The following is a 72,089-nucleotide window of genomic DNA, read 5'->3' as shown; positions in this document are numbered from 1 at the left end:
AAACCAAATTCTGAGCTTTGTAACATAGTTACTTAGCTTTTGAGCCAATCATCTGGATATTGGTCTGCTCCTGGGGATGGAAATAAAACTCTTAGAGAACTTGCTTATGGGCATCTGCCACGTTATGAACCTTCCACGGACCATGATGTCAATAGTCATAGGAATTATTATGGACATTTTCAAAGTCCCGAGCCGCAATACATGAACCCTAATGACTATTCATACATGCATCATTCGCCACAACGTGAAAATGAACACTTTGCTAGTGCCTCACTCACCCAATCATCACTTATGGATCAAATAGAAGCTCGAATCACAGCTTTAGAAATGCAATCACATGAGGAATCTGTCACATCTAATTTTCTTAGGCAACCTGAAATCTATGCATGTCCCGCATGTGGTAGTTTAGACCACCCTGTTGAGAATTGTCATATTTTGCATAATTTTAGGCAATCTAGAGAATCCAAGGTATGAAATGCCCATAAATTGTGAGAATGGTAGTCATTGGGACCATAATCAATCCTTTGAGGGTTGCGATCAATCTTTTATAAACCCTAATGACCATGCACACATGTACCAATCACCACAATTTGAACATGAAGAATTTTGTACTCCCATGAATTTAGACTCCACCACAGAAGCTTTCAGACTCAGTGAGCAAAACTTCGATAGATCTACATCACGAATTAAGGCATATTTAGATCAGATTTTGCTTCACCTACAAAAGGAGGAAATTCATGAGGAAATGTATGTGTCCCTAATGAAGTGTCTAGTCCCATTCATGTAAATGATGATTATGAACCTAATTTAGAGGAACATGAATCGACTAATGACACCACCACTTTTAATGAGGACCAATATGCATGCTACCATGATGATGATTATGATGATTATGATGATTGTTAGAAGAACATGAAAATATTGTGGAACCTGTTGGTTCAATAACATACGGCTTCTCGCCCTCGACCTTCATGAATTGTTTTTTCTAATACTCATTGTAATTCATATGATTTTGATATTGACATGGGATTCGTACAATTATTCTGTGAAGATGAGCATGACATAGGAATAGTTGAATCTTCTGTAGACACTAATATGCATGAAAATATATTTGATGTGTCTGATTCTCTACCTAGGTCACATTGTGATATTTCTCCTGATTTGCCGATGCATGAGAATAAATTTGTTGATGATGTTGATGATTCTAAGTGTGAACTTGCCAATGTGATTGATGATTGTGAGCATGATGTGACATGTGTAGATGAGTTAGAAGATTTTGATTTGATTGATAATGATATGCCTATTCTTCTACCTAAGTCACAATCTGATGGCCTTCCACCCAACCTAGATTTGGTTTGTACCAATATTGTAAAACCAATTTTTCTGAAAATTCCTAACCTAGGTTTGGAACTGTGTGCTTCCCAAGTCCTCTTGGACTATTTTCTTCCAAATATAATACATTTGAGGAACCACAGTTGGAATTAGCATGTTTGCCCGTCCCTAGCACAGTTCATTTCGAGCTAGACCTTTTGCATGATGAACCCCCGAAACGAGATTTTGTTTTCAAAATTATATCTTCTGTAAAATCCAGGTTTGGGGGTAGCTCATTTTGTTTCACAGTTTCACTTGCGTTTCTTTCCTGTTATATGTGTGAAGCTGTTGAAATGTCTACACTTCGTCTTTTGGGTTGATCCTCAACTCTTTAGATTGTTAGTGTATGGTGAATTTTTTGTATATAATCCAGTAGTTAAAATTTTAAAAACCCTTTTGTTCCTTTTGTATATATTTTGCTAATCCAATATGATCTCGGCTGAAATATGTTGGATTTTTGCCTTGAATAACGGAGTTTTAATTCTGCTTTCGCCGAAATCGGGTATTCTCTCTCCTTTTACTCTACTCAGCATGTCCCTTTCCATATGTTGCATTTTAATTCTTTCCATATTTTGAAACATTGAGGACAATGTTTAGTTTAGGTTTGGGGGTATAGAGTAGATACCATGATAATTTGCCATAATTAAAAACGAACTCCTTCTTCTTTTTGAAAAATTGAAAAATTCCAAAAAAAAAAAAAAAAAATTGAAAAAAAAAAATTCAAAAAAATTAAAAAATGAAAAATCATAAAAAATGGAGCTCATTTACCTTGAAATGTTGACTCTTGTGCAAATATGTAATTATTAGGAGTCTTAGTCTAGATATTTAGGCACCCTGATTCTAGCACAATTCACATAGTGATAAGAAATTTGCACGCGCACGATCTACCAATACATGTATGGCCTCGATCTTCAAGGTGTTTGATAGGAAGTTACGATTGCCAATCACTTTAGAATACTGAACGAAACTGGACTAGCTTGTTCTTTGGTTGGTTGGGATAGAAGGTGGAGGTTACATTAAGAAAAACAACCATCGAATTTAACTGGGTGCATCAAAAAGGGCTACCTCTTGCAAAGTGTCATGTAATTTTGTTTCCTTTTGTATATGTATCAAAAGTGTATCAGTGCTTAAAAAAAAAAAAAAAAAAAAAAAAAAAAAAAAAACGATGTATATATTCAGAAAAAAAAAAAAAAAAAAGAGAAAAAATATCAGAAAAATACAAAAAAAAATCAAGTATTCCATCATCTCTTGTTCCAAAAATAAAAGAGAATAGTCAATGTAAATAAGAGTCATGTAATTTGTCATATTTTGTTGTTTCATTATAATAAGCAAGGAGGGTGTATGCCATTGATGTACAACGCGAGAAATTGTGAAATACCTCCAACTCATTCACAATTCTCGTAAAGTCCGGACAGCTAGCTAGATTTCGACCTCAGTTCTTAGCCTGAGAAACTATCTCTTGGTGATTAGTAGTCATAACTTCAGATCTTTCTTTACACATGTGTAGATACACTTTACACTCTTATCACATGTCCTTTTTTTTGTTATCAGTGCTAGGATTGTGCCTTCGATAGCTAGATTGACATCTCCATTTTGCTGTGAGCTTAAACTGTTTTGCACATGTCACATTTGATGGAATCTGAGCTTATATTTTGTCCTTAGGTTTTGTAGGCACACCTCTGGTAAACCTTCACGAGACTTCAACTCGTCCACTAGGGACACTTAGTGGTTTAAAAGGCTTAGTGCATACGCTAAATGCATTCGAGAGACCAGCGACAGTGGTATAGTTAGGATTTCCTTAGTTTTGTTTTACTTGAGGACAAGTAAAATTCAGGTTTGGGGGTATTTGATGAGTGCCAAATATTGTATATATTTATCCCTTTTTGTTGGCATTTAACTCATCTTTTGCGCATTAATTCTACATTTTATCCCATATTCTGTATTTTCATTGTTTTCAAGAATAAATATTTTTCTTACTTTATTTTGCATTTTAGGTAATAAATAAAGTTCGGATGAGTCGCGGGGCAAAAAGAGCAGAAAAGTAGTGAAAAGCCGGGAGAAATTACGCAAGGAAGCCGCAAAGAATGGTGCGCACAACCTCATTTTCTACACACAAAAGCGCCTCCGTTCTCAGCCATCAGATCAGTTCTCAGAAGCATCCGACGGTCGCTCCTTCATAGAGCATCAAAATCTGAAGTCTCTGCCGAGCACCACAGCGCTGAAATTCCAAGCCTTCAGATTAGACGGTAGTTGAATCCAACGGTCGCTCCCTTGCTGTTCATCAACGTTTGATATCTCCGCCTTACACTACACCACCTAACCCCATCTAGAGCCGTTAACTTCGTTGTATCAAAAAATCTGACGGTCGCTACAAGCTTCACTTCATCTCACCGTCCGATTGATCTTTCATCTCCTTATCCCACGGCTCAGCGTCGCAGATCATCAAACTCGATACACCCGATTAACACCACTAGCAACCGAAGCCTATACTACCACCCAAACACTCCCTTCTTCCCAAAACTTCGACTTCATCTCCTTCACCCGACAGTTGCAGAGCTCTGCAACTCCACCACCTTCCCCGACCATTTCCAGCCACCACCAGACCTCGAGCTACACCACCACCACAAACACCCGACAACACCACCATCTCCAACACCCGACAACACCCTAGCCTAGTTATTTTCTTCATCTCACAACCTCTGAAACCCTAGGTTTTGGGGTGAGTAAAATAACTAGAAATTAGGGGACAATAGGAGCAGGAAGAGCATCAGAGGGACATCAAGAAGCATGGGTCGAGCAAATTTTGGGAGTTTGTAAGTAAATTTTGGGTAATTTAAAAAACCCTAATTTTCTGATTTGGGGAAAATGGGTGTAAACCCTAATTTGATAATTTGGGTATAAAAGGGAAGTGAATTAGGATGTTAAAACTTGTTCTTGGACTAGCCAAGTTTCCACCCAATTTGGGTTAGGTTAATTCCAATGTTAAATTGCACTGTTAGTTTTTAATGTGTGATGCTCCTGTTAACTTTCATTGCTCCTGTTAGTTGCATTTTTACTCTTAATTGCATTTGTTCTTGTTCTTGATTTTAATTCTCTGTTTATATGAATGTTGTCATGTTAGTTCACCATGTTACTCACTGTTATGCTCACTGCCCTGTAATGTTAGTGTAATGTCTGTCATGTTCTAAACTATCATGCTAGGGACTTGATGAATCCCTAATCTCTTATTGTGTAGTACATTGATCACATGGCTTTAGAAGGCTAAACAGGTTTAGGAAAAACTTGAACTTAGTTCATCATCACCTCACTTTCACAATGTATGCCAAGTATACTTTGTAGTTAGGTTCATGAGCTGTTGATAAGCTGCAACTCAAGCTGAATTCATAATCCTTTGACTAGTTGTGCTGTAGAAAGACAATTAGTGCTTTGGAAAGAATACCATAGTTGTGTTTAACTTTCTATAGGAGAATACATAGTAGAAGTTAGAGTGAATTCAAACCCTAGTTCCCATCCATAATCTACTTCATTCTCATCCACAATTCCATCTTCAACTGTTTAGCTTTGTTTTCTTGTTTTGTATTGCTTTTGCCTTGTTGTTTCTTCCCTGCCCTGCAACTCTGTTGCTTTTCTGTTTTGCATTTTCTTCACTGCTTGAGCAGCTGCAGTACTGCTGCTGTAACCCTTGCTGCATTGCTGCCTTTTTCTTCTACTGCTGCAATTGCTGCTGCAGCACTTGTGCTGCTTTGCTTCCCCCTGCTGCTGCCTCCTGCCTCAGCTGCTGTTGCTGCTGCCAAACTGTTGCAGCTCTTGCTCCTGCTGCTGCCTTCCTTTTCCTGCCTGCTGCTGCTGAGCCCAAAGCTCAAATCAGTTCACTGAAACCAAAGCCCATAGTCCACATTTCTGAGCCCAAGCTCAGTTCAATCCAATTCAAAATCATTCAAAGGCCCAAAGCACAATCATAACCCATTGGTTACCAAAATCCATTGGTACCCAAAGCCCAACAATAGCAAATTTAGGAACCCAATTAGCTAGAAAACTCCAAACACACCCGATCTCTGTGGATCGACCCGTACTTGCACGAGCTACAACTGACGACCGTGCACTTGCGGTATTACTGTAGGCCCCCGTTTTTCTGCGCATAATTTTATACCCTTTCAAGGCCTGCCAGCCGGCAAGATATGGCGCGGCAAGGTGGTTGGCATGCCATTGGCACATGTGGCATGGCATGCCTTGGCGCGGTTTGGCGTGGCCAAAACTAGGGTTTTGACCCAAAGGTTATCATGCGTTGTTTGGCGACCTTGGACGTCTAGGATTTACATCCAGGATGGAAGAGTGGTCGTTGATCGTCGCACGCCTTCGCTTTGGTAGCCGCATAGGGAAGGCCGACATGGTATGGCGCGACAAGGTGGTTGTCATGCCTTAACGCGGTTTGGCGTGGCCAAAGCTAGGGTTTTGGACCAAAGGTTACCATGCGTTTTTTGGCAACCTTGGACGTCTAGGATTTGCATCCAGGATAGAAAGGTGGTCGTTGATCGTCGCACGCCTTCGTTATGGTAGCCGCATGGGGAAGGCCGGCATGGTATGACGTGGCAAGGTGGTTGGCATGCCATTGGCACATGTGGCATGGCATGCCTTGGCGTGGTTTGGCATGTCCAAAACTAGGGTTTTGTGCCAAAGATTACCATGCGTTGTTTGGCGACCTTGGACGGCTAGGATTTGCATCTAGGATGGTAGGGTGGTCGTTGATCGTCACACGCCTTCGTTTTGGTCGCCGCTAGAGAAGGCCGGCATGGTGGGGCCAAGGCTAATGGCGCAGATGGATTGGCATAGTGGGGCCAAGGGTTTGGTACGGACGGCTTGGTATGGTGGGGCCAAGGAAAGGTTCGGTTGGCTTGGCATGGTTGGGCCAAGGGTTTTGCATGCCATTGGGGAATGGTGCGTCTAGCATGGTTGGGGACAAGGCAAGGTGCGTTTGGCTTGGCATGGTGGGGCCAAGGGTTTGGCATGCCTTTGGCGCATGGTGCGTCTAGCATGGTTGGCATGCCTTGGCGCGGTAGACGTGGCTTGCATGGTTTGCCATTGGCACAGTTGTAACACCCCGTGTTTTTAGCATGGGGCATGCTAAAAGATGCGTCATGGCTTGAGATGAAGCTTCATTCAAAGCTTCCGTTGTTTGGAAAGAGGTAGATTGGCTTAAGGCCAATACCGCGCCAAAATGGCGCATTATGTGTGGCATTTGTCTAAGAACAAAATCTCGCATCATCATGATGCATTAGACCAGTTGGGTAGGTGGCCTTGAGTTTGCAGCGTAATCATTGCGATGAACAGTGAAGCAGGCATGTCAATATCCTCCCCTAAACATATTTGTAGAAATTCCATTAAGACATATATAGGGAGGGGTACTTGGTTGAAGGTGCATATGCGTACTATGTACCAAGTAAGCTTTATATCTTATCCGGAAGAGTATAAATGATGCCTAAATCTCATTTATAGTTGTGTAGCCTTGCGAAGAGGGCATTTGATGCTTAGGCATCACTATGCCATGTCGTGGACCCGATGATGCATAATCATTATGCATATTTTACGGAATGGCCTACGGACCAGGATATTACCATATTTTTCTAGGCTACGGCCTTGCAAACGAGTTGGTTAAGTTTTTGTCCCTTCGTGGATGAACTACGGTCTGTGCTTGATCCCTTTAGAGTAGGGAAGGGTACGTAGGAAGCCGCAATGAGTTGCAGCATTGCCGGTCCAGCATGTTGGCCCCTCATATCATCTAAGCTCGGTAGTTCGATGCAAGAGATGATTGCGGCCATGCTTGATGAGGCTTAGTTGCATGCCAGCAAGTGGGATGCTCATACCTCCTATCAAGCTACGAAGAGTTGGTAAGCAAGATACGGTAGGGAATGGCAAGGGAATGGGGTAGCCTATGCCAAAGTCCAAGGCTTACGCCTGGACAAGACTTGGCGGTTTGATGGTTGGTCAGCTAGATAGGGAATTCAGTGATGAACTTCCTATGTAGAGGCAGAGCCAGCAATACATGCAAAATGCATTGGCCTTGGCCTATGACTTTAGACCCTTTAGCGGACAAGGGTAATTTTGGAACGGTGTGGAAGCTAAGTCATCCGCAATCATGCTTCACGAGCATGCTTGCAAGGGCAAATGGACGTGCATTTTCCTAGACGTACGGCCCGGACCGTAGCTTCATCATGGCGCACTGGGGAGATTACGTCCTGCGGGGCAACGCGCCAAGGGCGTGATTCACATCTGTCCGTCACAGTTGGTATCAGAGCAAGTTCCGAGAAAACACTAGGGACTTGTGCGGAGTGGACTCATTGGTGAGTACTTTCCTTAAGGGAAACTTTAAGTTGGATAGTATACCAACTTTTGTGCGCTATGGAATTTGTAACTGCTACGCCAGTTACTTTGCAAATCGTGTTGAGCTTGTTTAAATACTGTGAGTTTGCCTGGCCTAAGTGGCCCACCACTTACGAATGGATATCCGGAAGACCGTCTGGGACGGTGGGTAGACAGTGAGACTGATCATCCCCACACATTGGAAATTGGCCAATGGTGTGCAATGTCAGGCTCGGCTAGCATCCCACTTACGAGTGGCACCCTGGATGACCGTCAGGGACGGTGGGCAACTGGAAAACTGTTCCACACAGTACTGTGATAAAACCTTGTCATTTTGATGACATCTTCAACCTTGTGAACTTTAGGGATTCTTGGGTGGTGGTATGGGACACAATTCAGAATACCTGGTCGAGATATCCTCTTGGCACTGGCCAATTGCGATTCTTGGTATTGTTGTGAGCACTTTTGGATTCCTGGGAAGGTGATATGGGACATGTGCTCAGAAGGTCAAAATTGTTGTTCATGACAACTTGAAGAAATCTGTGATTTCTGAGCATCTGGTATGGGACTTTTGCTCAGGAAATCCAAACCGAAGAGATTGTCCACAATAGTTTTGGTGATGAATTTCGGAGACGAAATTATTTTAAGGGGTGAAAGGTGTAACACCCCGTGTTTTTAGCATGGCGCATGCTAAAAGATGCGTCATGGCTTGAGATGAGGCTTCATTCAAAGCTTCCGTTGTTTGGCAAGAGGTAGATTGGCTTAAGGCCAATACCGCGCCAAAATGGCGCATTATATGTGGCATTTGTCTAAGAACAAAATCTCGCATCATCATGATGCATTAGGCCAGTTGGGTAGGTGGCCTTGAGTTTGCAGCGTAATCATTGCGATGAACAGTGAAGCAGGCATGTCAATCTCCTCCCCTAAACATATTAGTAGAAATTCCATTAAGACATATATAGGGAGGGGTACTTGGTTGAAGGTGCATATGCGGACTATGTACCAAGTAAGCTTTATAGCTTATCCGGAAGAGTATAAATGATGCCTAAAGCTCATTTATAGTTGCGTAGCTTTGCGAAGAGGGCATTTGATGCTTAGGCATCACTATGCCATGTCGTGGACCCGATGATGCATAATCATTATGCATCTTTGACGGAATGGCCTACGGACCAGGATATTTCCATATTTTGCTAGGCTACGGCCTTGCAAACGAGTTGGTTAAGTTTTTGTCCCTTCGTGGATGAATTACGGTCTGTTCTTGATCCCTTTAGAGTAGGAAAGGGTACGTAGGCATCCACAATGAGTTGCAGCATTGCCGGTCCAGCATGTTGGCCCCTCATATCATCTAAGCTCGGTAGTTCGATGCAAGAGATGATTGCGGCCATGCTTGATGAGTCTTAGTTGCATGCCAGCAAGTGGGATGCTCATACCTCCTATCAAGCTACGAAGAGTTGGTAAGCAAGATACGGTAGGGAATGGCAAGGGAATGGGGTAGCCTATGCCAAAGTCCAAGGCTTACGCCTGGACAAAACTTGGCGGTTTGATGGTTGGTCAGCTAGATAGGGAATTCAGTGATGAACTTCTTATGTAGAGGTAGAGCCAGCAATACATGCAAAATGCATTGGCCTTGGCCTATGACTTTAAACCCTTTAGCGGAGAAGGGTAAGTTTGGAACGGTGTGGAAGCTAAGTCATCCGCAATCATGCTTCACGAGCATGCTTGCAAGGGAAAATGGACGTGCATTTGCCTAGACGTACGGCCCGGCCCGTAGCTTCATCGTGGCGCACCGGGGAGATTACGTCCTGCGGGGCAACGCGCCAAGGGCGTGATTCACATCGGTCCGTCACAACAGTGGTGCGTTTGGCATGGTTTTCCATTGGCACCGTGATGCGGCTGGCATGGTTGGCATGCCTTGGCGCGGAGATGTGGCTGGCATGGTTTTCCATTGACACATTGGTGCGGCTGGCATGCTTGGCGCGGAGATGTGGCTGGCATGGTTTGTGATTGGCACAGTGGTGCGGATGGCATGGTTGGCATGCCTTGGCGCGGAGATGTTGTTGGTATGGTTTTCCATTGGCACGGTGTTGCGGCTGGCATGGTTGGCATGCCTTGGCGCGGTAGCATGGGAATTAGGGTTTGGTATAGATGATGTCGGTCAATGTTAAGGGTTCTGCCGTGGAACATGACACATAAAAAAAAGGTACCTTGGTAATTCTTATGTAGGCATGCTGATTGATTCAACAAATGTGCTAATGGTCATAGTGACGTCATGTCAGTTGTACGATTTTACGATTTTAACCCTAAGATGAAAACCACCATCATCATTAAGTCCCCTGCTTAGCTCGGAACATGAGCATTGTTGCGAGGTAAGCATAAGATGGTGACGGGCAAGGAAAAAAATCGAAACGACAAGTCGTGGAAAGATTTTCAGGAAGGTCCGACTAACCTTTTCGAGAGGTAAGGAGAGTCCATGATCCTCGTGTTTGGCGGCCTTGCATAGATTCTATTCGTGGTGTAGACCGTGAACTGGTGAGATGAAGATCGTCGGCTTAGTATGGCTATTCATCACCTTGGATGGGTTAGGGTACATCATGACGCTGGCTTGGCGAGTTGTCGGTGTTGGTACGGCAAGTCATGGCGCGGACGGCTTGGCATGGTGGAGACAAGGCAATGGCGCAGTTTGGTGAGGAAAAGCATGCACGGACGGCTTGGAATGTGGGTCCAAGGAATGGTGCGGTCCTGGCGAGGCAAGCATGGCGGACGGCTTGACGTGGTGGGGCCAAGATAATGGCTCAGACGGTCTTGGCATGGTGATTGGTCTTTGCGGGCCCGACCTTGACTCAAATAGAAAGTCATTTCCTTATTCAAACTCCCAAGTATCACGCCTATAAAAGGAGGGCCGGCCTCTCCTTTTACTTCACACCTATTTTTTTTATTCTAGCCGTGTGGTAACAGTAAAGCAGACGAGCGAATCCCAGGTATGTCTTCCAACAATTCCTCTTTAACTTGCTTTTTCTTGTGTTTTTTTTTGTGTTAGTGCAAACCCTAGTTATAGGCGTACCTTTTCATGAACTTGTAGAAATGTTGTCCTTCTGCGTTGGTATGAATCCTGGCCGTGGGTATGCTTTGCACGAACTTGTAGTAACATTTAGGCGTGAATACCGTAGTGATGTTGGCCGCCTCAATTACCGTGCAAAGTAGGCATGCATGAGCTGGTAATTGTTATTCTCTTCCCGCGAAAATATAGCTTCTAGGGTTTACTCCTTTTTCCTGGTGTGACCGTGTGTATGGTTCCCGTGGTGGGGCGCGCCTCCTCGGCCGGGCGCAAATTTCCCGCTGCAGGGTATGGTCTTGGCATAAGGTGGCGATGCAGGGTCTGTCATTCCCCATTTCTTTTCCTATGCGCATTATGACTTTGAAACAAATTGGCTTGCGTCCGGGATGGATCTCCTATGTCTGATAAAATAATTTCCATGCACTTTCCGTAATAATTCTCTTCGTATTGTTCCATTGTAGTTATTTCGAAGGTGGAAGTAGCGTGAGAGAATTTTTCGTTAGGATGTCATTTGAGAAAAGTTCTGCCATACCGAAAGATGTTGGCAATTCCAAGCCAAACATAAATGATGAGTTCTTTACAACATCCGCCACGATTAGGAGAAATCATCCCAAGTATGTGTCGACTCTTCTGACTGGTCCGGAAAGTGAAGGAGAGGCCCAGTCGGTTCGTCCAGGAGGTGTAATAAGGTTTTGTCTTCAGAGGAAAGAGTATCATGCTTATCCTATAGACTTTAAAATCTCTGTGAGTTCGTTGCGTCCCTTTGAAAAATGGATGCGATTCATGATGAGCCAGGAATGTGTAAAACCCAGTTTGACCAAGGCGCAGATCATTGATGTTTTCGCGGCTTCCGCAATGCTTCAAATTAGGAAAGATATTCCAGTCTTGGTTGCTTTTATTTCCAGATGGTGTCCATACACTCACACGTCCATATGCAGGTGGGGTGAAATGACTATTTCCTTAGAGAGCGTGGCCGTGTTGCTGAACCTTCCTGTAATAGGAAACCTCGATGTCAAATTGTCTGCAGATGAAAAAGAAATGCGCGCCGCTGTAGTTGCGAAATCAAAAGGATTCGTTCGAAAAGAAAATGAGACGAGGTGCTTCTATGGATGGTGGGTGTTTCGATGGTTTCCCGATGAGTTGGAGCCGAATCAGAAGAATAGTACGCTTCATGTCGCGGCGTTCTTGGCTCTTTGGTTATCCAGAGATATTTTCGATGACGGCTCGGGTAAGAAGGAGATAAGACAGGAACTTATTAAGTTTTCCATAAAATTGGCAAAAGGTGTTCCCTATTAGCGGCTTGTTTCTTGGTTCTCTATACACACACTTGGATCAGCTGGTCGCGGACATGTGCGCTTCAAATGGTTACATGAAAGTGGATTCGTATATTCATGCTGACTTTATCCAAGCATGGTTGTGGGAGCACTTCGAAATGTATGCTCCAAAACCGTTGGCCGTACTTCCCGAGTCTTGGGGTGGCTCTAGGATACTGCACTGGTCGAATAGGCTCCCAAATATTGGTTCGAACCTGATCAATTTTCGTCCATGGGCTCCGGTGCATGCGTCCATAACTCAGATCAGTACCTTTGCTCCTGCTCCGAGCATGTATTTGTCTTCTGATAAATAGGATATGAGTGTTGCAGAGATGGTGTTCATGCGAAGTGATAGACGCATTTATATCTCTATTTTGATCTCAATTGTATATATTGTTAGTGCTCGATTCTGTATTTATTTGGTTACTTTATGTCTTTGTAGGTGTTTTTGGAGAAATAAGCTTGTGCGGGAAAACTGGCTCGAAAAGTGGTATCTGCGCTCGTGGTAGAAAATTACTATACTGACCCCAATTTTGGATAAGGGGTACTCAATTACTAAGGGGCATCCAATTGATAAGGGCTATCCTCTTTACTACTCACCACCATTTGATATTCGCACCCAACAATGGATTAGGGGGACACCCTTTTTCTTCACGGTTTGAGAATGAATTTAGCGGGAAAACAAGTTATACATGCGGAGTTCCCTGGAAGAATAATTAAGGAGTTTTAGACAAAGTCGGACGTGGAAATGGATTAGTACTAACTTGTTATGCTAAAACATGGAAGGTATGCTTGTTGGATCCTATCCAATTGGCCTGGATAACTCGATTGAAGGAAAAGACAGGGGAGTTTAACTATATCGGGTCTGTTTGGATTTTGGGGAAACTTTTGAACGAGATTTAATCGGAGATTATCATGGGTATGGACTGATATTGGCCTGTTAACGTAAAACAAGATTGGTAGTTGGTTCGAAATCGAGAGAAAAGGAAAGATATCACATAAACACGATAAGACAGGGAGTGTGTATTCTCGGATATTTTTGTGTTATCGTTTGAAGTTACGTATGAACCTAGGAGAAGATAATCACTGCTATATTTGGGAAGAGTTTGAAACAAAACAGAGAAGTACGAGTCTTGGATTCGAGTAAATAGGGAAGTAATCATTGAAACAGGGGACGAGAAATATTAACGGGATTTTGTGCTTCATAAAAGGAAGTTAGGTGAAGGTTTAAGGAAGATGCTTTTCTAGTATTTGTGGCATCAAGTGTTGAGATCATAGCTGCACAAGACGCGCAAGAAAAAAAAGAAATAAAGGAAATAAAACCTCGGAACTTGAGGTGGAAGAAAGAAAAGAATAATCGATGATATCGTGGGAGACAATTTAGCATGTGGTATAAATAGTTCTCTTAAGACCCAGAGGAAGGGAGTCTAGGAGTTTGGGGCCTTTACGTAGTTTAGAGGAGGCTCTGGTACGAAGAAATCACGCTGCAGAGAAAGTTGCAGCAGCAGGAGGAAGAAGACGAAGCTGAAGAACATTGGACGACCCAAGTCAGTCGCAGAAAAGTGTGGTTTATCCACGACACACATAGTATCGTTCCCATCAGTCTTACATCTTCTGTGTCGTTAGCAACAGTCGATCTGCCACGCATATAAACGTTGCAATTGATCTGTTTTGGTGATTTTCCTTGTACTTCCATCTTTAAACACTCTTTGAGCCATGTTTCTATCTTTTGATAGTTTGTACGACATCATTAGCTAAACCCCAACACTGGGATGACGGAGGATGCCATATTTCATGCGTGTGGTAATTATATTTAATTCTTTCATGACTTTTTGCATGGATTATTAATTGTTTTATGGTTTTTATTGAATGGTTGTGATTTCACTTGATGGGTTATACTTAGGTTAAGTCTTTTGATATCCCATGCTTTAGATTTACAGTCGTTGCTTTTCAAAAATCTACTTTGGCAAAGAAACAAAGTCAATATTCTATTTGAGCTATAATTGTCTAGAATAACTATATGAATCGCATGAATGGATTTATTGGTGGAATCGTGAGTCCCAGTCTCTTGTAACATTAAGTGAAACCAAAATTAAGTCTGAAATCAAATCTTTACAAGTCTTTGAACGAACTTCCACTTATCACTTTCAAAACTACATCAATTTTTGGCGCCGCCGACGCGGATTTGTATTTAGATTTGTTTTAGGTTTATTTTTATTTTTATTATTTTTTTTGTTTTTTTTACGCGTTTTGGTATTTTTCGGATTCTTTTCAGATTTGGAGCGAAGCTATAAGGAAAAAAAAATTGTTATAAAAGGAAAGCATCGCTAAAGAAGGAAAGAAAAGAGGAATCCGAAAGGAGTGAAGAAGAAGATTTTGTATATAGTTATTTTGTTTATTTTTAGAAACTGTAAATAGGATTTTATTTTTGTAATTTTTATTTTCCTTTTTGGACATTTTTATTTTTGGACTGGACATTATTATTATTTTGAAACCCTAAGGAAGGGTTAAAAATTAAATATAAACTGTTTGCAAGGAAGCACGACAGTTACGATACTGTCTCGGCCCCTCGGGTTTGTACACTGACATTGGAGTCGGTGGCCTGAGTCGACTTCAACGGTTCATCGCCCGTCTGGTACGGGAGGTAAGACTCTATCCACCCACGAATCCCTTGTCAGTGGATTTTATTTTGTGTGACAACTCACACCCCTGCAATAGAATGCCGAACTGGTATTACAATAGCCAATACAACGAATATCCGACTGAGTTTCAAAATGGACGTTACTACTTTGACCATAGTGTGAATAATGTTTGGGAACATCAGCCTTTTGAAGGTTATGGTCCATACCATGGTGAGCCCAATTACTATCCATACGCCCATCGGTCGTACGATTCTTCTCTACTAGAGTCCGCATGTAAGCTAGCTGAGTCGACACAAAAGTTACTTGAGTCGACACATAGTTCAGCTGAGATGAATAACTTAGTTATGAATAAAAGCAATGAAACGTGTGAACCTTCTTTCCTAGACTAAATCAGGAAGTCATGTGAGTCGACTCAGAAAATGTTGTTAGAGGCCCAGGAAAGAACTGCTCAAGATAGTCTTAATTTCCAATATAGTGTTTCCAATAGTACCCTTGGAAATGAGGATAGTTATTTGCATAATCAAGATGACGAGGATATAATTGGTAACACTACTTGTTGTTTAGATGAGGTTCAACCATTTTCATGTTATTATAATGATTATGATGAGGATAGTGTTGATGAAGAATTTGAAATAAATAGGCATAGTGATCAGGAATTTGCTACTCCAACTGAGCTTAATAATAATATTATTTCTAGTTCAAATCCAAATAATTTTAAAAATTATTCACCTATTAAAAAGGAAGAGGATTTGACTAAAGATACCCCCGTTTTAGACGACGTAGTATTTCCTTTTGATTACGAAGCTAATAATGGTTTAGAGGAACGAGTATTATTTTCAGTCTAGCGATTTAGAAACAATAGACTTAGAAAAAGAAAATGAACTCGTCGAGATGAGTGAGGATGTACCCGACTTAGAAGAATCAATTGACCATTTTCATGAATTAGATGACCTCGAAATTAGGGAAGTTGTGACTAGTCTTTCTAGAGACACTGAAAACTATAAGTTTGGGGGTGATTATCATTCTCCATGTGATTTAACTCTTAGAAAGGTCCCTCACTTGGGACTTGACATATGTGCCTCAACCATTTTACAAGATTATCTTCATACACGTTTTCCTGAACCTAGTGATGTCCACAAGAAATTTCAGTTATTAGAAACCCATCCTCTGGTTGATGTGGTTTACCCAGGCTATGATACCCAGATTGACTTTGTTTTCCCGTCAAATATTTTTCTTCCAAATGTGGGAATGTTTGATTTTCAAATGTGTCGAATATTAAGTTTTGAGACTAAACCTAATTACTTTAGGAAATTAGGGACGACATACTTGTTTAAGGAAGATCACCACTCTCATTTTGGTCAGCTGTGTAAGTCAGATCTGATTGACTTAGAGGATCCTCAATTATTTATGTTATTATTATGTGCTTCTAAGTTTTTATTTGAGTTTTTCCAGACTCTAATACCTGAATCGGATCTTAGCTACGAGGAAACGCAACCCATGAAAATATTTTATTTGGACCCAGTTATAGAACCTGAACCTGAACCACAGCTAGATGTAGTTGTCTTAAACAGGAAACTAGACAAGAGTGTGCTTTATTTGTTCATTTTCTTGGCATGTTGCAGATTCCTTTTACGTGTGATAGCTCTATTTGGTTTTGATGACCCACAGATATTTTGGCTATTACTTTATGATTCTATGAGGTGACTAATCCTTTCTTAGTCTGGCTGAAGACGTTAAACTTAGCACTTCTTGGGAGGTAACCCATTCTCATGCAACACGGTAATATCTTTCCTTATCTCTTTTGCTTCAAATGGTAACAGTTTCTCCTTGTTCATGCTTTTAATTTTATCTTTAGAACATTGAGGAAAATGTTAGATTTAAGTTTGGAGGTATAGGAGAAACTTTTTAGTTGCATAATTAAACTCCAGAGCCTAGAAATTTATGCCTATTAAGGATGGCACTAGACAATCTAAGTGGATGGAAGCATTTTGGTTGTAGGAGTTGAGGAACCAATCTGACTAGTTGGCAACATCTAAAGAGTCTATTCATAAAAGCACAGAGCTCAGGTGTTAGAAATAACATGATAGTTTCACCATATCTCATTGAGTCCTTTTCACTTCTGTTTTTATTTTGTTTTGTTTTTAAACTATGTTTCTCTAAGTGATTAGGTGGGGCTCACGATTCAAGTTGTTACCAATGCTAGGGTGAATTAGAGTGATTGAGATACAAAAAAAAAAAGTTAAAAAAAAAGAAGAGAAATTGAGACCAGACCATTAGACCAACTGGAATAAATTCAATAAAGTCGACCACTGGAACCCTTGTATATGCCAGTTGTGTTGACCTAGAGTTAGGATTGTCGACCACTGGTACCCTTGTATATGCCAGTGTGTTGATATTAGTCAGACTAGTATCTCAGTCCATTAGAATAGGTTCATTTTGGCGGAGGCCTTCAGACAGATATGAGAAACACCGTTCACCTAGTAAACATCAAAACCATCTATGTTTTTCTCTATATCCATCGTCTTGATCTATCCATGTGATTAGTTTTGACTCCGGATATTGATGTCCATAGTGCGACTATCTGAGTAGAGCTCTGTCACTTCATATGAATTTTAGTATGCTTGAGTGCGAACTCGTGTACATCAATTGGAATTTCGCATCAGGGTACTTCCTCCTGTAGTCAATAAGTATGCCAACCAAGGAGATTCTTTAGTGCCTTCCAAGGTTCTGTGTAGATAGCTAGGGTCTGGAGTATAAAGGTTTTGTGGGTATATCTCTGGTAATCCCTCCGGAGACAACACTCCGCCACTAGAGACACCAAGGGGTTTAAAGGCTTATTGCATACGCTAAATGCAATCGACGATACCTGCGACAATGAGTTAGGAATTTATTTTCTAGATTTGATTTACTCGAGGACTAGCAAATAATAAGTTTGGGGGTATTTGATAGACGCATTTATCTGTCTATTTTGATTTCAATTGTATATATTGTTAGTGCTCGATTCTGTACTTATTTGGTTATTTTATGTCTTTGTAGGTGTTTTTGGAGAAATAAGCTTGTGCGGGAAAATTGGCTCCAAAAGTGGTATTTGCGCTCATGGGAGAAAATTACTATATGGACACCCATTTTGGATAAGGGGTACTCAATTACTAAGGGGCATCCAATTGATAAGGGCTATCCTCTTTACTACTCACCACCATTTGCTATTCGCACCAAACAATGGATTAGGGGGACACCCTCTTTCTTCACGGTTTGAGAATGAATTTAGCGGGAAAACAAGTTATACATGCGGAGTTCCCTGGAAGAATAATTAAGGAGTTTGAGACAAAGTCGGACGTGGAAATGGATTAGTACTAGCATGTTATGCTAAAGCATGGAAGGTATGCTTGTTGGATCCTATCCAATTGGCCTGGATAACTCGATTGAAGGAAAGACAGGGGAGTTTAACTATATCGGGTCTGTTTGGATTTTGGGGAAACTTTTGAACGAGATTTAATTGGAGATTATCATTGGTATGGACTGATATTGTCCTGTTAACGTAAAACAATATTGGTAGTTGGTTCGAAATCGGGAGAAAAGGAAAGATATCACATAAACACGATAAGACAGGGAGTGTGTATTCTCGGATATTTTTGTTTTATTGTTTGAAGTTACGTATGAACCTAGGAGAAGATAAGAACTGCTATATTTGGGAAGAGTTTGAAACAAAACAGGGAAGTACGAGTCTTGGATTCGAGTAAATAGGGAAGTAATCATTGAAACAGGGACGAGAAATATTAACGGGATTTTGTGCTTCATAAAAGGAAGTTACGTGAAGGTTTAAGGAAGATGCTTTCCTAGTATTTGTGGCATCAAGTGTTGAGATCATAGCTGCACAAGACGCGTAAGAAAAAAGAAATAAAGGAAATAAAATCTCGGGACTTGAGGTGAAAGAAAGAAAAGAATAATCGATGATATCGTGGGAGACAATTTAGCATGTGGTATAAATAGTTATCTTAAGACCCAGAGGAAGGGAGTCGAGGAGTTTGGGGCCTTTACGTAGTTTAGAGGAGGCTCTGGTACGAAGAAATCACGTTGCAGAGAAATTTGCAGCAGTAGGAGGAAGAAGACGAAGCTGAAGAACATTGGACGACCCAAGTCAGTCGCAGAAAAGTGTGGTTTATCCATGACACACATAGTATCGTTCCCAGCAGTCTTACATCTTCTGTATCGTTAGTAACAGTCGATCTGCCACACATATAAACGTTGCAATTGATCTGTTTTGGTGATTTTCCTTGTACTTCCATATTTAAACACTCTTTGAGCCATGTTTATATCTTTTGAGAGTTTGTACGACATCATGAGCTAAACCCCAACACTGGGATGACGGAGGAAGCCATATTTCATGCGTGTGGTAATTATATTTAATTCTTTCATGACTTTTTGCATGGATTATTAATTGTTTTATGGTTTTTATTGAACAGTTGTGATTTCAATTGATGGGTTATACTTAGGTTAAGTCTTTTGATATCCCATGCTTTAGATTTACAGTCGTTGGTTTTCAAAAATCTACCTTGGCAAAGAAACAAAGTCAACATTCTATTTGAGCTATAATTGTCTAGAATAACTATATGAATCGCATGAATGGATTTATTGGTGGAATCCTGAGTCCAAGTCTCTTGTAACATTAAGTGAAACCAAAATTAAGTCTGAAATCAAATCTTTACAAGTCTTTGAACGAACTTCCACTTATCACTTTCAAGACTACATCACGAAGCTGCACGCCCGGTTATGTGTCGTCTTTCTTTCGAGGATCTTGCAAAGCAGACTCTTACAATATCGATAGGGCGGCTCGTCATATGGGTTTTTACCAAGGGGTCCCACTTGTTCGTCATCCAGTTGTTCCAGAAGTCTCGTTTCCAACTGTTCTCGATGCTACTGTTCTTGTGTCGGGTAAAAGTCTCCCTTTCCTGCTTGCGAAACGAAATCCATTAACAACCTCCAAATATAACATATTTTGGCAGGATGAGTTTCTCGTTTTCCATGGATTCGTGAATGATGTGGTAGAAAACCGTCGCGGTAAGCATTCTCCTGCGGTTTTAGTGGATCATCCACTGCTGAGAGATCCTTCTTCGCCCAAGCGAAAATCCGTTAGCCCGAATGCAGATAATCCCCAAGTGAAGGAGCGAAGATCTAAAAGCCGTGCCGATGGTTCCCAGTTAGTTTCGACATCCCTACCGACTTTCAGTTCGTCCAATATGCGGGTATGTGTGATTTTCCTCTTGACTTTAGTCCTGAGTATCCGTCTTTGTATCTTTCCTAGGGTCTCAGCAGCGTGAACGCCTTTACCAAACTTGCAAGAAGTCAGAAAACATCGCTTCTCGAGACGGAGGGTGGCGGTGCTGAGCCTATCCGTGGAGATGGAGAACTAGAGAAGAATGAAAGCTCAGAGTTAAGTGATGGTGAGAGTAGTTCTTCTAACAGCAGTGATGAATCTTCCTCTAGCCAGTCTGAAAGAGAATCAGTGAATCTCCCGCATGTTTTTCCTTTCTCTTTGGAAAATATCTAATCCGTGATGTCATAGGGGGAAACCGTTTATGAAGATGGCCCTGAGATAGAGACTGGTGGTGATACAGCTTTGTCTCCAATTGTGGCAGCCGCACCGGGCGACCTTGGAATGGATGTTGATCGAGATGAAAACGTCGTTGTGACTCAGACAATGGAGAGTACTACAGTGGCCGTAGGTGCAATTGTCATTAGGAATACCTTGCTTGTTGCTGATGTAGACGCGGGCGCCATTTTCAACCCTCCATACCTGGTTCCTTATCCGGATCATGTGTTGATCGGGGATTTAGCGTGCCAGCCAAACATGCGGTGCTATACACCAAGATATGGGAAAGCTACGGACATATCGCCACGACCAAGAAGGTTACTAGTCAATTTGCGTTGGTTAAGTGTGTGAAGGAATCTTTGTCTTCGATTGACGACATGTGCAGCGTGACCGGTAATACTGTTTCTGAGGATGGAATTTCGAGCTGGAGGTTCCATCGAGATATGTGTGTAAACTTCGAGTTCAATGTTCCTTGGTTCGTTGAAGGTTTCTCAGAGGTTGAAAAGTTGTTGGTCGAAAAAGCCGAAGGTCCTTCTGTGGATATGGTAAAGAAGTAGGAAGCGGAAGTCGAAAAATTGTCCAGGAAGCTGAAGTTGAAAAGGGCGGCTGTCCAAAGAACGAAGGAGGCTCTTGATAAGAAGAGCATGCCATTATTGAAAAACTTTCCTTGAATGTATTTCTGTCTTCTGAACTTCTTATTTTTAGGTTTTGTTTTTTTTTTTTGAAAGGCAAATGAAACGCCTAGTTTATGGTTTTGATTTTCAGGATTTTTGGATTGATAGAAAAATGTTACCTTGAGGGTTTTGGATTATTCTTTTGGAATGAATTGTTTTGGAATGGATTGTTTTGGGAATGATGTTGTCTTGGTTACGATTGCAAGTGACGCAAACATCCCAGGAAAACCATGGTACCGTGAGCGTTGCGTGTCTGTAGTTGACATGGGGTGAAACATAACATGGTTATCGGTTTCATCATTCCCGTGAAAACTTGAAATAGCAAACCATGTATTTTTTCTAGGTAAGACTTACTCGGTTTTTCAGGTCTCCTGATGAAAACGGAATCTTCCGGGTGTAAGACCGAGTTTTACGGGAGGCACCGCCGTGATTGTGGAAAGTCCCCAGTCGTCTCATCTGATAATCGAGTCGTCGATCCCTGGTTGGATCGTTCGCTTTTAACCTCTAGGCCGTCTCCAGTCATCCCTCGTCCTGTCAAGACTGATAATCGGGTCGTCTGGTAACTGAGTCGTTGATCCTTGAGCGGATCGTCTTCTTATACCTCCTTGATGTATGGGTCGAAGCATGAGATCGATGGTCGAAAATTGACACGGTAACCGAAAGATCAATCTCCCACTGATGTCTCCAATTATTTGAGGGTTAAAACAGTTTCTGCTGATTTTGGTAATTTCGGGTGTGTGGGTGAGAAACGAATTTAAACCCTAAACAATGTACTGCAAGGACGTACTTTAGATTCGAGAGATCAATCTGTACAAATCCGGCCTAAACCAAGAAATGGCCGTTCCAGACTTGCTTCAGTCACAAAGTGAAAGAGAAGGGTTGGTTTTAGGGAAGGAAGCGAAAAAAGTGTTGAGACCAGAATAGTTGATTCTGGAAGAGTAGTTGTTTCACGACTTGTATCAGAAAGTGGGAAGCTAACAGATGGAAAGCTAGAAAATGTTTTCTGAGTGTTGTATCCTCCTGACCTGAACTTGTTGTTCAGTGGAAATGGGTAATGGCTATTTATACAAGTCGAAGTGAAACGTACTCTGGTCTTATTAAGAAATAGAAAACGGGTGAGTAAATGGGAGGAGGTGGTAACTGGTAACGCTTTGAATTGATGTTCCGTAAAAGAAAGCGTTTCACCATTACTCCCTGTATTTACTAACCTCCTCATCCTTATGACACTTTCTTATAACGAGCGTAGTGTACACCGCACGCTGTAAACCGCCAAACCAATACCCAATGAGCATCCCCCAGTTTGTGACATGTGTTCATGTCTCGAGTGTTTTCGTGGAAAACATGTAGCATGTTGTTTTTGTCTGGAAAGTTGAGCTTGGGAGACTTGCCATCTCGGTGGTGACCTTCAACGGTCGAGATTTTCCATCTTAAGAGGAAGGTAGCCGTTGATTATTGCAACCTTTCGTTTGGTATCCAGTGGCATGAAAGTATGATCAGTATGGCTTTAATATGACCCATTTTAGGCGTGGCCAAAAGTTAGGGTTTTGGCTTTGTTTAGGCGCGACCAAACTAGGGACAAAGGTTTCCATGTGTTAGCTGGTAACCTTGGACGGCTAAGATGTGCATCTTAGATGGAAAACTGGTCGTTGATTGTTGCAGACCTTCGTTTTGGTAGCCGCATTGGGATGGCCGGCATGGTATGGCGCGGAAAGGTGGTTGGCATGTCATTGTCACATGTGGCATGGCATGCCTTGGCGCGGTTTGGCGTGGCCAAAACTAGGGTTTTGGGAAAAAGGTTACCATGCGTTGTCTGGCGACCTTGGACGGTTAGGATTTGCATCCAGGATGGAAGGGTGGCCGTTGATCATCGCACGCCTTCGTTTTGGTAGCCGAATGGGGAAGACCGGCATGGTATGGCACGACAAGGTGGTTGGCATGCCATTGACACATGTGGAATGGCATGCCTTGGCGCGGTTTGGCGTGGCCAAAACTAGGGTTTTGGGTCAAAGGTTACCATGTGTTGTTTGGCGATCTTGGACGGATATGATTTGCATCTAGGATGAAAGGGTGGTTGTTGATCGTCGCACGCCTTCGTTTTGGTAGCCGCATAGGGAAGGCTGGCATGGTATAGCGCGACAAGGTGGTTGGCATGCCATTGGCACATGTGGCATCGCATGCCTTGGTGCGGTTTGGCGTGGCCAAAACTAGGGTTTTGGGCCAAAGGTTACCATGTGTTGTTTGGAGACCTTGGACGGCTAAGATTGGCATCTAGGATGGGAGGGTGGCAGTTGATCGTCGCTCGCCTTTGTTTTGGTAGTCGCATAGGGAAGGCCGGCATGGTATAGCGCGACAAGGTGGTTGGCATGCCATTGGCACATGTGGCATGGCATGCCTTGGTGCGGTTTGGCGTGGCCAAAACTAGGGTTTGGGGCCAAAGGTTACCATGCGTTGTTTGGCGACCTTGGACGGCTAAGATTGGCATCTAGGATGGAAGGGTGGCAGTTGATCGTCACTCGCCTTTGTTTTGGTAGTCGCATAGGGAAGGCCGGCATGGTGGGGCCAAGGCCAATAACGCGGATGGCTTGGCATAGTGGGGCCAAGGGTTCGGTACGGAAGGCTTGGCATGGTGGGGCCAAGGCAAGGTGCGATTGGCTTGGCATGGTGGGGACAAGGGTTTGGAATTCCATTGGCGCATGGTGCGGCTAGCATGGTTGGGGCCAAGGCAAGGTGCGGTTGGCTTGGCATGGTGGGGCCAAGGGTTTGGCATGCCATTGGTGCAAGGTGCGGCCAGCATGGTTGGCATGCCTTGACGCGGTATACGTGGCTGGCATGGTTGGCATGCCTTGGCGCGGAGATGTGGCTGGCATGGTTTTCCATTGGCACAGTGGTGCGGCTGGCATGGTTGTCATGCCTTGGCGCGGAGATGTTGATGGCATGGTTGGCATGCCTTGGCGCGGAGATGTGGCTGGCATGGTTTGCCATTGGCACAGTGGTGCGGCTGGCATGGTTGGCATGCCTTGGCGGGGAGATGGGGCTGGCATGGTTTGCCATTGGCAAAGTGGTGCGACTGGCATGGTTGGCATACCTTGGCGCGGTAGCATGTGAATTAGGGTTTGGCATAGAAGATGTCGGTCAATGTTAAGGGTTCTGCCGTGGAACATGACACACGATAAAAAAAAGGTACCCTGGTAATTCTTACGTACGCATGTTGATCGATTCAATAAATTTTCTAATGGTCATAGTTACGTCGGGTCAGTTGTACGGTTTTACGATTTTAACCCTAAGCTAAAAACCACCATCAACACATACGTACAAATGAATATTTTTCACTGTCCTTATAGACCATCCCTGGTGATATGTGTTTGATCCATGAATTGAAATCTTAGATTATTATCAGATAGACACAAACATACCTTTGAATATTAAACTGTTTACGGTTACACTGCTATTTTTCAAGCCTTTTCTTGAGATTGTTGTATTGATTTCTTGAGATAGTGTCTGTACTCGTTCCCCATCAATGTTTGGTCAGTATTTTTCCAAGGACTCACAAAGTTTCAACAAAATGATACCACATAAGATTTTGCGGAGAAAAACCACGACCAAATGAAGTACTCAGCGAATGGTTTTGCTTCACTGACATTACGGTACTTTTGGATCAGAACTGATACACATCTTGAACCTGCGGGTTGTACCGCAAGAGAGAATGGAAGTGGTCCTCTAAAAGAAATGGTTCCACCTCCCGTGTCACATCAATACAGCTCACAGAGTGTGAATCATTTTTATTTTTTAACTGTATATGTCAATAGAAAATTCCAAAAAAAATAATCAATTGTATGATTTTGTATGTTCATGTTTTACCATAAAATTGAAATTATGCCAAGTAACCGCTAATTAATTTATCGTTTACTTGCAAAATATATATTGATAAGCCCAATTGTCTCTAGAAATAACAATGATTTTTTTTTATTAAGAACAACTTAAATAATCAGCTGTGAAATAAAAATGTTTTAAAAATAGTTAAACTGTGGAATAAAAAAATGTAAAAGGATACAACTATAAAATATATTTTGTAGGTTCACTCTCACGTAACTATTCCATCGTTTTCTTAATTTCCTGCTGACTTTTCAAGTCCTTTAACTCATAGTTATTTTTCATGGGGATATGTGATCGAAAAACTAAAAAACACTAATATTTTTGAGTTTTAAGGCATCAATCTTTAAAAAAACTAAGAAGACGCCCAAAGATACCTTTCTTTAATTTCTACCTGAAAATTGGTCCATAACATTCAAAATCAGACCCATCCATAATCGACTCCAAAAGATTCATAGTTCGAAATCTAGGATTTAGATGTATGCCACACGGTGTAAAAAATGGGAGATAGAAAAGAATATATGAATATAGTCGATTTGGGTTAAACACTACATCGTAAAAGCCTCATCCAATCATTCTATACTGTAACAATTTTTTATCACTTTTTCCAGGACCATGTGAAAAACCATGCGAAGACCGTTTGTTTCCTCTATCACTTTTCAGAACAAATGATGAACTTTTTTGGGTAGTGGTGATCCGGTTGAATGCACCCAAATTAATGTGAAGAGTCCATTTATGCACTATTTTCATTAAGGTTCACTAAGGTGACATTTTTTATGCTACGAAACGTGCCACTAGGGCTGCACATAACCGTCCCTACCCGCCGATCCAACCCGAACCCGCATAGATTAACCCGCACCCGATCCAACCCGCTTAGGAATGGGTTGACTATGGGTGAGCACGGCCAAACCCGTTGTATGATGGGTCGGTTGCGGGTAGCTGCTTCCATCACCTGACCCTACCCGCCTACCCGCCAAAATTTCCTAACCTTAGATTATCTATCCTAGGATTAATCTCATCCATAGAAAATATCATATATAATGCCTAACCCTAGCTAATCCTATCAACTTTCATTCGCACCCCTTTTCACTTCACTCCTCTTCAGCCTCTTCTCTCCTTCGCTCGGTTGTGCCTTTTCACTTCAATTGCATCAATTCTCAACTCAGATCACCACCAGAAATCCAATAATGGAAGGTAAGAATCGTAAGTCAGACTAATTGATCTATTTATAATTTTTAGATTTTGTGATTTTCTTTGATTTTGAATTTGGGGTATCTGTTTAGGGTTTTGTTGTTTTTTTTCAATTTAGGGTATCTATTTTTGTTATAATCTTTGATTAATTGATCTTGCGATATTCTGACTTTGTTTTGTTAATCTTTTGTGTATATTGGAATTGGATTTTGGGGATTTTGTTCACTTCTTAAAGGAGCTAAAAGTAATCTGAGATTCTGAGGTACAATACTTATGACCCTTATCCAATCTGGCAACATCCAATTGATTCTGAGCTAAAAGTAATCTGAGATTTTGTTAATGATTTTGGGGATTTTGTTAGTGTAATGGTATTTTTATGGTCACTATGATTGCTAAAAATTGCTAAAAATCTGAGACTGTAACATGTTATTACTTGAGCACATTGGCAGTAAATAAGAAATGAATTGATTCATTGATTCTAATAGTGCGGTATACTTCCTGTTTTACAGAATTTTTTGTGTTTCAATTTTACTTTATTTTACTGGATGTTAACATCCATCCTCAATCTTTCACCATGGAAAGTGATATTACTGGCAGCAGATAGCTTTAATTGGCAGCAGATAACTTAAAACTAAAATTAGTGTTTGTATTTGAAAATAAGAAAGAGTAAAATTCTTGGCTCTGATTCTATGGGTGGATTCCCCTTTTAGAGTTGCTTAAACTAAAATTGGCAGCAGATAGCTTTAATCTGTTATCTAGGTACAATCATCATAAGCAGCAGCTGGTTTACATTTTTGGTTTCTGCTGCTCTGACTGACCCCCTGCACTGTAATTATCAACGACAATATGTTTTGCAATGTTTTCATCCTCCCCTGAAATGGGTTTTTTCTTATTATAATTTTCTGTGGTGATATTCGTTTGTTGTTTTATATTCTGCAATGGATGATGATTATTGAACTTGTGCCAGAACTGTAGAAGTTAACTCATACAATCAAACAACAATATGTATCTCTTTGGTGACTGAATACGTCTGGCATTTAATTTGTATGATATAGTCTCTCTAGTTTTGAGGCTTGAGTTGTATGACATTTAATTTGTATGATTCTCATGGTCATCTGGTTGCGTCACATGGATGGCATAGCAGAATTATACCCCATTGTCGGTGCTTTGATTAATTACATCAACTTTCATTTTAATTGTTCATTTCCCTTGCAGATCTATTTGGTGACCTTGCTACTTCTTACATCATCATAGATGATTGATTCCTATTGGGTTAGACAAGGTAATGACGCCAAGGGCCACTGTCAGTAAATTGATTCTGAGTTCGTTGGTTTGTTACATCTATGTTATTGTAAGTTGTAACTAATTGACATACATTGATTAATTTCAGGCTTCCAGCGCATTCAGGGGTAAAACGTCTACATTTTTCGATGGAGGAAGTTGGTCGCTTGATATGAATCACATCTCATGATCTTTCTTTTCTCCAGCTACTAGTATAGTTATTAGGATTTAGTACAGTAGCTAGTAGGCTAGTAATTCACCATTTGAGCTTTTAGAAGTTGAACTCATTTTTATTTTGTAAACACTTTTAGTTGTAAGTAACTTGTTATGATGTTAATTGTCTGCACTTTTAGTTATTTGTCATGTTCATACAATTCATTTCATTTTATATCGGGTTAACCCGCCACCCATCCGAACCAACCCGCTGTAATGTGGGTCGGGTTAAAATCGACCCACTATGATGTCGGGTTGGTTATGGGGTGACAACTTCTGTTACCCGCCATCAGTGGATTGGATGGTGGGTGAGACCAAAATCGACACAAACCGACCCATGTGCAGCCCTAAATGCCACCCAGGTTAAAGTTAGATAAAATTATATTCATCCTAATTTTCTAAACAGGAGAGGATAATTCCCTGCGAACCAAAAATATTAAGGAAAAAAATTTAGGAGGACAACAGTCCTCCGGTGTAGCTACGTCACTGTGGCTATATAGTCTTGTTTATTTATATATATTTAAAGAAAAATCGATACGAAGATAAAAATATATATATTTCAAATCTTTCAAATCTTTCTTTTCCACCTCTATTTTGTAAAACAAAAAAAATGCTAAAGAAAAATCAAAATTACATCCCAGTCAAATAAAGCCTGCGACATCGAGTGGACAATAAACCTGTCATCATTTCCGCACCAAATGGTTCTTGATCAACAATATTAGTTCGTCGCTGCCTTTACGTCTACCCTATGAGCTCGTACGTTAAAAATGTTCTTGGTGGTCCGGCCAGTAGCAAGGATCAAGAATTTAAGTGTTTTCAGCTGCGTTTAAAGATCAAATTATTATTGTCATTCATCTCTGTTTGTATCAAACTTGCATTAGTCTCCTTCCACTCACCCTAAATTCCCAAAAAAACCTCACTGTAGACCCATTGTTAACTTTAATCCCAACAAGTATTTGAACATATATTTTACATTGTACACGAAAGACTTTATCAGCATTATCTACTGTCTTAGTTAGCATATACTTTATTTCCGGTTTGATACTTAGAGAATTAGCACAAACGACTGCATGTGCCTCAAGATATAATACCCGACGGTCCTGACCAAACACACTTCAGTATCCTACTAAAGTCAAGATTAAAGACATTCATCTCATGCAAGGTGGACTCAAAAGCAAGAACCATGCCAACTATCCGAAGTGTTTGAAGTGCGTGGGGTTCCAACTCGAAACCAATTGGCAATAAGTGGAGTAGCTCCACATCTTATATGGACCGCTGTATGGTTGCCTTGCCTTTTTGGGTCTTACTGGGTCTCACATTTCATACAGGGCTTGGTTGTGATAACATATTAGAATACGGGCATCCAACTCACAACCAATTGGCTATAAGTGGAGTAGCTCCACACATTGGAAGCCCACACATTTCAAACATAGTATCAGAGCCAGACCCGCATAAGAGTGGAATGAAAAGCAGACTCAAAGGACTTCCCGTCCCCCCGTACAGAGGTCCACGTTGTAGTGGCTTAATCTCTGCCCTACACGTGGAGGGGGAGCATGTTGGAGAAACTATGAGATAATTACACATGGCTAACTCCTTAGCCTAGATTTTAATATATAAGGTGGTGAACCACTCCACTCATTGCCAATTAATTTTTAGTTGGATGCTCGCATTCTAATACGAAGCAATTTCATGTACAGAGAATATATATTTTTTCATGATCTTTTGCAAATACAAATGCATTTCCAAGGAAAGGTAGTACATTGTTTTTCTCATTAAGCAATGGTTAAAGTAAGGATTGGTACAGTTCTTCTTTTTTTCTCATTTATGATGATTATAGAAGTACATTAACACTATACATGAGGTTGGATCTGAAGTAATACTCTTTTTTAAGAATCTGAATTTTTTGCCAGGAACACTTTATACCACAGTTTTTAAAATGCGATGCATGAACCTTTGGTAATCCTTTGTATTGAGGTATAAGACTTTAGTTTTAGCAAGAACAACGTTAGTTCGAACGACAGGAAAAAGCCTAATTATGTTCAAACTTAATAACCAGGGAAAAAATAAAGGATGTCACGAACATGACTCGTTTGGGTTTTACATTAAATTGTATTCATTTTAGAAACAGAGTTAAAAATAAAATATCTAATATCATGATATGATGCTATGCCTCTTCTTGATTGTACCCAGATACAATCACAGGCAAACCGTTGAATCAAAATGGAGAAGCACAAAGACTTGATCCTTCAAGTTATTCGATTCAAAATACATAAAATTGGTTAAAAAGACTAAAATCAACAATTCATGGGTGAAAAAGACATCTAGATTTTGATACTGTTTAAATGGACAAAAATATAAAATAGTCAGGATGTAACCAGTTTCATCCTACCCATTTTCAAATAATTTTTCTTATTTTTAATTTACATCAGGATGCATCCAGTTTCATCGTCGCTATTTTTTAAGTTTAAGTCAGGATGAATCCAGTTTCATCCTTGCTATTCTTTTTTTGTGTCAATTTCACCCATACTAATTTTTACTCGTCCATTTGAACCATGTTTTAAAAATATTTGGACAAATAATCCATTTTCCGTTCAGACTATAGAAAAGACCTATTTAATTTCTTTGTCAAGTACACCGACTAACATGAAAAATAGGGAAATAAATGAATTATACTTGCAACAGTGTAAAAGATATGTGCAAACATGATAAATAATAGAGCAAAGCATAAACCCAAAATGTATCTTTAGGTCGCTGAAAAGTAGAACACTCAAGTGAAAAAACCGGAGCCTTCTTGTAAACCAAGAGATGAAAATCAGTATACAGATTCAGACATAATTAAAGAAAGAGAATAAAGAAACGTTTGGATTGGAAGATAATGCAGACGTAAAATCAATCTCATAATAAATCTTCCAAATCATGTTCCACCTGAAAAAAAAATTGATATTAAATATTTGAGCATTGGACAAACGAAAACTAAACAGATAAATATACTTTCAGAAAAAAAAATAACAGAAAAAAAGAAAAGAAAAATTGGACGATTTCATTACCTCATCGTATATTTGATATCTTGCACCCACAACCAAAGAAAACCCCGTGAAAAATAAAATAAAAATGAAAATTTTGTTACCTCGTAAATGTATTCTGAGAGTTCGAGGTCATCAATATCGGCCCAATAAAACCCAATCTTAGGAAAACCAATAGGGGCACGATTTCGCACTGTCACCTACAAAACCAAAACAAAAGAGGTATATGCGTGGATTTAGAATAAATAATGAGTTTGGAATTAATACCATGAAGCTTCGAAAGAATTAATATTCTCCTCTTGTTTCACCCCGGATGGTTAGACTTCCAAGGATACATGCAAAAGCAAAAAAAGAAAAAGATCAGACAACAAAATCTCAAATTGTAAGAACCAGAAAAAGAAAATAAAGCCTATTAAAACCCTAAAAAAGAAAAGCAACACCCAAACAATGAGTTTTGGTTTTCGCTAACTTATTTATATAGAGAGTTAGGTAACACAAAAATTCCTTTAAAACAGAAATAATATCAATCACGATCTTAAAAAGTTAAGTATAATATATCGTCATTCACTCCGTATTTTATTTTTCGATAAACATTGTATATATTTGAGACAAAATATTGTGCATATCCTCCGCATATGGCAATAGAATTTTTCAATTTATTTTTTATCTCTTTTGTAGAAAACAGGAGCAATTAATTAGTAACTATGAAATAAAAATTATAGAAATCGTGAATTAATTATTAAAGATTTTGTAACCATGAAATAAAGATTTTAGAAATATGTAAAGATTTTGTTTAATTTTCTTTGTTTTTTAATTAATTATTAACCATGAAATAATATTTTTTTAATAAGGAATATAATATGTTTGTTTACATTTGCTTTGTTTTTTTAATTATAGAAAAAACAAATTAAGAAAAATAATTTTTGGAAATCATAGTTTCTTGAGTGCTTGTTTGTTTTGTATTAGCTAATTTTTTGTTTGTTTTGTATTAGCTAATTTTTTTTGTTTTGTATTAGCTTTATTCAAATCATAATTTTTGTCCAAAATTATTCATACAGATTACTAACAAAAATTCAAATGATGTGCAGGATCACCAGCAAAGGTTTGCGGAAAAGAGATTCATGACTGGGCTGATCAAGTTTTGCAGAATAGAGATTTATGACCGGGCCAATCAGGTTTTTTCTGAAACTTTATTTTTTCTCGATTTAATTGATAGTTTGGGGATGTAATTAGGAAGATTACATTTTTTTAAGAATGTAAACGGATACAATTGATAGTTTGGGGATGTAATTAGGAAAATAACATTTTTTTGTGTATGTAAACGGACACTGGACACTGGATGGTCATTCGATTTATTTTCTCATCACGTGATGATCATTCTTTTTATTTTTTTGATTATCATGAAGGAATCGTGATTTGATATATTACTGGCATTATTATTGGCATGTTAGGAGATTTTCAAAATTTTGTTATGCGAGGAAAGAAGAAGATTTTTCAAGATTTAGTTATTTTATTTTTAGAAAAACAATATTTTTTTAGTTAAAATTCAATATTTTATTACTAAAAAAAAGTAAATAGTGGGGCCAGAATCAACCAGAAGCGAGAATTCAGAATTAACGTGGAGCTCTGGTGAATGAGAACGCTTTAAAAAACTCTGTTATTATATAGAGAATATGTACCACCATCTTCTCCCATTCATTTTCTTCATTTATCTCTTCCGTTGATTTGAACTATCTTTCTCCTCCTTCTTCAAATATCTTTGCGCCTCCGGATCCATATTTTCCACATAAGGATGAGCCCACTCTTGATACCATCCTATGTAATTAGCATCCGCTTCGGAAGTCCCATGAGAAGCTTGAAGCAGTCTTCTACTCATTTGGTTTTCTTGTTGGGAACGAGCATTCCAATCATCGATCGACGGTGTTGTTGTATAGTTCAATTTGACATCTTTGTCCTTAAACACGGAGTTGTCTACACTCAGTGGAAAACGAGATCCTTCAGGTACAATTTGCTGGACAATACCAATTTGGCGGAGCGTTCTACGAGGATCCAAAATGACGAACCCGGTTCAATGAAACAAAGGTCCCATATAGGTCGCCATATTAGAAAATACTCTATCACCAACTTCCTCATCTCCATCCTCATCAAGTATCAAGTATGTATCAAAGTCCACATCATCAATTGTGAAAGCATCTAATTTTCTCCTCATTTCGACCAATAGATTCTGTTTATCCTTGTGTTGGGTCCCTCCAAAGGGGTATCTTCCTCCTGTAGGTTTCTCTAGAGGCCATTTTGTATCCCTAGTAGGCCACAAGGATTTAAAATGGTCGTAAACCCATGACTACAGAACAAAAAATAATCAATTATACATACAAACCAATATATAAAAATAAATTAAACCAATATTTGTTATATTAACACAGAAAGATACCTGGATAAGAGCAACACATCCCGTAATTTGTGTTATATTCCACCTAGAAGCTTTGCAAAGACTGTCCATCGCACTAGCAAGGAGGGCGGTGCCCCACGAGTACCTAGGTACCTCGTTAGTTTCTGGATCGAGACTGAGAGTCTTCAACCACTGCAAATAACAAGCATTTACCTTATTTCCTGAGAAATCGGGAAAAAACATGTTCCCAAGAGCGTGCAACAAGTAAGCTATATCCGTATGTCTAGCTCTTTTTGCGCCCATCACGATCTCTCCATTTTTGGTCTTACGGTCAGAATCCTCAAACTGCTCCCTCAAACGAACCAGGTTAATCTTCTTTGACATATTAACAGTTTCATGACGTTCACTCGGTTGTAAAAGTCCCCTTTTAGCTCTAGGCGAGGCTCCATAACCTATCTCAAACTCTTCTTCCGCTTTATCTTTGCTCCATCCAAGACAGTCTTTAGCCAAGACATAAAGGTCATCATAAGGTAGAGAATTGTTGAAAACCTCATACACAACCTTTTCTTCCAAAGCAAGACCGGTGATTGACTTTGCATCATCCGGGGTCATAGTCATCTCGCCGAATGGGAGTAGAAAAGTCATGGTTTCGCGCCAGAATCTTTCTCTAAAATTACAAACCACTAGTCCGGAATAGGGTATAAATCACGTTTTTAAATGACAAACTAATTGCGTGACTAGGATATTACAAACAAATAATGTCATATAATTTGAAAATAGTGGGACCCATTATTTAACACCAAAAAAATGTTATTCTCAAATATGATAAATTTGTGGGTGCATGATTTTTCATGGACTATTATATCATGGAATAAATCTGTCGGGTATCATAAGTTTTAATGCCCCCAATGATATTTTGTTACGCACCACAAAAATAGCTTACCACTGGCTTGGCATAGACACCGGATTACTTGCCATAAGTCCATAGAGCGATGTCGGTTCCATTCTAGTTAACACCCCAGAAGCAGAAGATAAGTTCTTAGTTCATCTCTTCACCCCGCCGTCCGTTTTTTTTCCTCCGGAACCCTAACTACCCACCCAAGAGGAAAATGTAGATTAGAAGAAGAAGACAGTATCGAGTAAGTTTGGAATCCTTGTCATCTTTGTATATGGGTTTTGCTAAGTTTCTATGTCCCTAAAAAATTGATTTTGGTGACCAAAATTGTACATCCAAAGATTTTGATTTGGTAGAAATTGGAAGGATTGATTTTGATTAGTTCGATTGAATGAAATTGGTTTCGGAATTCACTTTTTCAAACCATTCTTTTTGTTATTTTGCTAGACAAAAGAGGAGATCGGAGAAGAAGAAATATCAAATTAAAGTAAGTTTCAAATCCCTTTTCATCTTTGATTTTTTTTCCTCTCTCTTAAGCTTAAGAATCGATGATTGTAAAGATTTTGGTTTCATAATTTGGTTCTGCAACTGGTCTGTTGATTTGATAAGAGTATGACATATGGATTTCCTTTATTGTAATAATATTTCTTTCCAAACTTCGATCATGAAATTGTCCTGTTCCTTAGTAGGTTTTATAGGTTTATGTCATCAGATTGATTAGTTCTTTGTTAATATGGTCATGTGTTGTTTCTTCTCTCTGAGTATAAGATTGATCTGGTGAGTATTTATCCTAGACGTATTTCGATACAATTATCTAGTATATGCGGTTTGAGCTTAATCTCCACTACTTGGAATCCTACTGCTTGCCGTCTGTTTGCTAAGACAGGCCAAAACTCAAAATTGTGGGTGTTGGGGGAAGGTGAAAAGGAACGTGCCTCAAAGGTCTTGAAAATTGCTTAATTTTCCACTCTTCCAATTTTAGGTGTTTCATCGTGCTTCAAAAATCTTGAAACAGGCTTTATTGGAATGATGTTGTTTTATAAACTTTAGCTTTTAGAATGACATCGTACGGCCAAAGAGGATATTTTAGTGTTTGGTCCTAACCGTGCATATACGTTCTTTATTTTTCTTTAGAAGTGATATGTGTTCAGTAGAATCTGTACTCATCACACAATTTAGGACTGAAACCCTGTCTAACTTTAGATTAATATTTATACATTGCATCGTGTTGGTTGTAACTTTCGGAAGAGCAGACACATAATAGATTTACTAATTTGTAATGCAGTATGATAGCGCTGGCGAATAATTGCCAATCAACTTTGAAAAACAAAGTAAACAAATTCCTATTGTCGAAGAAAACATAGAAGTCAGGCCTAACATTATGTTCCTTGACAGAGATTATTCGGTCTGATTCTTAGATCCCCAATCAGCAAGAAACTATTTTACCAACCATGTCTCCTCAAAAAACTATTTAAAAACGTAATCTTAATTCTGATAATTTGTAATTTTGTTTTTTACTGCAATGAATACTAATCTTATTCTGATAATTTGTAGTTCTGTATCAAAATCTCTAAGATTAGCCTTCATTTTTTACCAAATGTTGTTTAGCCAAACGTTTCCATGAGTTATTGTAAATTTTGCATCTCTGAACTGCTGGTGTTTGAAAATGTTCAACAAGATGCAAACTCCAACCACAAGCCGGCAGTGTAGTAGTACTACTCTTAGATGCTTCCCTTCCCTAGTCAGATCGTAACAAATAAATTGAGGTAAGTGAGATGATAAGAAGAACATATCGTGATGATTCATAGGTACAGACTGTATATAATGAGGCATACTGCATACTAATCTGTCGTCTCCGGCTAGCCATCGCTTCTTTGACATCGAGCATACGTCAAAGAAGTACGTATTCCCTGAAATGGTTTTTGTGGGTGTTTCGTCCAATCCCGTATGGGTGCTAGTAGTTAGGTTGGATTCGTGAGACAAGTTTTACTGTGTAGAGCCATCTGTTTAAAATGCAAATTTTTGCATGCCAAGTATGTACTTTCCATGTAAAAATCAAGTGCATTATTAAAAGGTACTACTTTAATAAATTAAGTTTCAGATTCAGATGATATTAATTTTAGACATTTACTTACATATTTAATGCCTTGGAACTAAAGTACTCCTTAGAGGAAACCCTTCTAAAGTTGTTTATGCAGTTTCTAATGAGAACTAATGTCAGAGACTCAGAAAAGAGTGGTTGTATAATTTTCGGTTGAAGTGTGAAATTATAAATGCTTGCCTGAATGATTGCATTCTTTACCGGAAGGATTATCCTGACTTGGATGAATGTCCTAATTGTAAAGAAAATAGATGGAAACCAGCTGATAAGCAGAAGCCACATGCCAAAGAGTGGCGATGAAAAACCTAAGATACTTCTCAGTTGCGGAAAGGTTGCAGCGCATGTTTAGTATGCCATGGATGGCAGAGCTGATGAATTAGCCTGGTAATGTAGACGAAAGCTTATGAAGTTTTAGTACTGATTATTAGTTATGATGTTACGGGAAAATTTAGGAGAAGCAGAAGTTCAACACCAGTCAACGTCCCAACAATGGCTCACAATAAAATTTATCAGCCCTGGTTTTTTAGTAGGAGTTTTCATTTATGATAAAAATGTACTCCCTCCGTTCTTTTTTAATAGGCCAGTTTTGTTTTTAGCGAAATTTAAGGAAATTAAGAGAACTAATCATTGAAAGTGGTCCTCATGACACTTGTCAATAAAAGAAGTGAAGTGAAATGGTCCCCATGACACTTGTTAGCAAAAGAAGTAAAGTGAAGTGGTCCACATGACACTTGTCATCAAAAGAAGTTAAGAGAAAAGTGGTCCCAAAAAATTAAAATAACATTTGACTTTCCCAATTAGGAAACTGGCCTATTTTTTTGAAACTTTTATTTATAGAAACTGGCCTATTAAAAAAGAACGGAGGGAGTATTTCTTAATGTATTTCTTGAATTTTTTTACTTTGGGTCTCAGTTGAATTTAATTCTTTTTATTCAGATATTCAACTTTGATAAAAATAAATATTGAGTTTAAACTAATTTGAGCTTAATCCTTTTAGATATTCAATTGAGTAAAGGATTTTTTTTATTATAAATACACATTCTGATGCAAATTGCAAACCGTCTCAGTCCGAAAGGATGAAGTTCCAGTTTCTTCAATTTTACTCGAACTCTAATTTTCGACTTAAGTGTCAAGTATCGATTATGTAACTGAATTTTGATGCAGATAACTGCAATTCTAAAGGATGAAGTTCCAGTTTCTCTAATTTTACTTGAACTCGTTCCAAGTAGATCAAATATTCGACTGAAGTGCCGAGTTTTGATTATGTAACTGAAAGCCTCGAATCGAAACGATGAAGTTCCAGTTTCTCCAATTTTACTCGAACTTATTCTAACCAGGTCAAATTTTCAAGTGAAGTGCCGAGTCTCGATTATGTAACTGAGTTTTGATACATATAGCTTCGAATTGAAAGGTTGAATTTCCAGTTTCTCCAATTTTACTCGAACTCATTCCAGATATATCAAATATTCGACTGAAGTGCCGAGTTTTGATTACGCAACTGAATTTTGACGCATATAGCCTCTAATCGAAAGAATGAAGTTCCAGTTTCTCTCCAATTTTACTCGAACTCGTTCCAACCAGGTCAAATTTCCGAGTGAAGTGCCGAGTCTCGATTATGTAACTGAATTTTGACACATATAGCCTCGAATTGAAAGGATGAAGTTCCAGTTTCTCCAATTTTACTCGAACTTGTTCCAACTAGATCAAATGTTCGACTGAAGTGTCGAGTTTTGATAACGCAATTGAATTTTGACGCGGATAGCCTCGAATCGATAGGATGAAGTTCCAGTTTTTCCAATTTTACTCGAACTCGTTCCAACAAGGTCAAATTTTCGAGTGAAGTGCCGAGTCGCGATTATGTAACTGAATATTGACGCATATAGCCTCGAATTGAAAGGATGAAGTTCTAGTTTCTCCAATTTTACTTGAACTCGTTCAAACAAGGTCAAATTTTCGAGTGAAGTGCCGAGTCTCGATTATGTAACTGAATTTTGATGCGTATAGCCTTGAATTGAAAGGATGAAGTTTTAGTTTCTCCAATTTTGCTCTAACTCGTTCCAACCAGGTCAAATTTTAGAGTGAAGTGCCGAGTTTCGATTATGTAACTGAATTTTGACGCATATAGCCAGAATCGAAAGGAAGAAGTTCTAGTTTCACCAATTTTACTCGAACCATAATTTTCGACTTAAGTGTCGAGTCTTGATTATGTAACTGCATTTTGATGCAGATAGCCTCAATTCTAAAGGATGAAGTTCTAGTTTCTCCAATTTTACTCGAATTCGTTCCAACCAGGTCAAATTTTCAAGCGAAGTGCCGAGTCTTGATTTGTAACTGAATTTTTGACGCATAATATAACCTAAATTCGAAAGGATTAAGTTCCAGTTTCTCCAACTGTAGATGGGGAAAAACGATTTGCTGGTTTTTAAGGAATTGAGGAGACGACCGTACTGAGGAGACTCCTCGAACCGAGCGAAATGTTAAACCGCTGCAAAGGGGGTGCTTTAGATTCGAGAGATCAATCTGTAGTACTCTGACCTAAATCAAGACAATGATCGTTCCAGAGTAAATTCGGTCACAAGAGAGGATGGGTTGATCTGTAGAAGGGAAGATGAGAAATGTGTGAAATCAATGGTAATCAAAGATTGTGGGTGTGTGAATTCCGAATACGATAAGCTCTGAGTGATTGAAATTGCTCAATTGAGAGTAGTTGCTTAATGGATGAGTTGATGATCTCGTGTTGTCGATGAGACGTGAGATTGATGATACTGATGATGCTTCAATCATGATTCAGAAACTTATTTATATTGATGGAGTTGTAGACACCATGATTCCATGAAGTGTGACAGTTGATGGAATCAAGGAGTGGGGAAGTGGAGATCGTGTTGAAACCAGTTGTTCAACGTGTAGAGACTTGGTCGATTTTCCACCCACTACCTCGTGAATTCCTTCAACTGATTGCACGACTTGCTCACGTTCCATCGTGTGTTTGAACACACGTGACGTAGACCGCCAGACCAAAACCCTAAGTGATATCCCCCCAAGTGACACGATTGACGTTTCGTGGTTTGTTTGTCAATTGATGACTTTGTGGTTTAATGGGAGGATGAGTCCATGTAGTCGTTGAGTTGAACATGATGTTCTGAAACTCATGAATTGAACATGTCATGAGACAGAGGTATAGTTCTTACGATGAAGTGAAAAAGTATTGCTCATTCGATGGATTGTTGAATATCGATTGTTGAACCAATATTCCTTGGTTCGAGCAAATATTCCTCATCTGAGCAAATGCTTCTCATGTGATGAATTGTTGAATTTTTGATCGTCTGAGCATGTTTGCTCATCTGATGGATTATTGGCAGCGTACCAAAATATTAATTAGAATATTGGTCGTTGAACCGAGCATAATTAATAAAATTAATGACCATGAGGTCGTCATAAAATTATTAAGTTTAGAATCTGGAATGATGATCCTTGGATTTAGAAACCCTAATTTGATCAATTGATGATCAATTCATGGTTCGTCAGAATTTCAACCATGGGACGAAGGAGGGAGCGATTACATGGGACTTTGGATCAACCATGTAGTGTCCATATGCTCACGTGAGCAAATACGAAGAACTCCTGAAGAGTTGAAGATTTGTTGGTGAAAGAATGATTAAATGCTGGTTTAATCATTTATTCGAAAATGCTCGTCTGAGCCTTAGGTGAGAAAACCTAATTAATTATGACGAGGCGAGGGACCGACCATGGAGTCATGAAACCGGCCCTGGGTTGTCCCATGACCGCCCGACGATCACTTCATGAAAATCCAAAGTGTTTGGGAGAGTTTTGGACATAATACGAGCAATTGTGCAAATTAGGTCAAAACTATGAAAATTGATGGGACCGGCTTCCGTGAGACAAAGAACCAATCTTGGTCGGTCAAGATAGCGTGCTCGTGTCCCCAAGGCGTCCGTGTCTCAGTCCTGAGAATTTTGATATTTTATGGCGTGCAATTGAGCATCCGTTCGAGAAAATATGCCAAAATTAGGGTTTCGACGAAAATGAGGAAAACACCATGAGATGATGAAAAATAATTATAAAATAAGGAATGAGGAGGCGTGGGACCGCCGTGGTCAAGGCATGGTCGGTCGGTCGTGACCACGGTCCCGTGGTGCCTTTTCCTTAATTTTATAATATTTTGATGATTTTATTAAAAATTCATGAATTTTGAGAAATTTGATGAATTTTGGGAGTTTCCATTAATTGAAGGAGTTTTCATGAGTTCAAGGAAGCAAAAAATATTAAAATAATAAAACAAGGGCGTGTGGGACCGTGGAAGGCATGGACGGCCGGCTAGGGACCGGTCCCACGAGTTTTCCTAATTTTATAATGATTTTATGAAAAATTCATGAATTTTGAGAAATTTGATGAATTTAGGGAGTTTCCATGAATTGAAGGAATTTTCATGAGTTCAAGGAAGCAAAAAATATTAAAATAATAAAACAAGGGCGTGTGGGACCGTGGAAGGCATGGCCGGCCGGCTAGGGCCCAGTCCCACGAGTTTCCCTAATTTTCCCGTAAAATAATAAAAATGCATTAAAAATATAAAAACTGGCGTGGGATTGACCACGACACGGTCGGTCGGTCGTGTGTCCGTGCTCCCAGCACCCTGGTCAATATTTTAATTATTTATTATTTTCTTCTCTATTTTGCATAGGTTCATCGTTTCGTTGTATTTTTGAAATACTCGTTCGTGCGGTGACTGTTAGTGTATCATTGTTGAATACACCTTCACCATTTGAATCGGGGCTTACTTAGAGGTAGCTCAAACGCCCGGTTGTTGATTATTTATTACTAATTGTGGAATTCAGTGGAAAATAATTCACAAATCTGAGTAATAAAATGTTTATTATTAATTCATAGGATCAGCTGAGGATTCGACTATGAATTTAGAATAATAGAGTGAGCATTACCTTTCCATGGGATCGAAGTTTCGACCATAGAATCGGAGTAATTAAGATTTATCTATTACCATTTATGAGACCAGTTGTGGATTCGATCATGCAATTGGAGTAATAAGATAATATAGTTATTGCTATTCTATGAGATCAAGTTGTGGATTCGATCATAGAATCGAACAATTGTTATTGTCATTCCATGGGACCAGTCGTGGATTCGACCATGGAATAGGAGCGATTATAATTAGGAATAATTAAATTTGTGGCTCTATACTAGCAGAGCAAGCTGTCTAGGAGCATTAATTATCCTGATACGAGCTTGCCGGTAAGTCATATCCTTTACATAGTCAGGGTAAACTTGTTGTTTGTTCCTGAAGACGTTATCGCTCTATACTAGCAGAGCAAGCTGTCTAGGAGCCGTCCATCTCGTGATGCTATATAGAAATAATCACTGAAAGTATTCAGTATTCATGAGATATGTCGTTGTCTAGTCGTGAGACTACATATCTACATGTACTCTGAGAGAAAGTACTCTCCGTTGAGAATTCGATGAGAGACCAGTGTCTCGATACTCACGTCTGATTGTTGAATCAGACCTTCGTATAATTATGAGTTTACGAATTCAGCCTTTGTCGAAAATCCACCATCTACAACTTACTCGAAATCGTCATAACTCGATCCAATTTTCATTAAAAAATATTCATATTGTTTCGATTTATTACAATTGAAGTATCGAGTTTTGATTGTGTAATAAATTTTGATGCAAATCGCCTCAACTCAAAAGGTTGAAGTTCTAACTTTAATCAGATGGACGACGAAAGAATGTACGAAACTCGACAATTATCCCAATAACTTAAAAATGCCACGTAACTAAAAGTCTTTTTGACTGTGGCTCATAATTCAAAATTTAAACCTAAAATCAGTATAATTGCACGAATAGTGCTATCTTGACCACTTGCAACTTCCAAACGGCCAAATTTACATCTCACTGCGATTCTGCTGTAACATTTTATTGTCGGATGGATAATAGAATTACAAGTGAAAATCGACAATTACCCCTAATGATAACCAGCAAGGCCGGATAACGTGAAATTATTATGTAACTTTAGTTGGTAATGTTATTTTAATTACATTTGTGTGGTGGTAAATTTCGTCATGCTTTACAAAATAATTTCAACAAAACAACCTTTTATTTATTATATTATTTATTAGTCTCAATCAACTATAGTCAAAGCTGCTTAATCCTTGATCCTTATTTATTAGTACTGATCCCTTCGTTTTTACATTACAACAGTTGGTCAATCTAGCAACAGTTGGTATTTTAGCTGATTATATACATACTGTAATCGAGAAGTGTGATGTTTATGCAGACAAGTCGTAAAGATTGTAGCGGTACAAAAAAAACAAAAAGGAAAAAGAAAAAACGTGAACTGGAGCTATGATTTGGTGCAAAGTAAAGAGACGAAATTCTTTTTTGTCTTTGCCACAACAAAGAATGTACCAAAGTGTTTGACTCGTGGCGGGTCTTCACTGAACGCTATTAACCAAAAAATAAGATAAAAAAAAAACGGACGCGTCTCCTTGATACTGATAAAAGAACATTCTCCTCGGTTCTATCGGTTCTTCTCACTTCATCCCCCTCTCTATCTTGGGTAAGTTTTTTCCACAATCTAATTTTTTTTGGCAGAAAATTAAGGTTTATTAGTGAAGTTTTGGAAACATCTTTGCATCGCCGTAGGATGTAAAGAAGAATATATTTAGAAGAAATGGAAGAAGAACATCTAGCGGAAATAATCTCGGTCAAAAAAAAATTCGATTTGAACCCTAACAATTTTTTTTTGAGCGGGATGAAAATCACACGAAAATCATTTTGGGCGGGGATTATTCCCGCTTGGTGTTTTGGATTAGCTATAAAGTTAAACCCTAAAATCAACTAAGAGATGTTAAAAGATTTATCTTTTGGGGGATTATCAGAGATCAAAAACAGCGAGGTATATCTTTTTTATGCTTATCTACAGGTAAATAACTTATTATGATTGAAAAAATGCATGAGTTTCATATTAGAGTATCTTTGATTGAATCTGAAATTAGGTTACATAGGATTGTTTTAGTTTTGTAATAATACAATCGCTAATTAACTTATGACTTTTTGATTGAAAAGATGAATGGATATTTCATATCGGACTATCTCCGATTGAATCTGAAACTTGGGTTTGTTATAGTTTTTTAATAAGACAATCTGAGTTAATACCATGCCGCTGGATTTCGTATTTGCTGCATAAGCATAAATAGCAAGGGTAGCATCTAGTAAAGTTCTGTGGTGTTTAGTTAATACCATGCCATTTGCGTAACTCATATTCAGCCCATACTGACTTGAACATCAAGCTTCAATCCCATTGCAGCAGGTACTCGGATGTCAAGATTTATCGTATTAGTGTTGGAATCGTTTATCTTATCACTTATCAGACTTATTGGTTTGAGATCTTATTTTTCTGTCATCTGTATTCCTATATTTGCTAGTCAGCAGAGGTTGCTAATTGATGTGTCTGTTTTGTTATCTAGGATAGCATAAGAAGTTTTTTGTATCCCAAGAGTCCTTGTTTATGCAGTTTCGTTGGTTCTTGTTCATCCTGCGCATTATCGCTTCTTGCTGAAAGGGTCACTTATTAGTTTCAATCCAATTGGTTTTTCAATTGCAATATTAACTGAAGAAACTAAGTTGGTTAGATTATAAGACGTGATGCTATATAATAATTACTTATCTAAGCATCTAACAGGATTTCGATGCACTTATCTTGTCAGTAGAAACCTCTTCTTTATTGTCTCAAAGATGTCATATTTTGATGCAAAATAGTGCAAGTAGTTGATGCATTGTGTGTTGTCACAGGAAAAAGAAAGTCCCACTGGTGAGATATATAGGCCAGACGTGTTTTTGAAGACACATAAAGTCACCCCAGATGATAATACGTCATCTTCTAAATCAATGGCAGCTGCAAAATTAGTAAGTTCTCATTTTTTGTTTAATATTATTTATTCATATTTATGACATCAATTAGTCTCTGACTTTAGTTGGCTTTTGTTGATGTGTAGGCATTGGTGAAGGAGGAATATGATAAAGATCCTTCAGCACAGAAGTGTTTGGGAACCGACGCTGTTACCAAGGTTAGTGGTGAATTTGTTGTTACATGAATCTTTTTGCTTCTTGAATTTTCATATTGGATGGTGATAGTGGTTACGTTGCTCTCTTACAATAATGCTTACTGATTTGATTTGCAATTGTTTTTAATGTCTTACAATCACATTGCTACATTGCCATACTGTAATACGGTTGCATCTTTAGAACTGTCTTATTTTATGTTTTAGTAGTAATTGCTGCTTCAAGTAGCCAGCACCAGGCTTGAACTCGTTATAACATATGTTTGAAGACATAAGTGCTAGATTGTATTGGAAACATTTATTAATAACTGAAGTTTCCCTTCATGTGTATACCCTTATTGCCACCTTGTGAATTGCCGGAGACTTTCCATCTGTACAGTAGTCTAAAAAAATGCCCTGGTGTTACATTAATTGTTCAACTGAATTTCATGGAATTTGAATTTGCTTCTTATATTTGGCTAGATATTTGGCACTGTTCGAAAGGGATACATACACTGAATGGGTGCTGGTGTTTCTAAATCTCAGTTTCTTCCTTCTGAATTTATGGAAGCCAGGTTGCAAGAAGAGAAGCACAATGTGCGGAAAGAGAATCAGAAAAACGAAGCTTTGAAAAACACAGTTGGATGCTGAAAGACAGGAAAACAACACTGGAATACATGATCAGATCTCTAATAGCTCTTGTCAGCAGGTGACCTCGAATAGTTCTTAGTAATGTATATCCGGATAGTAATGTATAGTCAGATTTATATAATACTGACTTTGTCTTGTTATATATACAGAATATTGGGGTCCTAGCACCACCTTCATCGTTTGGTCTATGTTGTTTGAGGAACTTAAGGAAAAAGCCGGTCGCACTTGCATATGTTGACACTAAGCTGGCGATTGATGATGATCATGACTGCATGCTTGTGGAAATCATTGAGCCAAGTGCAATGTTGTGCGGCAGAGATGATGTTGTACTTCGGGATGTTCCCATTGGTAATTTAATGAGGTGGCCAAAGGCCTATGTGACTCTCTTAGGAGAGTGATCAAGTTAGAGCGGCAGTGACAGTAGGATTGATTACTTTTTTGATTTTCAGTAACTTGGAGTTGTTAGGATGTCTTCCTATTTATATTCGAATATTCTATTTTCTTCTAAAAAATAATTAATAAAGTCAATTTGTTTAACTTCTATTTTGTTTTTTAATCAGGATGAATTTCCGATATACCAAATATAATTTTATGAACGAGTTTCATATTTCTGAACGGATTTCGGATCCCAAAACCTGGATTTCAAATTCCCAGAATTGAATCCGTAGCCAAAAAATGACAGAACTTTCTTGTTAAATTAAAAAATTTATTTAATAAAAATATCTCGAATTATAATAGTTGTAAACCATTATCTCGAATTATATAGTAACCGTGATTTTTTTATGACATTAATCAACCGTTATTATATGTTACATACAAAAACCGTGAAACTTAGTAATAGATTCTGTGTGTGATTTTAAATCACAAATTTTAGTTGTCATACTTTATAACATTATTTTTTCGTCATTTATAAAGAGTCACACCAAATAATTAACGGTTCGAATAACAGATGAAAACCGTGATAAATCATGTTTTATAACAGATTTCATTCGTCATTTATAGCCCCTTCTGGACTAGTGAACTGTCACAACATCATACGATTTCTGCAGCTCCTCGATTCCAGACCATAACTCCTAAGCTTTTACCAAAACTACCACATATGGATGCTTTGGATGCTCACCCTCCAACGACCAAAACTTTGGTTGTTGGTGCTTAGTCTAGGAACCTCTTTATTGGGAAACTACAGATTATATAAAATCTTGGTTATTACAATTAAGTTTCCATAGTAAAATGAAAATAACATATATATTAAGTTTGATTTATTACCTTTGTTGCACAGACTCTAGCAGCCCATGATGACTGGTAACCAATCAAGACGGAACGATCTCTTGGCGCACCCCAAGGTCTCTCATTCTTCTTGGGAGGTAAAATCACCATAATATCAATGATATCTAATGCACTATCCTTTGGTAGATACTTCTTCTTTTCATCCTTCTTGTCCTCCTCAACCACTGATTTACCTTTATCAAGAGCAGGACCATTAGAAGTGCCAACTTCAGTAACAACTCCACCTTCATTTCCTCCAGCAACAACTCCACCTTCATTTCCTCCAGCAACATCAACTCCACTTATATCTCTTCCAGAAACTTCACCTTCATTTCCTCCAGTAACAGCAAGGCCTTCATTTCCTCCAGAAACTCCACCTACATTTCCTCCACTAATAGCAAGTACACCTTCACTTACTCTATCAACTCCAATTTCACTTGTATTATTTGCGTTTGCACCAAATAATTTTCCGTGACGAGGTTGCGGAGTGGGCTCACTAGAAATTGTTACTTTTATTGATCTTTTCTTCCTCTTTTCTTTTCTGTTCAAAGAAAAATCAGACCAAAATCCAAAAGAAGATAAGTTACAACGGCTGGGAAATATGTATAGTTCCAGACGAAAATGAAATTACGGATGGGATATTTATCAACCGACCAAGATGTAAAAAAAACGTCTAAGAAAAATAGAAAATCACGGCCGCTACAAAAATAACGGATAGGATTTTGATTTATCGACCAAGACGTAAAACCAATAACGGTTAGGAAAGTTTTTTTTCGCATTCTTACTCATATTACGGATAGGAAAACCTAGCCGTCGTACCAAATCAGATATGAAACTAACTTATACGGTTGGGAAAATCAATTACGGACAGAAAAACCAAGACGTAACCACTACCGTTGAAACAAAATTCGAACACAGGGAGATATACGGCTAGGAAAGTCCCAGCCGTAAATAACTTGTTGCGGGTGGGATTTATCGATCTCGTACGCATCGACCACTTTACGGCTGGGAGTTCTGAAAAATCCCAACCGTAAGAAACATAAACGGCTGGGAGTTCTTAGATCTCCCAACCGTGATACATATACACGGCTGGGAAACCAGTATATCCCAACCGTGAGACGTATTTACGGCTGGGAATTCAATAACTCCCAGCCGCAAACACTTTCTGAAACTATCTTTTCAGACCTAAAATTTTTGAAACCAACTGAAAGATCGATAAAAAGCTTAAATAAAGAGAGGGTATTTCAATTCATACCTTATTGTTGTCATCTCAGGAATCTGAGAGGCTGGTGCATCTTCTTCGTTCAATTCCTCTTCATCTTCACTTCCTATTTCATTTGTTGAAGTTGGTTTCTCTGCTCCAAGAGGAGGTTGATTCGACGAAGAATGACCTAATTTTTACTTTTCTTTCATGATTTTATACAATGAGTTTAATCCACGACGAAATTTTTTTGAATCGACGATTAATTGTTTCAAAGGAAGAATGATAGATGAAGAAGAAGGAAAAGAGAAAGGGGAAGCAAGGGAAGAAGAAGAAGGAAAAAAGAGAGGTGATGGAACGGTTTTATTTTTTCTTTTAATAATTTTGATTTCCAGTGTTTCTTTTCATTTAATGATTTTTAATTTTTTTTGATTAGTTAATCAGTTAATGGAAGGGTAAAAACGTCATAAATGAAAATAATTGATGGTGTTTTTAAACTTTTACATAACTGATCTCCCCTTACACCACTTAATCTCCACATAGTCTTTCAAACCCCCCAAAGTCCCACCCACACCACTTAATCTCCACATAGTCTTTCAAACCCCCAAAGTCCCACCCCTTTAAGCCCAATAATAGTCCTTTCTTTGTAAGGAGGAAATAAACTTTTTGTTTGCTTTTCTTTTTTTATTCCTACCCATTCAATAACAAAAGCATTAATTTATACACATTCATACAACTACCACTAATCGCAAAGAAAAACCAAAAAACAACTGAAAATTACTCAAATTCTTCTTCTTTTCCCCCACTTTTTGTCATCCCCCTCTGCCTTCAATTATAATTCCGCCATTGTATACGTTCCTTGCGTTAGGGCAGTCTCTTCTTCTCTTACCTCAAAGCCAAATAATCCATCATACACGCTTATACTATCTAAAATTTTTAACATGGAAGAGGAAACCTTGGAGAACATGTGTTCATGCAGTACCGTAAGGTGCTTCTTGATCATCCAATATTCATGTTTCATTCTCAACTTTCTCGGTTTCCTCGTGTGTACTGTCATTATTTCCCACTTTATTCATCATCTTGTACTCTCCATAAAAGTAGGAAGAGAAACCCCAGAGACATAATGCCAATGCCATTCCTTTTAATCCTGTGAAACTCTCGTGGAAAAATATGACGGCGCCTACTTCGGTGAAGGGGACGAGAACTGATGTGTATATACCGTTGAAAAGAGCGTTTGTGTATAAAATGATGCCTAGGCTACCAAGAGACGCTAGTTGCCATGTTAATGCAGTCAAGATTATTATCATATAATACTTGCCTTTCCCGAGCTCGAACTCGTCTGCTTCTCTGGGTATAGCCTGTGAAACGAATCAATTTTAAAATGTGTTGCAAGATACTGAACTTTTGGAAGCTAAAGTTAGCTTAGTTTAAGATATGTTTAATTCCATCTTTTGCTAGGAATATTGGTTCCAACTGCTGGTGCCTCAGATTAGACTCGTCAAAGAAAAACAAACACAACGAGTGTTATATGTAACATGGTGTGGTTCTACTCATGCATAATATCAGGAAGCCATTTCTGCTATAAACACCAAAGCTCACAAAACCAGAGTTCTGTTTATGCGGATGAATAAGAAAAAAAAAAAGCTGTAAACCCCTAAAAAAAGTACATACCTGAAAATCTTTGTTTATTAGCATCCCAATGACATTTAAGCCGGTTCCAAACAGGCCAAGAATGATTTGAAACTGCAACAAAGTCGAATATGTAATATTTCTGGTTGCTTTACTGAGAGCAAGCTCAACAAAAGGCATCCCGAGGCCAGTTAAAGCAGCAGCAGCCAATGTTAAAAGAAACCCCAATAAATACTGAGCTTTTGATACCCCAATTGGTCTATCCCCATCCGTATTAATACCCAATAAGACCGATCCTAGTGTCATTACAATCACTGCATTTATAATAAATGCTGTAAATTTTTGTTTCACAATCAACCATGCAAAAAATGCTGTAAAACACAGCTGAGTTGCAAAGAGAATTATTGAAGTTGACACTGGAAGATAAGATAAACCCAATGCGTACATGAAATTAGAAACACCAAACACAATTCCAATTATGGCACTCCAAACGAACACCATAGGTTCCATAAAGAAGGAACAACTTTGATCGTTCTTTTGCATTGAAGGTTTCGATTTAATATAGAGAAAAATGAGAGGAAATAAGAGAACTGGAAAACCAGCAGTTTGCAAACAACTACTCAGCCATTTACGACTACCACCATGAAGATAATATAATCTCATTAAAAGAGGACCTCCTATAACACCACAAAAAACTAAGGCACAATTAATAATGATTAACGGCCAGTTTCTGGCTTTTCTTGTTTCTTCTACATGATTTTGGTTTGGTCCTAGAGTCTCTGGTGTTTCAATGTTCATTGTGGAGGTATCCATTGAAATGAGACCAGCTAGAGATAGAAAGGAGAGAGAGATATTTGATAAGATGTTTGGGGTGAAGAGGTGCATTATATAGTGCATGATAACCAACAGTGCCATCCTAATTAAGAACCTTAGACCGTTTATAAATCTAAAGAGAGTAACCACAGAGAGGGTATGAAATGTATTTCAATCTAATGGTCTTCTCTTCTGCATGATATTGATGTTTATGGTGACCGTTAGGTCATCCATATGAAAGTGGAAAACAACCGCCCCCTCTAGGTTGGACTCTTGTTGAAGTGTAAAACGATGATGAAAACACAAGAATATGTGTATGTTTACGTGAAACAATTTGCTCCTGGCAAGAAATATGTCTTTCTGTCAAATTTGCAACCGTTATCAGCAACGGAACTATAGATGTAAAGATTGAGGCAGCAGCCGTCACTTATGGCTCTGAAACTGTAGTTGCACATTTTTACAACAACCTCTAAATTTACTCTTTCGTTCATCGTTCTCGGGACAGTTGGGATTTTCAACCCCAATGCCATCAAAGTGCAGTAAAACATTTTCATTTTTGACTGTGATAGTAAAACCGCATTATAATAGCAGCCATGGAAAATTTCCTCCATGACAGTAGACATGATGTTTTGTGTGATTACAAGTACAGCAGTCATCAGTCACCAATTATTCAAATTTGAACCTATATATTTACATAGCTAGTGTCCTTTTAAAGTAGACATTGTTAATGATAATATGATTATATAATAAAAGCAGACATTGGGACCTATCATTAAATATAATAGTTTGGGAGAAAAAAATGAAAGCAGACACCACTCCATTATAGATTCATGGTCCTCCTTGAAAGGATATCAAATGAGTAAAAAGAACAACAAAAAGAAAAAGAAAAAAAAAATATTTTCTTACTCACACAGAGAGACGCAGCCGAGGAATATCTGAAAATAAAGCACAATTTGCTGCTCTAAGTGAAAATCTTCCACCTCCTAAACCAATTTTCAAATCCTTGGCAAACAATTTTTCTTATAAAGAAAGTTCTTTTCACTCCATGGGTTCCCTTAGGCCAACCACTATGGTTGGCCTCATCCTTTCCCTACCCCTCATTTTATAGTGAAGGGATACATGTCAAAAGGCAGCTCCACCATGGTGCCTTTCCATCCCTTCGTTACATGTGACGGAAATTTAGTTTTCGTATGAATAGAAATTGAGTTTTTGTATTTTTTTTTCCAATTTTTTTTTCCTTGGAATGTATTTGTTTAGGTAAAAAAATGAGATATAATAGGTAAAAAATAGATACTATAAGTAAAAAAAGTAGTGGCAAAAAAAAAGTTTTAGGGTAAAACTAAAAAAACCAAATACGAAAACTCGGTTCCCGTCAAAAATGCTACAGAAACTCAGTTCCCGTCAAACAGGAATTTTGACGGAAACTCACATTTCCCTTGGATTGTAGGGATATGGAAAACCATAATGGTTGCGTTTTGGGATTTATCCCTACAAATGAGGGATAGAAAAGAAAAATCCTCGCCATAGTGTTTGGCCTTACCATTCTTTTGAATCTATACCGAGTATAAATCATACCAACTAGTCGTATAGGTTTTTTACTAACCCAGTTTCATTAATTAACATGAAAGCTGACACTAACAGACCCTTTTTTATCTGGTTAAACTGGGGCCCATACCACTTAATTAGGGCTTCAAATTTCTCTTTCGACACCACCAAATTATTCTGGGCACCCAAATTTCTAAAAAATACTAATTTATCCCCACATTAATTCCTAAAACAATCTCATATAAATACTAATCTTTCCATTTTCGGTAAATCCAAAAAACAAAACAAAAAAACTAAACCTAAACAACTTTCTATTTTCTTCCTAATCTTTCCAAATTCTCAAAACCCTAATCAAAAAGAATTTTCATCCTTTTATCCAACGAATCTTCGGTCCATCCAAGAAAAAGGTAAATCTCCATCAACCCATTCTATGATTATATCTTTATTGATTTACATGTTTAAATATTCGATTTTGAAAAATCAAAATTGAAGATTACACTCAGAATCGGTTTTTGTTGACATATCGAATAAACCGGTTCTGGGTTTTGTTTTCGTCCATGATTTGCATGCACAGTAATCGGTTTAAATGATGATTAACATCAACCGATTCTAGTTTAAGAAACGAAATATGAAAATATATCACCAGAATCGGTTTATATCTTCTTTAGAAAAATCCGATTTTGGTAAAGTTTTTTTTTTAAACTATGCTAACCCATAATCGGGTTTTATGTGTTTTTTAATTTACCGATTAAGAAAGTCTCTTCAGATTCCTTCCCTTAATCGGGTTTTATACATCTACCACATAAACCGATTGTAATATTTGACATTCATGCGCGTTTTGTTGTTCAGAATCAGATTACATATGTTACTTTATGTACCGATTTCTTACTTGTTTTTTGTTTATTTTTTATGTAGATATGGACTTCGGACACCTAACGTTTTACACTCGAGAGCTCACCTTGGAGGATATTCTTAGGGAACCAGAACCAGTGCCAGAAAGAAGCCTCGACAAGTTTGCATTTGGGCGTGAGACCCGTCTTGAGCAAACCCTCGCATTGATAGACAAGCTTGCACTGGGAGAGCTTCATGAGGTTCGCTAGGACAAAGAGAAACATGATTACAACTGAGAGGGATCGCCATGGATTTTTGGAAGATATGTGGGAACAAATGGCTCAAGCACAAGCTGCTCCTGATGCTGGTACCGGTGGTGGTGTTGCTGCTCCTAATGCTGTTGCTGCTGCAAATGCTCCTGATGGTGCTGCTGTTGCTGATGCTAGTGCTCTTTAAGTTTTTAAGTTTAATTTTTAAATATTAAAACTTTAAGTTTATAAGACTTGTGGTTATTTTAAGTCTTTTGGGATGGTTAAGGTTTGTATTTGGGATGATCTTTGTGTTGAACTTAATGCATTTAAAGTTTTAATTATAATTATGTGTTGCTCAAAAATTCTAGCCTGACATGCCAACAATCGGTCTACTCGATATGTCAACATTAACCGATTGTTTAAGCTATTTTTCTTGTATGTTTTTCAAGCTAGAATCAGGTCACATATGCATATATATAAACCAAAGTGTCGGTGAAAATTCAAAATTTTAACATGTCTTTAATCAGTTTATGTTGGTCACAAGAAAGACCGATTCCTTGTGGCATGAAAACATAGTCGGGTTCTACAGACCTTCGAGAAGACCGATTATACCAAATTATTTCACGTTTTTCAAAAATAATAGTCGTTAGGGACTTTCTCTATAAATAGAGACCTCACCCTTGGACCCCATTTGCCTCAAAATTGATCATTTTATTCCCCCTCACTCCATATGCTCCACAACTACTCATTTCATACCTCCACATACAAGAAATGACATCATTTGATTCAAATGAAGATTTTGCAATCACCAAAACATGGTACGCGGAAACTCGAGTTAGAAATCAGTCCTCCGTAAGGGTGGATGCCGTAACCTTTTGGACAAAGGTGCATAACAAATATAGACAAGAGTTTGGGAATCCTAATGGAAGAAGTGTTCAATAAGTCCATGATAGGCACCTAGTCATCGAAAATGCGGTACTTGCTTATTTAGCTATCCAACCTCGGATTTTTAACACTCGTCCCTTCAACTTGTCCATTGAACAATTTGTAAGTATTTTTGTGGTTTGTTTTACGTAACCCATGTTGTTTTATCTTCCAATGAAACAACATTAACAAATGTAAGTTTGTTTTTATATTTTTGTAGCACGAAGTCGTGAAAGCGCGCTACTTGGATGAAAAGGGGGAAGCATTCAAGCTATCACTTCTTGGTAGCCAAAATTCCGGAGGATAACCCGGGCTTCATGGATCGTGTATCGTCTTCGGAGGAAGATTGATGGCTTTAGAAGTTTTTGTATAGATTTTGTGGGTAGACCTAATGTAAACCCTCACGAGACTATAACTCGTCCACTAGGGTCGCCTAGGGGTTTAAAAGCTTGATGCATGTGCTAAATGCATCCTACAATAATAATGGAATGAATGAAAAAGAAAATCGTATGAAAGGAAACAATCGGTTTATATATGTAATATGTAAAACCAGATTAAAAAAATAGGATTATACATATGGCAACATTAACCGATTATAGATTCCTCTGTTAATTTGGAAACACCAATCCAGAATCGGTTTACAAGTGCATGAACATAAACCGATTTTGAGTACTGTTTACGAAAAAATATCAAAATGTTTGATGTTTTGAAGAACTCTCTAACATTAGTTAATCTCACATCCAAAACATAATTAACACCTAATATGATTAATTTATGCTAATTAATCAGGAGTAAAATAAGTACTTAGATAACTATTTTAATAAGGGATGGTGTGAAGGTTATTTCTAATGACCTTTTTTGTCATCTAGCTAGAGACCCAAATAGAGACCCAAATTAAGTGGTATAGGCCCCAATTTGGCCAGGTTTTTTTTAGCTTGACCTAAGTCACTAACATTGCTGGATTCTCTATAAACAAAGATAAACCATATGCCCAGTTAATTGGAACCAACTTGCTTACTAACTGGACCACTAACAAAAATATCAGTGAAGGAATTAGAAAACATGTGATAAAATCTCAGTTAGAGGAGTTGCACGCGCTACGCATCTGCCGGTTGAACCTTATTATTGGCGTTCCAGAAGCGTGAGAATGGAACGTAAACTTGAATGTCCTAGCTGGAAACCATGAAAAACCAAGTTCACAAAGCAAAAGCTCTTAAAGAATTAGGTATGGAGCAATCGGGGATGTTTACTGCTAATACTCTGTGGTATAGTTCAATGAAAAGGAATGAAAGAAACGAAACCTTGAGACTTTTGACCGTGTGACCACTAACTGAGAATACTTTATGAAGGATTCCCTTTACTAAATTAACCCGTACAGACAGGAAATTCTACGTATTATACAAAGTAGAGCCCACTACGGTACTACCTCATGTACACACCCTAAATATTACCTTTGCAAATGCCTGTATTTCGATCATCTACTGTCTCCATACACACCTGTATTTCACATCGGTGACTAGTTCGGCTTGAGATCCTATTACAGAACTAAATAAAGTCCAGATTGCAGGAATCACTTCCCGGAAGGAACAATATCTGCAAACTGGTGCAGGCATAATGCATGATGCACATAATGACATAAAAGATTTATTCACCAAATTTCCTAAATAATAAGAGTCAGATTGAATGCATCTGGATCTGCAATTGTGAATTTGAGACGGTTCGGAAGGTTCCTTCTTCACTTTCTTCTAAATTTATCATCTCTCATCAAACTAAGTGGACAACCAGCCTAAACTGGCCTAGTAAACTCGTCGCGGGGAGTTTAGTATGTGACATTGTGAATATATGGAATCCCTGCATAGACTATTTGAAATTTGAGAGGACCAAGAACTTCACAAACACGATGTTGAACCACTTACCAGAAACATAGCTCGACATCCTACCAACTCTCTCTAACACCAACCACCGTTGCACTGTTAATTGAAAATTCCCTAAGACCTGCCCAACTGAGTGCAGTCTGCATTGTTGGAATTTCAGCTCCTTAAAGTTTATGCTTAACACTAAATATCATATTAGCTAACAACATGCTGAAAGCAGAACTTGAACCTAGTATAAACATGCTCTTACAACACACAAAATCAGCACTTTATGTAGCTGGAAGTCTACATACCCAAAACAGAATTAAAAACAAGGAAATAGGTAGCAATATCTTTAAGGTCATCTACTTCAATTTCCTCACCTTAATGATGGATAAAAACAGATTTTCCTTCAAAAAACAAGTGAGGCTAAAACAGAGACCTATGCTTGCCACATGTCTCTCCAACCTTTCCATCATGAGTTGGAGTGACACCTCATAGCTACAAAGGACAGCACATAAGACAGCTCATGCAAGATTAGTTCAACTACAAACAAGATAACATAAATGATTAAAACAACAATCATACCATAACCCACACTACAATAAACTGGATTATCCTGAAGTAATCAAGAATTACCTTAGGCCAATAATGATTTGTTGCTAAACCGACACTAAGTCTACATGAATTACTCTTCAATTCAATGTGTTAAAACTTTCTATGAAGTTAGCTTTCCATTCTGGCTGTAAAGGATGTGGTAAAATACCTATTGCTGACCAATAACAGCCACAAAAAAGTCAAGCTGAAGTAACCGTATCCTGGCCTTTGCTCTGTAGCATTAGACATAAGAAATAAATATTCCAGCGATGACGTGGAAGTTTCAAGATTTAAACCAAGTGCGAGATAAGGCCATGAAGTGTGATGTTAAGATCAAAATCTGAAACTTCTGCAACCTACCAGCAACAAACTTCGATTACACAGCAGTCTGACACTACAAACATTTACTCATTGGAAGCTTTAAGTTACATTTGAATGAGACCTAAAGTTTTTAGACAGCTTGTTTTTGTGGCCATGCATGGTTTTCCATCACACCCCTAAAGAAGCATGTTTTTCAGTGAAGAATCTCCGAGGAAGTTCTACGAGTCATTAAAACATAGATATTCAAAGACTCTAAACAGAAGTTTCTAAAATCAACATCTAAGAACCTATCTATAAGTTTTGCACATCAAACAACAATACTTCCCAGGTATGTTATTGATCTGTTAAAGATCACACTCTTAAACCGATTGCTTCACTTTACTGCGTAAATGTGGATGTATTCCATTTAATTGCAGAATTTGTAGCATTATCTAATCAACCTATTGCTTGCTACTGCGAACACTAGTGAAACAAAGTTTACTCCCAATTATTTAACACAGAATTAAGTCGGTTCTAATTTGTTCAAAATGAAGTTTGAATAATGTACATGTAGTAATGAATTTGACCACCAACAGATAATACACACATTACATAATTACAAGTACATTCATACCCACAAGTACAGCTACAATTCAGCAACATATAACATAATCCGGAAAACAAATGAAGGAAACGAGTACAACAACGACAACATACCTGTTTAGGTTACGTGCTGATATCACAATGCAACAGCCAAGCAATGTACAACTGAAGAGCCGTTCGGAACCACAAGAATCACTTGTGACCAAACAATGGAACCCCATAACTCACCACCACCTTTCCGGATCGAAATTTCAGCACACCAAATCTCCATTTCCTTCCCCATACCCTTTCTTTCCCACAGAACACACAAATTCCCTCCAACATTAGCCATTGTAGCTCCACACAAGAACTTATGCAACCCACTATCCAAACCCTTCAGTTCCCTCCAACACCCCACACTCTCATCAAATCCTCTAATTTTCCCTAAATAATCATAACAAAACAAAATCTCATCAACAACAGTAGCTCTCCCTCTCCACCCTAAATCAATCTCTGTATTCACAACATCCCAAGATAATTCCTTCGTATCATAGACAACTCCACCTCTATCCGCCATTGCATACACCTTATCCCCAATTACAGCACACCCATGCATCCATTTCTCCTTAACATCAATCAGACTCGAAACCGCCTCCCAATTTCCCATAACAGGATCAAAAACCTCAGCCCAGTGAGTTGATTTAGACCATGAATCAATCAAACAACCACCTATAACATAAATTCTCCCATTCACAACCCCAGCAGCTGCGAACTCTCTCCCCACTCTCATTCTTGGACCAAGTTCCCATCTTTTCAAACGAGAATCAAAAACCCAGACACTTGGTGATGGGATATCATTAATTGACCCCCCAATTACATAGATTTTGTGGCCTAGTGCAACAAAAGCTGAACCAATTGATTGAACTGGAATTGAAGGAACAGAGAAAAGGGATTTGGGGTTTTTTGGGTCAAAAAAATACCATTTGAAAGATGAATTGTGAATACGGACGTTTATGAATAAAAGGGTTTGAGTAGAATTGAGATTGAAACGAGTATCGAAGAAATGAGGGGATCGGAGAAGTGAGTTCCATGATTTTGAAACTAGTGATAGATTTGAGTGATGGATGTGTGGTACTCTAGCTATACACTGAAGAGAGATGTCATTCGGAAAATCCGGAATCAATAAGTTTGAGTTTGTGGGTGGTGGTGGTGGTGGTGAATCCCCCATCTCTCCCTCTCGCTCTGACTCTCTGTGTTCACTTTTTAGTCTTTAATAAATCCACTGAGTTGACAATACATGACAAACCCCACGGGCCACTGTTTACGGGCTAAAGTCTGTAAGTTAGGCTAGATGGACCTTTAGAGTCTTTATACCACCAATGGGCCATCGCGGGCTATAAATACCACATACTAATTAGGGGGAAGGATCCGATGACATGGTTAAAATGATATTACTAGGACTGCATATGGGTCGGTATAGTTCAGGTTTCCTCAGAACCCGGTACCTGTACCTCCTAGTGGCAGGTTTCATGTTCTAGATACCTACTGACTTTAGACTGGACTGGTGATACAGTTCCGATTCTAGACCACTATCGAGTTTTTACCTGATCCAAACAGTCATAATAACATTAAGAAAACATCTAAGTAATTCAATAATTCTGTTATTGCAGTAACATCATTCAAACTTCGTATCACCACCAAAACTCATTCTCAGTTTAGTTTCTTCTCTTAATCTTCAGAAGCATCATCTTCTCAACCCGCATCTTTGTTGACACAACTACTAAATTTAGATTCAAACTGCAAAACCCATTCTTGTTCTTTCTGAATCACATCAAACCCCTGTTTCCATTTTCATCCAGACTTCAATTCAGAACCCTAAATCAGACAACCACATATCAATCGAGCCAGTAATTCCTTCAATTTCAGCAACAAATAAACCCAATCTTCAATTCTCGCTCTAACAATACCAAATTCAAAACTCTAACTTCCAGGATCATCACAACTCAACCCCATTTATTGAACTCTGCAAACACACGAACCACATCAGTAACAGACATCTCTTCATTTCAACGGGAGACCCTTCAATTCTTCTTCTTTGATTTCTCAAATCATCTGCAATACAACTTCATCTTCAATTTTTCACCAACCCATTAATCAGTTGACATAAACAATCAGTTCTTCTTCCTTTACAAGCCTAATTCTCAGTTACCTTCACGATTTCAAATCCTTGAATTCTTTTTCTTCATCAGCATAATCATCTTCATTTAATCTTCATCTTCAACAAAGAACAAACACCACCTCTGATTTTATTCTACAACAATAATTTCTCCTCTTCAGTGAGTCTTCATCTCCTCTTAAGTAACACCCTCACCTTTGACTCCAAGCATATGAAGAAGAAGAAAAATGATGAAGAACATGATGGATGTATAGATAATATGACTCAAATAACTAGGATGGAGGAAAACGATTAAAAACTAACCAAAAAATCTAACGGATGATATTAACCGGGGTATTTGGTCCAGTACATACCGGGAATCCTTGGAACCGATACATGTACCGGTTCAGAGACAGTTCCCAACTCCATTCCCGTTCCTTGTACCCCTGTCCCGGATTCGGTTCGGGATTTTCGGTTCTGGATCGGTTCCGGTGCAGCCCTATATATTACTGTGACATTGTAAGACTACTTTTTCTACAAAACAAAACAAATTTAAATATAATCTTTTGGCGACATGTTCCTCTTATAAAGCTCTATCTTCATACTAAAAGTGAGAGTATTATGAAATAAAAGTATTCACTGTTCAAATTTTTTATTTTCAACTGTTAATCTTCAACTATTAATATTTAAAATGGTTGATAGTAACCTTATACTTCTCGTAATGCACTCATTTTTGGTTGGAGTGTAGATGTCACCGAAAAATTAACTTCATATTCGATGCGGATTGGGTTTTGTAAAAAAAAATAACATTATCATGCCATGATAATAATGTCATTCTAAGCAAGTCATTGGATAATTACCCTTTTATTAGACCCAATGAGTGTACACAATATGTACGTTATCAGAAGATTCAAAGTTTCCTTTGCAAGGCGAGCTAAACAAATATCAGAAAATTTGTTTCTTTTTCGAGTTTTTAATATGCACACAGAAAAATAAACAAAGATTTAGATCTTTTGGCAAAGAAATAATTAGAAAAATGGAAATGTAAATCTCTTAGGAAGATCAGACTCCGGCCTCCTAATTCTTAGAAATACTTTTAATTTTTGTAAGAATTTTATGGCTAGTGTACCGTAAAACTTCTTTATAAAGCCATGTAAATGGCACCCTTTTTAACTGTCGTGTAGCTTGTATCCTATTGAACTTTAGGGCACCAATTATGGGGTCATCCTCACAGAAATGATAATAAAACAACCTAAAACATATGTTATTCTAAACTCGTCTCACTCAATGGAGAAGAAGATGCTAGAGTAACTCCGGTCACAAATGACAGCGTCATCCTTACGAAATGCGTACATCTTATGATTCAGATATTACCATCTAAGTCTAGAATATATAAAGGTTTGATTACTATGACCCAACCGCATATTCATGGTTGGTCCCATCCTACCGTGAATTTTCTAGAGTTTCTTCAATGAGCGACGCCATAGTAACCCAGTCATACTGCCAAGACTGAACAATCAAGCATCATATGTATACGACCAATTTCTGCAGATAAAATATGTATTGAAACGTGGGAGTACCAAAATACACCACCAACTTTTTCTTAGGAAACCTATATGGACAAAATCAAATATAATTTCGAGAGTTCAACTTAATGAATCTCAATCAAGATAAAATATTCAGAGTTATATCTCAATCTCTCACAATCAAAACGTTTACAGAGACAAGTCCGTGAACCCTATTTCTGGGTGAGAGTACTTGGTGATTCCAAAGATCAATTTCCAAGTATCAATAAAGTCGTATCCAAGAAACAAGGATGGATATATCTACTTTGATTAATTAACGCACAACCTGTGATATTTCAATCATAAAGATAAACAATATAATGATGGAGAAAAATAACACACACACCAGAAGTTTTGTTAACGAGGAAACCACAAATGCAGAAAAACCCCAGGACCTAGTCAAGATTAAACATCAAATTGTACTAAGCCGATACAGACACTAGCCTACTACCAATTAACTTCGGACTGGAATGTAGTTGAGACCGAATTAAACCCTCCCAGCAATTCAGTTACAGTCGCGTTCCTTACGCCTCTTGAATCCCATCAGGACTCTGCGCAATTAATTCTCTTAGTTGACGTCACACCAACTAAGAGTTGCTACAACTCAATTGAAGATCTTAAACCAATCTGCCTCCCACAGATAACACTATATGTGATTTCCTTTGCGATCAAAAAGTTTTATCAAGGTGATGAAATCGATAGCAATAGATGAAGTCTAGCTAACCTCAAAATCCGGACTTACTCAAGCCGAAGTGCAGCCTAGATTATTATTCACCTCACAAGTATAAAACTTGCGGAATCAAGAAAGTTCGAGAGGAAGATAACTTTGATGATTTCTATCTATCTTGTTCAAGTGAGCAGCTTAACAATCAAACAAGATCAGGATACTCGATCTATCAAGATAAACAGTAGCTTGACATGGCTTCACGAATCCTATGAAGTCTTTGTAGTCGTTAAACCTTAAAAGGGATTTAGGAAGAGGACGACTCTAGTTACAACTAGGACATACCAAGGAAAGTAGTGTTTGGATTCAACGATCCCAGTTTTTTGAAGTTCCCTTTTTATAGACATTCAAAGCAAAGGTTGCTTTGGGTTTAATCTAAGATAACTTTGGAACCAAGCAAACAATTAATATCCGCCGTTAGATGAATCTTTGAATCTGATTTACATAATGAGATATACACTCTTTTTAGGATGAACTGTAACCGAACCGTGTATAATACTACTCTCATGAATGGTTATCCTTTGCTATCCAACTGAACTATAAGATTGAGCATTTTCATAAACACTTAAGATTTAACTCGAAACACAATCAAGTGATCAAATATGTCTATGATGTTTTTAGAGATTATTCAGATGCTAATTATCTCGAAGAAATAATTTAAGTGCATAAGAATTTGATCGACATGGCAAGTAGGTGTACAAGGTACAATCACTTAACCTGTTCGTGAAGTTATGTTACGGTACGTGTACCGATATGTAAACCTTAAGACAAGTTTCGGAGTTCACGGAACTTTTTCGGTATGCGTACTGGTATGGATACCATTTAAATATAGCCAAGTTCCGGAGTCCACGGATTTATGATATGTGTATTGGTATGGATACCATTTAAACATAGTTACGTTCCGGAATCTACATAACTTTTCTGGCACGTGTACCGATATTGACACCAAACCGGTTTCGTAACCCATAGTTCTTATCTAGTATGCGTACTGGTTTGCGTACCAACCCGGATTCATGGGTTCCCATACTTTTAAAGGTGTGCATAAGAATACGTGTACCAAAAATATGTTTGTCGACATATAGATACTTTGTTTCGTGTATTGAGTACATGCATTACGGCTTCAGACTTATATAAGTTTTCCATTTTGTAAGACTGGTATGTATACTGTCTTATATCCGAATCTACGATAGTTCTATAATTCTCTCTAAATCGATTCGAAACATTCCCGAATAACATCAATGACTCATATCATTGTTCCAAGCTATTTTCGAATGATAAAACATGAATCATGATTTTGACTGCGAACAATAAATTGTTCTTAACCGAAATTCATCAAGTATGAACAATGTTCATTAAGCTTAGTCATATTTCGAGAACTATTTACAAGATGAATCTTGACTTGAAATTCTCGATATGTTTATGATAGTCTTATTAGTTATGCGAATCGTCTCCAAGGTAGTTAATATCGCGTATCGGTCGGGTCCGATACACCTATACAAAAGATAATATCGGTTTTTATCGGTGATACATCATTAGAACTAGAATTTCAAAGATTCATAAAATCATAGTAAAAAATAATAAGAATCATGCATATATCTCAAATTTTCAAAATACAAGGTGGTTTATTAGCTAGCATTCTGATAATTGTCCCATTACGCCGGTAAATCTTTCTTATTATCCTTCACTTTTATCTTTTATATTTCCCTGCCTTGCAATCAAAATATGGTTTCCATCTTACATCCTACCATATAGTCGTTGATTTTATATCATAAATTTTTACCTTCTCCAATTGACGTTGTACTTGTTTGTAAAGACTAGATTCATGTTGATTGAAAAATTATTCACTGAAACTGATATTATCGGTGTATAAGTAAAACCGATATATCGGTCTGTACCGGCCTGTACAACCGATAATATCGTTAGATCTTTGTATCGTACAGGTATTTTCCGATATCCGATAAAAAACTGTAATATCGACCTGTACAACTGATATTGACTACCTTGAGTGTCTCATAGATAGAAAGATGAATATAACTTGAGAAATAGGTGGTTCAGTCTTCACTTACGTTTGGTTGAAGAATTTCTCCAAAATCTTTGGTTGATCTTCTCCTTCAAATGGTAGAACGCAATGATGACTATCGTGATTTCCGTTTCTCAACTACACTTCTATCCTAATACGAGACTTAACTAATTGTAGAATAGAAATCAAGATATACTTTTGAAAACTAAATTTGCCAACAAGCTTGAGATAGCAACACTTGTGAGTTCGACCAAGAAATGCTCTAACATGTTCACAGTAATATTAGGTTATGCGTTCCCCAGATATCTTATGATACCCTGCTGTGTCCCTTAGGTATTCCAAAGTATTGAGTCCTTCCCCTATAGTGCATAAAATAAGTATAAAATAATAATATTCAACCTTGCCTGCCACTAGACAACTTCGAGGGTCTAATAAAATCTACAAGCTCCTTTTATGCCTCGATGTAATAATATTGGCTACTTTTACGCCCCCTATTTAAATATTGGTTTCTTTTACGTCCCTATTTGACTTAGCAAGGAGCTATTGGGAAACCACATACTCTTCTCGCCGGAAATTGACAACGCATAGAAGGAAACATACTCATTCAAATACCTTCAAACATAATTATATTCAAACATGCTCACAAATAATAAATACTCATCATGCCAAGGAACAAAAAGAAAATTTAATGATTACAAGAAGGTTTGTTTTGTTGATAATCCATGCATATCTTGAAAGTATCTTGATGGATATAAATAGCTTTCAATCTTTTTTTGATAGAATAGTTTTCCAGCATCAGTATAGAGAAGGAAATTCAGCTGCAGACATTTTGGCTAAAAAGACATCTAATGAAAAGATGAATGGAATTTGGATTGAGAATCCACCGGACTGTGTGACTCCCTTTTTGTTTTTCGATGTATCGGGGAAGGCCTTCCCCAGGCTTGTAAGGCTCTAGTTTGTGTTTAATACATGTCTTTTACCAAAAAAGAAAAAAAGATGGAAATATTCATGAAATCTAAATTAATAATCTACGTAAATTTGTATTGGTCTTACTTATGTTTTAGTGACATTACATATATCATTAGCTTGTTATTAAGTTCTCAAAGAATAGAAATAACGCCCATAAAAATGATCTAGCCAAACCAAACCACTGATCAAAATCCCATCTAAGAGGTCAAACTCGTAGTCAAATAGATTTTGACTGATGGTCAAACAATGCGTAATAATTTTCCGCCTGATGTATCTTCCTCGTCCGTTATTCGATTATCACGATCTAATAGCCCATTTCGCGTAACTTTTTGAGATCTATCCGATGGTACTAATTTAATCTCAATATTATCGTTGTATTAATTTTTATTAATTAAAATTCATTATTTAATTAATCGAGTCATTAGCGACTAAGTCGTCTCTTGACCGGTCTAATAGAATTGACGTGCTTACGGGTCTTTATAGTATCTGTATAACCATTGATATTAGTCACATTTTCAAATCAAGAAAAAGAATTAATGAAAAGAAAAGAAAGAGTACATAATATGAAAAGGTTCTTGATTGGTACTGCTTAGGAATCACCCGGCAAAAAGAATCTTCGTTCTCATCAAATAATTGTTTGTGACTATAATACTACACAATTAGACATTAGTAATGCTTTTTTTCATGGGGATATGAAGGAAGGTGTCTATATGACTCAACCACCAGGATTTCAAGATAAGGACAATCCTCACGATGTTTGCAAGATAAATAAGGCCCTCTATGGACTTAAACATGCACATAGGGCCTTGTATGAAATACTCTCTCCGTTTCAAAATAATAGTCAGGTTTGTGTGCAAATTACAAACCTGAATATTATTCTGAAACGGAGGTAGTACTAGTGGATGTCCTAGTTGATTTGAGTTTCACTCATTCTTTAGCTGACTCATCTTTTTTTTCTTCAGAAGTTTGGATCCAAATTGACTGTTCTGGTGTAGATGATATTGTCATCACAGGAAATGATACCACATATTGTAACTCTTTGATTACTCATTTTTGATCTTTCTCTCATGTTAAAGACCTTTGTTTTCTCCATCTTTTATCGAGATTGGAGGCCAAAAGAGTTGCCCAAGGTCTTTTTCAATGTCAGACAAAGTATGCCGTTAATCTTCTTCATAAGACCAACTTACTTGGTAACAAACCTTATTATACACCTTGCTCAACTGATTTCATGCTGAGACCTACAAATGGTGAACCATTATTAGCTAATTATATAAAATATAGGTCCATTGTTGGCTCTCTCCAGTATCTGACTTGGACAAGACCTGAAATTGTATATGCAGTTAATCAGGTATGTCAATACACACAATATTCCGTTATTGCTAATCTCTCATTGCTGCAAATAGAGTGTCGAGATACATCAAAGGTACTCTGGGTTATGATCTTCTATTCACCAAAGGGTTATCAACTCTTAAGGGTTTTGCTGATGTTGACTGGACTGAAAATTCATTTAACTGAAGATCAACCAATAGTTATATTGTATCTTTCTCGGTGACAATCCAATTTCACGGTCTTCTAAAAAACAACCAGATGTTTCTCGAAGTTTCACTGAAGCAGAGTATATACCATTAGCTTCTACTGCAACAGGGGTTCAATGGCCATGTCAAGTTCAAAGAGATCTTCATGTATTTCTTACCTAATGTTCCTGAAATTGCTTTAGATAACAAGGGTTCTATAGCACTCTTATCCAGTCTAGTGTTTCATAGTTGAATGAACCACTTAACCATTGATTATCACTTTACGAGGGAGCTAGTGCAGTCCAAGTGATACAGGTGGTGTATATTTTTTGCTCCAAGGTTTCATTTTCTAACCGACAAGTACATCTACTTAGGCTTGAGGGGGCCTAGTAGAAATATTTTTTATACGTAAGCCCATTTTATTGTTTTTCCGTCATATGGGTTGCCCATATCTTATATGTCTGTGTGCTTAGCTTACCTGTCATAAACTGTCAGGTATAACATTTTTTATTCCATTTTCCATTGACTGTAACAGTCGATTATCACCTCCTGTGATTCGTGATAACCTCTGTAATCTTCTCTCTCATGTGTAATAAGAATCTTTGAGCATCTTTTCATTAATCTCACTAAAGAACACATAAATTTATATCTTGATAGAGAGAGTTATCCGATTCGATATAGATCTTTAAATTCTACAATCTAATATTGGTCCCGTTCTGATCATTTATCACATGACCAAATAATTTTACAGTGCTGTATATGTATTATTTACTCGAACAATTTATGGTTCCCCATGATCATTCAATCTGTTAAGTTTATTTTCGTCTTTTACAATTGTCTCCGGGGTTCCATTATTGATTACCTTCTTTGACATCATCTTGTATTCTCCATAAAAGTAAGAACAGAAACCCCAAAGACATAACGCCAATGCCATTCCTTTTAATCCAGTGAAACTTTCATGGCAAAATATTACGGCTGCTACTCCTGTAAATGGTACCAGGACTGATGTGAGTATCCCATAAAAAAGAGCACTCGTATATGAGATTACGCCGACTATTCCAACATTAAACAACTGCCATGTTATTGCTGTCAAGACCATCAAGATATAATACATGGCTTTTCCAAGTTCAAAATCATTTGCTTCTCTTGGTATGACCTGGGATATATCAATCATCCAAATACATAAATTAGTATGGAGAATTGATTGATAAAAGATTCACACATGTACAGCAAATGTAAATTATGTACCTGGAAATCCTTGTTTACTAGCATCCCAATGACGCAAAAGATTGTTGCAGAAGCACAAAAGATGAACTGGAACTGCAACAAACTTGAATAATTAAGGTTTCTAACTGCTTTGCTGAAACCAAGTTCAATGAGAGGCATCGTTAACCCAGCTAAGGCAGCAGCACCCAACGTCATAAGAAACCCTGTCAAATACTGAGCTTTTGATACACCAACTGGCCTGTCCCCATTAGTGTTATACCCAGCAAAACTGATCCAAGTGTCATCACAACCACTGCATTTATGATAAATGCTGTAAATTTTTGCTTCACAAACAACCATGAAAAAAATGCAACAAAACATAGTTGAGTTGCCAGGAGAAGGGATGAAGTTGATACAGGAATATAGGACAAACCCAACGAATACATAAAATTAATAAGACCATACAGAATCCCGATTATGGCACTCCAAAGAGAAAGCTTCGGTTCCAACCAAAAAGATGGCGACTCGGTGGATAACTTCGATTGAATGTAGAGAAACGTGAGAGGAAATATGAGAATTGGAAAACCAGCAGACTGCAAACAACTAGGAATCCATTTACGATTACCACCATGAAGATAGTATAGTCTCATTAAGAGAGGACCTCCTACTAGACCAATACTAAGAAACGCACAATTTATAATGATCATCAGCCAGTTTTTGGTTTTGGTTGGTTTTTCTATTTGGGTTTCTGAGTTTCCATTTCGGGCTGTTCCTAGACTCTCCAGGGTTTCAATATTCAATGTGGAAGTAGCCATTGAACTGATGATCAACTAGAGAGATAGAGGGAAAGAGAGAGTTGGTAAGATGTAGGTGCTGAAGTTGGGCATTATACAATTAACATACCAACTAGTCGCACAGGTTTTTTACTACCCCAGTTTCATTATTTAACATGTTTAACATGAAAGCTAACACTGACAGGCCCTTTATTAGTTTGAACTAACATTTCTGGATTCTCTATAAACCATATGCCCATTTAATTGGAACCAACTTGCTTAATAACTGGACCACTAACAAAAATAGCAGTCAAGGAATTCGAAAAGTATGATAGTGATAAATTTTCATGTATAACTTGTGGAGTAAAACAGACTACGCGTCTGCCTCTTGAACCCTAAGATTGATAATCCAGAAGCGCGAAAAAGGAACATAACTTGGATTTCCTAGTAGCAAGCCATGGATATGTATCCCAAAAAAAAGAAAGTCATGGAGCACCAAGTTCACAAAGCAAAAACTCTTGAAGAATTAGATATGGAGGAGTCATGGGTGTTTACTGGTAATACTATATGACTTCGTGACCATTAACTTGGAATACTATATGGAGTTCCCTTTGCCAAACAAAAATGCTTGACTTCAGTGTTCAGTGTGGAAGTAGCCATGTAAATGAGACCAACTAGAGATAGAGAGTGACGCATTTGCACAGAAGTAAAAGGTGAAGTGCGCATCATATAGTGCATGATAACCAATAGTGTCATCCTAATTCAGAACCTTAGATGCTCCTTGCATCGCGTGTTTTGCTAAAATCCAACAGTTTATAACTCTAGATAGAGAGAGTTACTCATGAGGATACAAAGATATGAAATGAATTGCAATCTAATGGTCTTCTCTTATGCATGATACTAAGTTGACTGTTAGGTCGTCCATCATGATTGGCGAAAGTGGAAAAACAGCCAACCCTCTCTAATTTTTGAACCTACGGCACTAAATTTCTAACTGGTTCCTTGTCTGAAGTTTAAGAAGATTAAAAAAAAAGGGTATCTGTTCACCTGGAACAATTTGTTCCAAGCAAGAAATACGTCCATCTTTCTATAAAAAATTTGCGACCGTTAAAGGAAAACTGGTGACAGAGGTATATGGTTTGCTCACACAACTGTGTTGAGTCCGATTTCATTAAGTGATATTTATATGGTTACATTGGAATCTAGATCGAGATACATAACAAGAATAGCAAATAAATAGCTACAGCTGAAGAATAGAGAAAGTAAACCTAGTTAGCTAAAGAATAGGTATAATAGTTATCATAACAGAAGACTAGGAAATCTAGTTACAACCAGATGTACATGTATGTACATGTGCAAGTTTATCAATAATCTGATAAACTTAATACCCTCCTCAAGTTGGAGCGATAGAGCCAGAACGAACGTCCAACTTGCTAACCAGACGGCCAAACTGTGGAGCTCCTAGTGGCTTTGTAAAAACATCGGCAAGTTGATTGGAAGACTGAAGATGTTGTGGTAAAATCAACCCACTGAGTAACTTCTCACGAACAAAGTAACAATCTATTTCAATATGTTTAGTCCGCTCATGAAAGACCGGATTCTGAGCAATGTGGATTGCAGCTTGACTATCACAAGAAATCTGGATAGGGAGAGGACATGAAATACACATGTCATTAAAGAGATACTGTAACCATTGTAGTTCGGCAGTTAGATTAGCTAAAGCTCTATATTCTGCTTCAGCAGAAGAACGAGCCACAGTAGGTTGTTTCTTGGATTTCCAAGAAACATGACTGTCACCTATGGTCGTGGAACGACGAGTGAAAGGGAAACCTGCCTAGTCTGAATCCGTGTATCCATGTAAAGATAGCGAACTGGATGAAGATAGAAAAATACCATGGCCAATTGTGCCTTTAAGGTAACGTAAAACCCGATGAGCAGCATCAAGATGAGCTGTGTGGGGTTTCTGCATGATTTGACTTAAATAATTAACCGAGTAAGTAATATCTGGACGAGTAACGGTAAGATATAGTAGACGCCCAATAAGACGTCGAAATTGACTTGGATCAGTTAATACCTTACCATCGATAGGTAGTAACTTGAGATTTGGTTCCATCGGAAAAGATGAAACACGAGCCCCTGTGAGGCCAGAGTCCTGAAGAATATCTGGGACATATTTTCTTTGGCAGAGAAAAATACCTTTAGGTGAACGAGAAACCTCAATTCCTAAAAAGTATTGTAATCGACCGAGATCTTTTATAGAAAAGTAAGAAGCAAGACGTAACTTCAGTGATTTGATGAAGTTATCATCTGTGCCAGTGATAATTATGTCATCGACATAGACAAGGACAAATATCGAAGTTGTTCCTTGATGATATGTGAAAAGAGAGTTATCACATGGAGATTTTTGAAAACCCTCAGCTAGCAAGGCTGATGAAATTTTGGCAAACCATTGGCGAGATGCTTGTTTCAAGCCATAAAGAGATTTCTTAAGTTTGAGAACTTTAAACTCGCCTTTTCGAGCCATACCAGGAGGCAGTTTCATACAGATATTTTCATCGAGATCACCTTGGAGGAAAGCATTGTTGACGTCTAATTGATATAGAGGCCAACATTTGATAGATGCAACAGACAACAAAACACGTAAAGTGACCATCTTGGCAACTGGAACAAAAGTATCATAGAAATCGATACCATTGACTTGGAATACTTTACGGAGGATTCCTTTTGCAAAACCAAAATGTTTGAACTCCAACCAGTACATCCATGGTAAATTCTATGAATCAGGGGTTACCGATGGAAAAAAAACGGTTTAGTCCAAAAACGCGTCAAAAAGTACGAATTAGTTTATCCCACGTTAACTAGGTACAATTTAGTCCAAAAGTTATTTAAAATATGGAAAATACACGTATAACCTTCCTGATATACATTTTAGTCCAAATATTTACAATTTAGTCCAAAATGACTCATGATGATTTCAACACTTTTAAATAATATAAAAATAATGAACTTCGAACAGTTTGTTCAAAATTCTCAAACTTTATTTATTCGGAAATCTCTTTCCGAGAGATACAAAAAGAGTACGTATATGATTATATAATTCTTATTTTTTTTAATGAACTTAGTTTACATTGGTATAAAAACATGTACATAACCATAATTCAAAAACATAATGTGCATACTAGTAAATCAAGTATTTAAAATATTTGTAGATTGTAGAGATAATACCAAAATAGTAGTGCATACTAGTAAAGCAAGTATCTAAAGTATTTGTAGATTGTGAGTGCAGGAAGAACCGCAGCAAGGTATTATAAAATAGATTCACAAAACCTTAAATCTAGTATTACTTTTGATTTTGATACATACAATCATATGTGTACATGTGGTAGATCTAGTTCATATTGATACTTAATGTTTTCTTCTACATGGCTGTATGAGTTTTAATGCATTATGATTTACGGACCTCTAAATTTGAATAATCGGTAGTTTTTTACTTATTGTTATCCATTGGAAGGAAGGTGATTAGTGTGGTAGAAAGTGTGTATTTGATTTTGTCTGCAACAATTTTATAAGATTATTATTATGCTAATTGTGATGTCATTAGTTGATTGGTAGATTTAACTATATATCTAAATCTAGTTAATCACATATGTAGAGAAGGTTCAATATGTATGAGTAGCATGTCATTTAACTTTTATTGCTTGACTAGTAGGTAAGAGGAGGCTATGAGCTTAATAATCTTTGATTTACTTTTAACAGTGACCTCCTTCAAACATCTATAATTGTTTTTCTTAATGGGAGAATCACTTTAGAGTGAGACTAATTCTATGATTGAACTAGATACATCAATCTTCTTGATCCATGCACATTTCTGGATTTCAATAAAAGAAATTTTGAACACTTTTGAAATTGGCAAAACCAGCCCGCATTTCCAAAGTCGTTCCTAAATAAGTAAATATGAAAACCATGGATTAATCGTTCATGGAGATTGACATTTTGGACAGAAACAAATTTGGAGATTTTAATAAAGTGCTACACTTTCGATTATATGTTTAAGAAAGTGCCACTGTTTTTTTCAGTATTTATAAAATGCCACGATATTGACTTTTTCCATCCTGTTTTTTGAAAAACAGTAACCGCCGTTAGTGCTCAGCTGGCCCTTATTAAAAGACATTTAAGCCCCAGAGTCTATTACCTGCGGTTGGTGTTCTTCTTCTACTCAGCTTAGTAATGTGAGTCATTGCCGAATTTGGTTGGTGTTTTTCTTCTTCCCCAATCAATACTCACCATTTACTGTTAGATTTAGATTGAAGGCTATCAAAGTTGACACTATTAAGGAACTGATAATATGATTGGTTGTGAACTTATGGCAAACATTGAATCTGTGTGGTAGTATACGTATATGAAATGAAAGGGGAATTCTATCAAAATGAATGTGCATGCGCGCTGATGCCGAGCAAGAGATAGATTTCTTCATGTCTTAAGACTCCTTCTTAGCCAATCTTCCCTGTAAATTGAATAGGATAGAGACTGAACAATCCAAAGATACACAAACTATATAATATCATTAATCTAAGCCATTCATCTCACAAAATTAACTTCACGGCAACAAAATCAACTTTGAACAAATTTTTTGAGTTTAAACTTTAACTGAATCTGAAACGAATTTGAACCCATGTCTTG

The 72,089-nt window shown here is 38.0% G+C and overlaps 4 protein-coding genes, 1 long non-coding RNA gene and 1 pseudogene across 7 annotated transcripts; 2 read left to right on the top strand and 4 right to left on the bottom strand.

Moving 5' to 3' along the window:
* Positions 1-33,881: 33,881 nt before the first annotated feature.
* On the top strand, positions 33,882-34,824 carry LOC113287019. Its single transcript, XR_003329661.1, has 2 exons — positions 33,882-34,108; positions 34,312-34,824. It is a non-coding gene; the product is annotated as an uncharacterized LOC113287019 (long non-coding RNA).
* A 7,742-nt stretch (positions 34,825-42,566) lies between these two features.
* Positions 42,567-45,228, top strand: LOC113285470. 3 transcript variants are annotated; one of them, XR_003328676.1, is made up of 5 exons: positions 42,567-42,923; positions 43,793-43,906; positions 43,996-44,067; positions 44,524-44,749; positions 44,841-45,228. XR_003328676.1 is itself a non-coding variant. In XM_026534350.1 (5 exons), exons 1-5 carry the CDS (start codon positions 42,846-42,848, stop codon positions 44,854-44,856), a joined length of 387 nt encoding a protein of 128 aa, XP_026390135.1. In that variant the 5' UTR covers positions 42,567-42,845; the 3' UTR covers positions 44,857-45,228. The 3 variants fall into 3 exon arrangements, 2 of the variants coding, with proteins under 2 accessions (XP_026390135.1, XP_026390134.1); XM_026534350.1 differs by having other exon boundaries at positions 42,567-42,896; positions 44,616-44,749; XM_026534349.1 differs by having other exon boundaries at positions 44,616-44,749.
* A 270-nt stretch (positions 45,229-45,498) lies between these two features.
* LOC113285469 lies at positions 45,499-47,553 on the bottom strand. The gene is made up of 3 exons (XM_026534348.1): positions 47,213-47,553; positions 45,958-46,498; positions 45,499-45,871 (listed from the first exon to the last, which is right to left on the bottom strand). The coding sequence occupies exons 1-3, from the start codon at positions 47,224-47,226 to the stop codon at positions 45,782-45,784; spliced, it is 645 nt and encodes a 214-aa protein (XP_026390133.1). The 5' UTR covers positions 47,227-47,553; the 3' UTR covers positions 45,499-45,781.
* Positions 47,554-47,744: 191 nt separating this feature from the next.
* On the bottom strand, positions 47,745-49,623 carry LOC113287017 (purine permease 3-like). Its single transcript, XM_026535671.1, has 2 exons — positions 48,830-49,623; positions 47,745-48,516 (listed from the first exon to the last, which is right to left on the bottom strand). The coding sequence occupies exons 1-2, from the start codon at positions 49,598-49,600 to the stop codon at positions 48,169-48,171; spliced, it is 1,119 nt and encodes a 372-aa protein (XP_026391456.1). The 5' UTR covers positions 49,601-49,623; the 3' UTR covers positions 47,745-48,168.
* A 6,792-nt stretch (positions 49,624-56,415) lies between these two features.
* On the bottom strand, positions 56,416-57,729 carry LOC113287018 (F-box/kelch-repeat protein SKIP6-like). The gene has a single exon (XM_026535672.1). The coding sequence runs from the start codon at positions 57,709-57,711 to the stop codon at positions 56,641-56,643; it is 1,071 nt and encodes a 356-aa protein (XP_026391457.1). The 5' UTR covers positions 57,712-57,729; the 3' UTR covers positions 56,416-56,640.
* An 8,372-nt stretch (positions 57,730-66,101) lies between these two features.
* LOC113287016 lies at positions 66,102-67,466 on the bottom strand (annotated as a pseudogene).
* Between the last annotated feature and the right edge of the window lie 4,623 nt (positions 67,467-72,089).

The sequence above is a fragment of the Papaver somniferum genome, chromosome 6 (genome assembly GCF_003573695.1).
Source record: "Papaver somniferum cultivar HN1 chromosome 6, ASM357369v1, whole genome shotgun sequence".
NCBI lineage: Eukaryota > Viridiplantae > Streptophyta > Magnoliopsida > Ranunculales > Papaveraceae > Papaver > Papaver somniferum.
Note: the sequence above shows the minus strand (reverse complement) of the source record. Positions and strands in the feature narration are given on the sequence as shown.

Coding starts and splice junctions, on each gene's coding strand:
- LOC113285470 (XM_026534349.1), top strand. CDS start 42,846: ATGTTAAAAGATTTATCTTTTGGGGGATTATCAGAGATCAAAAACAGC. Junction 43,907..43,995: donor CAATGGCAGCTGCAAAATTA/GTAAGTTCTCAT, acceptor GTTGATGTGTAG/GCATTGGTGAAGGAGGAATA. Junction 44,068..44,615: donor GAACCGACGCTGTTACCAAG/GTTAGTGGTGAA, acceptor TATGGAAGCCAG/GTTGCAAGAAGAGAAGCACA.
- LOC113285469 (XM_026534348.1), bottom strand. Junction 45,872..45,957: donor CTAGAGTCTGTGCAACAAAG/GTAATAAATCAA, acceptor TATAATCTGTAG/TTTCCCAATAAAGAGGTTCC.
- LOC113287017 (XM_026535671.1), bottom strand. CDS start 49,600: ATGGATACCTCCACAATGAACATTGAAACACCAGAGACTCTAGGACCA. Junction 48,517..48,829: donor TAATAAACAAAGATTTTCAG/GTATGTACTTTT, acceptor TTCGTTTCACAG/GCTATACCCAGAGAAGCAGA.
- LOC113287018 (XM_026535672.1), bottom strand. CDS start 57,711: ATGGGGGATTCACCACCACCACCACCACCCACAAACTCAAACTTATTG.